Source organism: Heloderma suspectum, chromosome 4, assembly GCF_057233095.1.
Source record: "Heloderma suspectum isolate Gila_16-S chromosome 4, 16-S_ref, whole genome shotgun sequence".
NCBI classification, from domain to species: Eukaryota; Metazoa; Chordata; class Lepidosauria; order Squamata; family Helodermatidae; genus Heloderma; species Heloderma suspectum.
Genome location: NC_139461.1, coordinates 170,822,907 through 170,875,884, shown reverse-complemented (window position 1 = coordinate 170,875,884; position 52,978 = coordinate 170,822,907). Strand labels below are relative to the sequence as shown.

General features: G+C 44.7%; 1 protein-coding gene across 4 annotated transcripts; it reads right to left on the bottom strand.

Moving 5' to 3' along the window:
• Positions 1-942: 942 nt before the first annotated feature.
• SOAT1 (sterol O-acyltransferase 1) lies at positions 943-48,258 on the bottom strand. 4 transcript variants are annotated; one of them, XM_084851246.1, is made up of 16 exons: positions 48,180-48,258; positions 43,065-43,202; positions 29,587-29,645; positions 25,724-25,866; positions 25,576-25,635; positions 24,514-24,621; positions 22,320-22,602; positions 21,163-21,241; positions 20,585-20,666; positions 18,234-18,279; positions 15,971-16,100; positions 13,739-13,836; positions 10,569-10,667; positions 10,168-10,303; positions 8,085-8,230; positions 943-5,781 (listed from the first exon to the last, which is right to left on the bottom strand). In XM_084851246.1, the coding sequence occupies exons 2-16, from the start codon at positions 43,183-43,185 to the stop codon at positions 5,725-5,727; spliced, it is 1,647 nt and encodes a 548-aa protein (XP_084707372.1). In that variant the 5' UTR covers positions 43,186-43,202; positions 48,180-48,258; the 3' UTR covers positions 943-5,724. The 4 variants fall into 4 exon arrangements, with proteins under 4 accessions (XP_084707372.1, XP_084707373.1, XP_084707374.1 ...); XM_084851247.1 differs by having other exon boundaries at positions 25,724-25,863; XM_084851248.1 differs by lacking the exons at positions 43,065-43,202; positions 48,180-48,258 and adding an exon at positions 30,814-30,955.
• Between the last annotated feature and the right edge of the window lie 4,720 nt (positions 48,259-52,978).

Sequence of the window (52,978 nt, the reverse complement as noted above, 5' to 3'; positions counted from 1 at the left end):
AACCCAGGGTCTTTTTCAATGGTTTTGGTCACAACTTTTCAGTTTGCAGAGCTGGACTTGTATAGTCTTACCCAATAGTAGAAATGGCCTGTTTTCTGTAGAAGAGACATCAGGAAAGAGGCCAGATACCTTCTGCACACACACAATTTTTGGTATCTACATGTGGGCGTTGTGGCAGCCTAAAGGGAAGGGGAAGCATTGTGACTCATTTAAAATATCTACCAGCATGGTTGTGAAGATGTTTATTAAAAGTAGATTGGTTTCTATACAGCTGAGAATTTGCTATCTTGCTATTCTGACTAATGAATCAATCTAAGCAACTCAAACTTACATACCCCTACACTGGAGGGATCTGGTCTAGTAAAAGAAAAAGCATTGTGAAAGGTAGGGGAAATCTGCTTATGTGCTATAGAAGAATTTCCAAGAGATAGACCTGTCAGGAACTACTTCTAGAGAAACAGAGCAGGTTAAAATCAGAAGCTCCCCAACACTAGAAACGAGACATTTCCCACAGCCTTTCAACCCTTCTGTGCACAAGATTATATATTATATATCCAAAGCTTTGCAGAAGTACAAAAGAAAGCATTAGGGGGTGAAACCTAAGGTGGGACACCCCAAAGCCCACTGCCCGATGAGGACTGAGCATGTTCAGTGGGCACAGCATGCTGACTGTTGGAAGGGAAAGCACAGAAAACCGAGAGGGAGTGGAATGGAATATCCTGGAAGAAAGCATGGCTGGCTGACTGGGAGGCACACTGAACAGGAGCAACTCACTCTGCAACATTTAGTTGCAAGTCCCACTGGTGAGCACATAAACAAATGCAATACACATACCAAAACCGGCACAGACTCTACCCTGGGCAGCAGAGTGATGTAGAACATAGCGCTTCTAGCCAATTTGCAAACATGAAATGCAGGAATGAAGACAGGCCCACACGTTTTCATAGATAGCAAAATATATTTCAATTTCTGTAGTACAGTATAGATCATATAAACCTTTGCACGTGACAGAACAAGTCACAACATACAGTTCAATACATTTTGGAATCAGTTAACAGAATTACATTTCCCACAATCATCAACCTTCCATAATCTTCTCCATCTTGTAGTATATTACAGAAACTGCAAGACACCCAAAAGTTGGTGATCCCCTTCTGATGTCAAGTGCAGCTTAATTTCCTCTTCTCATCTGTGCAAATCTTTCTGTCACTCACTCGGAGCAATAGGGAAGCTGGTTTGCAGAACGAATCCAGCAGCCTTATTAACCGCTACTCAAGCTAACAGGATGCCTTGCAGCTGATGGAGCTATACAGATCTCTGGTACAAAAGGTGTATTTTTATTCAGGTATTACACTGATGTAATTATCCCTTGATAGCTTACATTCAGAAATTCAAACCAAAGGCATGATGTTAATTAAAATTAGTATGTTAATGTTCCCTCACTTTTCTCTCCTTAAAACAAAGTACAAGTATTTCCCAAAGAAAACAGGATTTGATAAGTTATTAAATTTTATTCTAAAGACAGAGGTTCACGTGGTTCTCTTTAAACAAGCAGCAGAAAAGAACAGGATGTATGGAAATTCTTTGGATGGACCAGAGACCATCTTATAAAGACAAATACTTTACCTTCATAAACAACTAACTCACACAAGCACAAAGCTGAGTTTTCAGTTCTACAAAGCTGCATATAAGCAGTCTGTAGTGTTCCAGGAAAAGAATCCTATTATTCCCTTCACAATGACTAGGCATTAATAGTTAAGGCTCACACCTCTATATAGAAACTGCAACTATAGGTGACCAGCCTTTAGAATCATGATCATGTTTGTTAAACAATGTTTGTCTTATCAGACTTGTTTGGAGATTACAGAGGGGGTTGGCCAAAGTTCAGATAGTCAAACTTCTCTCCCCATCCTTCTCCAAAGCTGGGCATTGTATCAGTGAATTTTTAAGTTAACAACTGGGTTAGATCTTGCACTTGACTTTGGGGATATTCCAGCCTACTGTTCATGATATTCAACCCAAGTAGTACTTTTTCCATCATCCAGAAAAATTAATCAAGAACATCCACATTAGCCAAATAAACCTGGGAGCTAATGGCTTAGCCAAATGGCTGCAGTTTCAGACTTACCCAGACTGTGCACGTTACTACTTAGTTAATGTGGTTTGCCCACCACTTACATATTGCACAATATTAAAGGAAAAGGTACTAACAGGCAAGTGGATTCATTTCGGCACACACAGTTCAGACACATCAGCTCTTTGAATACCCTGTCTGGTGGACACTCAATGCAGAAATATGCAGTACTTTGGCAAAGAGTTTTATAGCCACATACGCCAGTGCTGTAACAAAGAAAACAAAGCTTCCAAGCAAATGAGCACTACCGTTGAACAGAAAGACACAAACACAAAATACAGCCATAATCTGTGAAGCATCAGCACCACAGATTATGGAACAAGGCCTGGACCTGTCAGTAACTTGGGAGTATTAACAGTCTGTATGACGGGGGGGTGGGGGGAGGTACCATTTACACATTATTCTAGCAGGATGGAAAGTGTTTTTCGATGGGCTCATCCCATGATACTAGTGTAATATTTTTGTTTTTTCAAAAAACCAAGCATTTGGGCAGGCCTGATGATGCAGGCTTTTCCCAGAGCATGGCTGGCATAGTTCTGGGCCTTTACAAATTACAGGAGCTCTATGGGATGAACCCATGGAAAAAGTGCCTCCCACGGTGCTCCTGAAACACTTCAAGGGCAGATTTCATGTGGCAAATGTCACACTGCACTCTGTTTCAGGCCTGAATGTGCAATTATTTAGTAATACAGAAGAGACATAGACTCGCTGAAAGAAATGGCCAACTTCAACAGTGCAAGAATACTCAAAGCCCCAATCAGTATGTATTTTGATGGGAGAGCCTCTTTCAGGGGATTAAAGATGGAAGGCCCATGTTCCCCATCCTCCATTCTGCAAAGTGGACTGTCAGCAACCTCTGTCATAGCTACCACTCTGCACTCCCTCAGCCCATCTCTCTTGCTTTGGTATACCTCGGGGGCATGGGGGGCGGAAATCTGGCCCTGGGGTCTCCAGTTGCTGATCCCTAGCATAACATTTTCTTCTTGTGCAACTGGAGTTTGACTAATCCTACTTGGAAGCAGAAAAATTAGAACCGTGTTCTTTAGAGAGACACAAACTAATTATTTTAGAACAACTTCAATTTGTTTGTTGTTAGCTATTTATTGCCTTGTCCATAACAATATTACAAAACATCAAAATAGGTGTAACATTCTTTTTGTCAGTATTTTTTAAATATATGGTTAATCTTTTGGAAAAGTTGGTTTCACTTTGAAAACTCTTCTCATTAAAATGGGCTAGGAAGAACAAACAATATTTTATGGCCCAATTTGTAACAATCTTAAATTTTGAATAGAAAGGTTAGACTTGATTTCAGATTGGCATCTTCTAACAATTACAAAAGTGTTCAGCGTAGTTTGAAATTCTGTGGGGGGGGCGGCTTTAAAATAACTGAGTTATTTTGGTACCCTTTCATTGTCCTTAAGCTGCTTCTTTCCCAAACTACCAGCTTGCTGCTCTTCTAGTAAGTGATTAAAATGAGCACACAACATTTATTTCCTGCAGTAAAAGTCTGAAATAAATTAGAGTTCAGTTTGCTGCAGTTAGGCAATACAGGAGGAAAGTTGTCAGCACCTACAATTAACTAGAACACCATGTCAAGGACAAAGCAAAGGACAATAGTTCAAGTATAGAGAGAGCATCCATACCTCCCACATGCTCTCCCTACTTTCACCCTTGTTTTTGCTCCGAAACAGGCCCTAGAAGAGCTTTGGGATGGCTAGATGGAAAGCTCCAGATCCACCTTCCCCAACCTGGTGCCCTCCAGATGTTGGGACGTTGACTCCTATCAGCCCCAGCTAGCATGACCAATGTTCAGGAATGTTGTGAGTTGTAATCCAAAAGATCTAGAGGGCACCAGGTTGGGGAAGGCTGTTCTGGACTAAAGGCTGCAGGCTGGCTACACAGCCAGGCTTCATTGAGCCTGGATGGCGAGGGAGCAGCCATGAGCAGGCTGAATCCACTCTACAAGCCACCAGCTGCCAACCAAGAATACAGTGATACTGTTCGTCACAATGGCATAGTCCCTTCCAATGGACTTCAGTACAAATCACATTCACCACTCCAAATCACTGCAGCAACCGTGAACGATGAATGCCCAAACCTAATAGTGGACATGCAACACAGGACAGCACTCACTCGCTGTTTATAAAAATGTAATACTGAAGTATACTAGTAGAATAGAGTGGGGATGACCAAATAGCAGTGCATGGGCTGGATCAGGCCCACAAAGAAGTTACATCCTGTAGCTGACAGCCCTCCTGAGTCATTGTCAAGGTAGAACAAACCACGTTGCCTACAGCTGGCACTAATGGGAGCTACACCCCTTGATGCATCTAGTGAACTGGCACAGAGAATAAAAGGTACTCAGAGTGCAGCAGACATGACATTTAACTGACAGCTTAATTTTAGTACTTAATATAATGCTGCCTTTTACTGGATCAGATGCCAAAAGACAAGTGAACATGGTATAGAAAGGCCAGTCCTCACTACCTATATTATTAAGAGCCTAAATGTCCGAAGTGAAGTCCTCAAAGGTAACGCCATTGAAGTTAAGATTGTTTCAATTCCGCCATTGAAGTTAGGATTGTTTTTATTCAAAAGCAGAAAGACTAAAGCTTGAAAACATCAGAGCATAAGATCAGGCATACCTTTCACAATTCACTATTCATAAAGGCAGTAACATTATCCTTCAAAGCAGAATTCAGTGTTAGAAGTTGACTGATTCGATTTCACCTAGGCCAAGTTAAAATTTCTACAAATACTTGCTGTGGCCCAAAACCAGTTATGGATGGATCAATCAAAATCGTATGCATATGTTTCGGCTACTTCCTTGGGAAGGGACGTAAAACCTGTAGCTGCTGCTGCTCCATCCAGGCATCCACAAATTCAAACCGCAAGTGACCATGGCCGTCTAGAGAGAAGGGCGCCTAGGAACACAGATCTCCTCAGCCAAGCCCTCACTTGCGCTGTAGTTTAGGAAATATAAAAAACTGCAAACCTATCTCCCACTGTCCCTTACAGTTTCCACAGCCCAGCTCAAATAAGAGACAGCCTCAGCCTACTCCTCACGTCCTCTGCATGTGCTTGAGGGAAGGTCAGGCAGCTGGACTCCTGGCTCCATCGTACATCATGTGGAAGCAACAAGCAAAAGAATGCATACAAATACTGTGCAGATGTCCCATTTCAAAGGATGATTCTGAAGTAATGTTCTACTCAGACAGGCAGGACTAACCCGCATCACATAATACTGCCCTTTCAAGAGAATACGAGAGAAAAGTAGTAATACACACAGACCGCTGTTTGCAATAGGCAAAATCCTCACCGGAAATCCCTACACCAACCTTTCAGCAGGTTTCATGACCAGCATGGAAATGGCTCAGGTTGGAGCTGCTTACGGAATGAGAACCACCAGCTGAGCCTGCAGCAGTCTGAGCTGCCTTGAGTGACAAAATGCCATCGTTTGCCAGAACTACAGATAGTTTTCTTTTAAAAAGGCGCAAGTCATTCATATCACTGGTTCAAGTTTTTTTTTCTTTTTTGTTTTAAAGGAGGCCTTCCAGCCTTGACCCTAGGGCAAATCCTGGAGGACTTCAAATCTTGACATGGCAAGCCCAGGAGCGTGGCTTCACATAGTCCAGGAAAGTGGGCTGCAAGACACAAGAGGAACAGCAGTGTTAGGCAAGAAACACAGGATGCTTTGACGTGTCTAGTATGATCCACTAAACCACACTGGCTCACACAATTGTACAAATAATATTCTTCTCATCTGGTAGTCACATGAATAAGCACCAATGGTAAAAGCCAAAGTGTTTATAGAAGAGCCTAGGACTGATCTCTCAAGCCTGCGGGGATCCCCCTAGTAGCAGCCCACACAGGGAGCTAGAAGTACAGGAAGAGACTTGCCTCTCCCAGGAAGAGATCAAAACTGCCCTCTAACCCAGGAGTGGGCAGCATGTGGCCCGTGTGCTGCATGCAGCCTCCACTGCCCCTGAACTCTGTAAATAAACAAACAAAACAGTGCCTGGAGCAGCCATTTTGACCCCCCCCCCTTTAAGAAAGCTTAAAAAAAAAACCCGAAGCTAATTTTGACCCTTTTGCCACTCTGTATGCCTCCCGGGGTTGTCCATCCCTGCTCTAACCCTTAGCTTCTTGGCTCTTCCATGCCAAGCAGAACTGCTGCTAACTTGTATGCAGGCAAGGCAGTAACTCTACTGGGGTCCAGCTGCTCTAAGGCTTCAACAGGCCTCTACAGGGAACCAGCCCTGAGGGATTATGGAGTTGTAGCTTCTTTCATGCACAAGCATGTGCAAGGGCTGCTTTGGCACAATCTATCAAAAGGTAGGTTGTGGTGAACTCTTTCCTCAGCCCAGGGGACCTGAAGCTGGGGAAGGGGTTTTGGAACACAGAAAATAATGTGAGGAAACTATTATACTCCTTTGAAGCTTTTCACTCCCACCCCCGCATCCTGCAAGGACCTACAACTTTTATCTATCTTGGAGGGGAGGTACCAACTCAGACTTTTATAGTATTCATGTATGAGGACATGCCCTCATCCCTGCAGATGTGTGCGCATGCACACACAGGAGAAAGTATGCATCCTCCTCTGAGTCAGAATATGGAATACGACTTCTACAAGTTTGAGCGTGGGGCTGTAGAGGTTTGGGGCCTATAGAGGCAAAGAGAAAAATGGTCAGGCTTAGAGGCCTGGAGTTTTTTGTTGGAAGGGGGTACCCCTGAGAGGAGTAGTTTCATTTCCCTGATTAAGTTTCAGTTTCATTTCCTCAGTTAAGTTTCATTTCTTCAGGTTTGAAGTAGTACTTTCAGTTTTGAGGGAGGAGGGTAGATAAATAGAGCGAGAGAGCCAATAAGAGCACAGTCAGAGAGTCCAGAGCCTGAAGAGAGAGCAAGAAGAAGTAGCCTGGAGAAGTCTAAGTGCAGCTAGAGGTACTTGCATTTTTGCAAATTTTATTTTCTCTTAATGCATTTTGTATCACTCAGCTCTATTGTGTAAATACTTTTAGTTGTGATTTGCTTGCTTTAATTTACGAGTAAACTGTTGTGGTTAAACCCTGTGTCTAGCGTGTCAATCACCCCATGCCTACAGCCTAAATCCCATGTTACTGGAAAGGGGAAGGTAAAGAAGGAAAATGGGGCTCTCAAGGAGGCAAGAGATCCTTAAGGAGTTGCTCAGGGGGTCCAGGTCGTAAGGGGAACCCAGACAGGGGAAAAAGGCTTGAGTACACGGATGTAAATTCTATATGTAAATTATTACAGGTGCCAGAATTTTGCTTCTTTGCTACTTTTTCTCCTAGAATAGTCAGGCCACCAGCACAAACACAAAAAATGCCAAAGGCCTGGTGGTAGGGCATATGAACACATGCGCAAAACACAGAGAAGTGCACTTCCCAGTGAGCCTGAACTACCAGTTTCTTGAATGTTTATTCTCTGTTCCTTCCAGTTCTCCTGATCTTGTTATGTTTTTGCTGACCTACTGATCATTATTCTTCTCAGAAGGAAAATTCACCTGTGGCAGTTCTGTACTAGCAACTCAAAGAGAAAATGAAATGTTGGTTAAATTCAAAATTATACATTCTCCACATTCAAAAACTGCCAAATTTGAAATGTCTGAATAACTGAATTGGTTTAGGAAAGGTACTATTTTGCGCTGAAACTCAAGTTTCTCCAAGTTTTATTTTGCCACTGACATTTCAAGTACCGTCATATACATGCTCTTCCATCAAAACAACAAATCCAGTAATAAAATGTTTGCTCAAAACTTTGTATTCTAAGCAAAAATTTCAGAATTCCAAATACCAACACCAGAATGCAAAATTTTAAAATCTAAGGTTTTTCAAATCATATATTCAGTTTTTAGGCTTCACATTCGTGGTCCTGAATAGAGCAGCTCAGCCCTGTTCTCCTTATTTATAATTGCAGGCATCTTACTCACATTTTTCAAAGGGCAATTCTGATGGGCATACCACTCCTGGCTATAAAGACAGAGAATGACACCCTGGCCGAGAAAGAGAGAAGTCCACATGATCACATTCCAAATGGGGCCTTTCCGACGATCATGGAGAATAAAGTTGAAAACCACTGAAGAAAGGAAATACAATGTAATGAAGATGCGTCGGTTTAAGACACCATCAGCACTCTTTGTTCCCCAGTTAGCTACGTATGACAGGTTGCACCTTCTCCCACAGAAGTGAATGGCTTTCAGCAGAGTAGAGGCCAGGCTTTTCGTCTAGCTCAGTGGATCACAGATGGCAGCACTTTTACATTCTCTCAGAGAATTCAGTGGAAGCCACTTGTTCCTATGGAAGAAAGTAAACTGGCCACAATTGGAGGCATGGGAGGGGAAGAAATGTTTGCCCGTGTTCAGATGCTGGTGAAGCCTGGAGAAAAAGTGCCCTATTGGGCTGTCACCTAAAAATAAGGAACACACTTTGTGACTGTAAGAAAATGACACATTGTGTATCTGACACGCTGTGTGTGTCGGAGCATTTGGCGTACCTTATTAGACTATACCACCCTTGTGGTGTATTAAATTAGCACATTGATCTGAAAAGGAACATGGGCCTGGGCTAGTGTTATGGGTTGTCCAAAATTTTTTCCAGTGCAAATTAGGTTAATTTGCCTAGGGTCATTTGCATAGGAAACATTTTCACTTAGTGAAACTTGTGACCCTTCAGACATTTTGGCCTATCATCATACTTCATTATTGGCTAAGCTGGCTAGATCTGTTGGAAACCATAGGCCAAAACCTCTAGAGGGCCACAAGTTGCCCACTCCAGCCCTAGAGAAATCTAATTTAGCATACCTTTTACTTGCAAATAGTAAACAAAACTTTCAAAGTAACCCATGTTAAAAAAAAATCCCAATACACCACAAGTATTCAATCTAAAATATTTGAGGGGGGAAATTAAAGCACACTTAATGTGATTTAAATGTTGTATCATGCAAAAAAAAATTATTGGAATACTGTAAAAATGAAAAGGCAACAGCATGTTCTTCCTTTACACTGTTTAAATTTAAGAAAGAAAAAAAGGTACTGAAAACTGTTGACACACTAGCAGCCCAAAGAACTGGGCACGACATGCTGGCAACCACCCATCTATTTCAGCAGAGTGCACCTCTCTTCCACTAAGGCTGCTGCAGCACCTTCAGTTTTGCTGTCACTACTTCTTAGTTCCATTTCACACTGAGACACTTATGTCTTCCAGTGACACACACGTATTCTCTCACATACTTGCTAGGGATAATCAGCTGAAAAAACATTAATTACAACTCTGAAACAGCCAGGCTTGCCTGATATTGTATATGCAATTGGCCCACATTCATTTTTACTAACGAATTTATGAATCGGGAAATTTTCCGTGGAAAAATAAAGCACTGGAAAACTTTCCACCCCACATCACCGGCCATGACGCAAGCTGGTTTTTATATTATATTGGGGGGAATTGTCCATGAATTGCCAGAGGTAGGGCAGCAGAATGTTATGGGAAGAGGGAGACAACCTGTTCACTCCTCTCTCTGCACTGCCATCTCCTTCTCACCCTCTCACAATGCCCTCGAGTAAAGCTGGAGGAGATGCTCTATCTCATCTTGGTAATGGTGCTCCAGAGCAGCCTTCCCCAACCTGGAGCCTTCCAGATGTTTTGGACTTCAACTCCCATCAGCCCCCACCAACATGGCCAATAGTCAGGAATGCTGGAAATTGTAGTCTGAAACGTCCGGAGGGCATCAGGTTTGGTAAGACTGAATTAAATGAACAGCCATCTTCTTCAGAACCAAGCAAGGTCCCACCGAGGCAATGCCTCTACCAACCTAAGAACTGGCTTTGAGAAAGGGAGGATCATCTTGGATTTGGGGTGGGTGGCCTTCTAGGACAGAGGGTGTGACTGCTAGGCAGGCTTGAACCCATGCACCTCACATTTTAGAAATTAAAAGCATTGATAGCAGCTATCTAAATGGGAGGGTTATTCTCAACATTTTGCTGAGAGCTACTGCTGGAAAGTATATTTATTACTTACTTCCAAAACACATGAAGAGGCAGAACAGGACTGGATAGAAGTAACCAAAGCAGACGGCCAGGACATATTCGTGAACAGCAGCAGAAACAGTGAAGACGGACAGCATGGCAGCTGCTTTGAATTTTTTCCCAAAGAACTGGTGGTGATAGACAGACAAGAGGTAGGGAGTGAATCTATCAAAGGGTGTCCAATAAAAACACTGTGTGTACAAATTGTGATAAATGCCATTAATGGCCTGTTTATATGACTATACTGGCATGTGTGTAAATACAGGCGTCTCTCTTTGTATCTTCCTCACTTGAAGAGAGGCTACTGTGAGATTTCTTCCCATCCCTCCAGAGAAAGATTTCCAATTAAATTGGAAAGTAATTAAAAGAGGGCTTTCACAGACAGTTGCTTACCCAGAGGAAGTCTCTGTATGCATAGTAATACAACCAGTCATGCACCACCACATTCCAGGTTCGGTAATAATTTGCAAAAGAGGTAGAATTCCACCAGTCCTGCAAGGGGAGAAGGGTGTCAAGGGGCACAGACACAAGAGTCAATATACATAGTGCTAAGTATGCTCCTGCTACTCCAGTATTTCTGCAGCAACTGGCAATGCAATATTCAGATCTATAGTCATGTGAAAAAGGAAGTACACCCTCTTTGAGCTCTATGGTTTTACATATCAGGACATAATAAAAATCATCTGGTCCTTAGCAGGTCTTAAAATTAGGTAAATACAACCTCAGATGAACAACAACACATGACATATTACACCGTGTCATTATTTATTTTACAGAAATAAAGCCAAAATGGAGAAGCCATGTATGAAAAACTAAGTGCACCCTTACTGCTTCCATAGGTAAGAACAGGCTAAGTAGCAGCCAGGGGCTGCTAATCAAATGCCCTTGATTAATCGATCATCAGCAAGTGTGACCATCTCTATAAAAGCCGAAGTCTCAGGAGTTTGCTGGTCTCGAGCATTCAGGTGTGTGTTAACACAATGCCAAACAGTAAAGACATCAGCAATGATCTTAGAGAAGCAACTGTTGCTGCCCATCAATCTGGGAAGGGTTATAAGGCCATTTCCAAACAATAAAGTTCATCATTCTACAGTGAGGAAGATTATTCACAAGTGGAAAACATTCAAGACAGTTGCCAATCTTCCCAGGAGTGGACGTCTCAGCAAATTCACCTCAAGGGCAGACCGTGCAATGCTCAGAGAAACTGCAAAACATCCAAGAGTTACATCTCAGACTCTACAGGCCTCAGTTCGCATGTTAAATGTTAAAGTTCATGACAGTACAATTAGAAAAAGACTGAACAAGTATGGCTTGTTTGGAAGGGTTGCCAGGAGAAAGCCTCTTCTCTCTAAAAAGAACATGGCAGCATGACTTAGGTTTGCAAAGTTGCATCTGAACAAATCACAAGACTTCTGGAACAATGTCCTTTGGACGGACGAGGCCAAAGTGGAGATGTTTGGCCTAAATGCACAGCGCCACGTTTGGCGAAAACCAAACACAGCATATCAGCACAAACATCTCATACCAACTGTCAAGCACGGTGATGGAGGGGTTATGGATTTGGACTTGTTTTGCAGCCACAGGACCTGGGCACCTTGCAGTCATTGAGTCGACCGTGACCTCCTCTGTATACCAATGTATTCTAGAGTCAAATGTGAGGCCATCTGTCTGACAGCTAAAGCTTGGCTGAAATTGGGTCATGCAACAGGACAATGATCCCAAGCACACCAGCAAATCTACAACAGAATGACTGAAAAAGAAAAGAATCAAGGTGTTGCAATGGCCCAAAGTCCGGACCTCAACCCGACTGAAATGCTGTGGTGGGACCTTAAGAGAGCTGTGCATAAACAAATGCCTGCAAACCTCGATGAACTGAAGCAATGTTGTAAAGAAGAGTGGGCCAAAATTCCTCCAACATGATGTGAGAGACTGATAAAGTCATATAGAAAACGATTACTTCAAGTTATTGCTGCTAAAGGTGGTTTTACAAGCTATCGAATCATAAGGTGTACTTAGTTTTTCACACATGGCTTCTCCATTTTGACTTTATTTCTGTAAAATAAATGACACGGTGTAATATGTCATGTGTTGTTGTTCATCTGAGGTTGTATTTACCTAATTTTAAGACCTGCTAAGGATTTTTATTATGTCCTGATACGTAAAACCATAGAGCTCAAAGAGGGTGTACTTTCTTTTTCACATGACTGTACATCTGTTCATGTCAAGAGCACACTATTCATTTACAATATCTATATACCGTTCAATATCTAGAACAGATTTCGGAGCAGTGAACACAAACAATAAAATAGTAAAATAACAAAAAGATTAAAACACCACATTAAAATTATACTTGTTTAAAAACACAATGCCAATAAAAACTGCATCTGGTCAACTGGTCAAGCAAGGAATGCCTCCGGGAACAGTGCTGTTTTCAGGAGGTGCTGGGAACAACACAGTGTTGGTGCCTGCCTGACCTCCAGAGAAAGGGGGCCACCACGCTGAAGGCTCTTCTGCTGGTGGACTCCAATCGCGCCATAGGTCCACACGGAACCACCAGGAGCAAGCCCTCCGATTACCTCAGTGATGGGCCGGTTGGTAACACACTACAACGTATATTCCTAACCTACTCTAATCCACATCTAGAGGCAAACTTGCAAGCAACACCTGCTCAGATCACTTTCCCCAACAACCCCCCACCCCATCTCTTGTGCGCTAACATTTGTACCCCAGTCTCCAAGGCTTAAATCCAACACCGTTTGAGACAATTCTAATGCAACACTTTTCCTTGCATCAGGGGTGGGCAACACGTGGCCCTGTTAGACTGCAATTCCCAGCAGCCCTAGCCACGATAGCCAGTGGTATAGGACGATGGAAATTGCAATCCAATGACATCTGGAGGGCCACAAGTTGCCAGCCTTCCTGTAAGGACACTGAGATCTTTGTCTGTGAACCACCCCTGCAAAACAGACTCATAAAACTAAAATATAGAAGGCCGCTGAAGTTCAGAAGCCAGTTCCATCCTTGTCCTCTAGGCTGCACAAGCCGATCATTAATGGCCTAGAGCGGAAGCAGCCGGTTCAGAAGCAGCCTCTGTAGGATCACCTGGAATGCAGACAGTCAAAGGCTCCAGGACTTGTCAGCCCTAACCAAGTGCTGCAAAGCCTTTCTCCCACTTTATAAAACGGGCACTCTTCCATGAAACCATGCCCCAAAGCAGGTTACGTTTTTGTTTTAAGTCACAGAAACAGCTAGCCTAAAATACTAAAAAGCAACTTAGCAACCAGATGCAAGCGACCAACAAACTCAGCAGTAACATACATAGCCACAGGTCCCCCTTCACCCAAGATCTGATGGTAAAGGGAGGACTGCACAGATGCCTCAAAGTATGCAGGACTGGTGTTGCTCTGGGGAGCAGACTTCAAATATGGCAAACTGACATATATTCACTTAACATTTCCATCAAAGGGGCACTGCATGGCATCCCCCTCCACTCTTTTGCTATAAAACTGCAAATGAATATTCCCCAAAAGAACGTCAGATGATGGGCCTTGCACATCGATTACCTTATAGAACATTCTGTCAGCAAAGCGCAGCATCTCAGCAAAAGCATTAAGCCAGCAGTGAAGGAATGCAAAAAAGACCAGCAATAGAATCAAAACACCTGGGAAACAGTAAAGAAAAAATATATAAGCCCAATTTAATTCATTACAACCATTTGTTGCACTGACAGGAAGGTGAAAATCTGTACTTGTATCCCCAGGTCAAGACAAATAACAGTGATGGATGAAGCAGAACTGGGCCTTCTTTGGTTTGAAAATATCCTGAGAACAGCCATGAGGATACTGTAAAATATTGACCAATATTATTAAGGAGCATGCTACAAAGACCCAGTTTGCACATACAGACAACCCACGGCTTACTTATTTATTAAATTTCTTAATCGCCCATCTGGCTGGTCCCGGCCACTCTGGGTGATGTACAATAATACAATCAGTTTAAAAACAATAAAATTACACATTAAAACATCATTTTCTAAAATTTCCCTAGCCCACCCCAAATGCCTGCCTGAACAACCAAGTTTTCAATGTGTGGCGGAAGCTCATTAAAGAGGCGGGCATGGCAGAGTTCCCTAGGGGGCCACCACAGAGAAGGCCCTCTCCCACGTCCTCACCAGCCTAGCTGCCCTAGCTGATGGGACAGAGAGAAGGCCATCCGAGGCTGATTTTGTTCAGTGGCCTGTCTGGTGTTGCTGGAGGCGCTCCTTAAGATAGGCTGGGCTGGAACCATATAGGGTTTTAAAGGTCAAAACCAACACCTTGAATTTGGCCCGGAAAACAACTGGTAACCAGTGCAACTCCTTCAGCACTGGAGTGATGTGATCACACCGCCGGCGGCCTTTAATCAGGACAGCCACTGCGTTCTGTACCAGCTGCAGCTTCTGAACCGTCTTCAAGGGTAACCCCACGTAGAGCACATTACAGTAGTCTAGACAAGAGGAGACCAGGGCATGTACTACCGATGGGAGCAGATGGTCGGGAAGGTAGGGGCACAGCCGCCGTATCAGATGAAGCTGGTACAGCGCTGTCTGGCTCACAGCTGACACCTGAGCCTCCATGGACAGCTGGGAGTCTAAAATGACCCCCAGGCTGCAGACCTGGTCTTTCAAAGGTAGCCGTACCCCATTCAACACCAGGTCAACATCTCCCAACCCCATCTTGTCTCCCACCAAAAGTACCTCGGTCTTGTCAGGGTTCAGCTTCAGCTTATTCCTCCCCATCCAGCCACTCACCATCTCCAGACATTTAGACAGGGATTCTACAGCCAACCCTGGTGAAGATTTGAACGAGACGTAGAACTGCGTGTCGTTTGCATATTGATGACACCGCACCCCAAACCTCCTGATGGTAGCCCCCAGCGGCTTCACATAGATCTTAATAGCATCGGGGAGAGGACGGAACCCTGTGGCACCCCACAAGTGAGCAGCCATGGGTCCGAAACCTCGCCTCCCAGCACTACCCTCTGGTACCTACCAGAGAGGAAGGTCTGGAACCACCGTAATATGGTGTCTCCAATGCCCAACCCCTCCAGGCGGTCCAATACGTAATACGGTGTCTCCAATGATCAACCCCTCCAGGCTTGTTTAAACCATGGGTTGTTGTGCTGTATGTGAGTGAGCCTCCTGGCCGGAAGTGGTGAGCAGGCAGGAGGCTCACTCCTATGCAGCCCTGACAACCCATGGGTTAAACAACAGGATGTTCCTGGGTTGTTCAACGTGATGTGCAAACCCATAACTCTAGGTTGTTGAGGGGGAAACAACCCAGAATTTTAACCCAACAGCAAACCATGGGTTAAAACTCTGGGTTGTTTCCCGCTCAACAACCCAGAGTTTCAGATCCAGCATGTCATGCCGAGCAACCCAGGAACAGGGCGTTCCTGGGTTACTTTCTAAATCAGATGCAAAGCGGAAGCCGCACACTTGCTCCCACATGGCCCCGACTAACCATGGGTTAGTTAGTTAGTTAATTAATAAATCAATCAACCCACGGTTGGTCATTACATGCAAACTGCGTCAATGTGTGTTCTTGGGGAACAGCTTAAAAAATACCTATTATTCTCCTAGGAATGGGTATAAAATCTGGTGGATTGCAGAGCTTGGCTCTGAACCAAGTTTGTAGTGCAACACTTATCTACCAGACCATGCTCTGTCAATTGTTATCGCTATGACAACTGTGACTGCATTGTTTTCAAAAGATCCAGATTAAAGCAGGCACAGGTTGCTACACAGAAGTACTCGCCTGGAAGAATGGAGTTGAAGATGCAAAGGACCAGACCCCGTAGGTTGAAGTGCTCCCGACTATAGTTCCGGTACGTAGGAATACAGAGTCTCACAAAGATGTAGTAAGCATAGAAGAGTGAACCTAGTATCTGAACCAGAGGGAAGATAATAATCAGCTGATTATAAAAAGCTGCACTGAAAAGGAAGTAATGTGAGAGAAAAATGACAGTGTCATCCCAGCTGCTAACATCTACAGATCTAGACTACAGTCAGAAAACAGTGTCAGTACTTCTACAACAGCCATCACCTCATTCAGAGCCTAAAGCTGCACTGAAAAGGAAGTAACATGAGAGAAAAATGACAGTGTCATCCCAGCTGCTAACATCTACAGATCTAGACTACAGTCGGAAAACAGTGTCAGTACTTCTACAACAGCCATCACCTCATTCAGAGCCTAAAGCTGCACTGAAAAGGAAGTAACATGAGAGAAAAATGACAGTGTCATCCCAGCTGCTAACATCTACAGATCTAGACTACAGTCGGAAAACAGTGTCAGTACTTCTACAACAGCCATCACCTCATTCAGAGCCTACCTACAGTTACAGTCATCATGTTAATAGCAGCCTGGTGTAACCCAAACTCCGCCTGTTGAAAATTCCAACACTCCCTGGGAGATAAGCAGAGGCAGCTGGAAGGAGTCAAGGGGCAAACACACAAGGAAGCAGAGACAGCTGTCCCGCTTTTCCCATCAGCTGCTTCTCTGCTCATTGTATTGTTCCTTTAAGCAGCTAATTAACCCTAAGGGTTGAGAGGAGAAGAGACAATTTGCCACTAAAGGTGAGAAAAGCCCAGCAGCAAATTCCTTCTCTGCGTTGGCCTACAATCTCCTAGGACCAACTCTGAGGAAGCTTCAGAATGTGCAATGGTCAGAGCCAAAATAGAAGCCAGGGTGGCCACAGGTTAAGTGCTGGTCTGCACAAGCATTCCATGTGGGCTCCACCATGTATAAATACAATTGCTAAGCGTGCTGTATAGAGTTAGCATGCCAGTAAATGGTGGCCCGGGCAGGTGCATTGTTGGCATGCTAACTCTACACACGAATGGGTCAGCTCACATATTAAGTGTGTTTATATGTGATGGAGTCCAGGGCTGCTGTCCCAGCAGTAGCCTCATTTTCAGACTAAAAACAGAAGGAAACTATGGGAAGGATGGCTTAACAGACTATCTACCAATATTATTTTTAAACCAGAGCTGGGCAACTTGTGGCCCTCCAGGTGTTTTGGCCTACATCTCCCATCAGCCCGAGCCAGCATAGTCAATGGTGAGATGATGCGGAGTTGTAGGCCAAAACATCTGGAGGGCCACAAGCTGCCCACCCCTGCTTTAAACCTCATGTGCTGAAGATCAACTTCACTACAGAGCTAGAACCAGCCTTGGGGAAGACTCCGTTTCTTAGGAATATCACAATGCTTGAAATTGGCTTGACTGTGCAAATTACTGAATGTACAATGTTGCATTGCTTGTAACAGTTGCCACTAAAGTTAGGAAAATGTTTGTGGAATCTGAACTGAAAGATTGCTATGCAGATGTTGCGTAAAAGTTGGATTAAGAAGGGTGGTCATTCACTACAATTGCTTCCTATCTCCAGAAAAGCTGGCCAGTTTTGTTCATTATATTATGCACATATGCATTTTGTCAAGACTTTGGAGCTAGTGACAATCAATATCTATTCATTCAGTGACCAAAAACTGACAGGATGCTTTGAGCACAAGGGTAAATTCAAGGATTATCAGGCACTGTGTATTTTTTCCATTGCAGAGAACATTTGACACTGAATGCTTGAAGAGCCAAGAAACAGATTCAGGGTGAATTCCTGTGTGTGTTTAGGCAGAAAGAAATCCTCCAACTCCCAGCATGCCCCACGTAGCCATGCTGGCCAAGGAATGCTGGGAATTGTAGGAGTTTTTCTGTCTAAATATGCATAGGACTGTGCTCTCAAATGAATGAATCATTTTGTTACCAACATCTTCCATCAGGTTTGTAACAGCCACTCACCTGGAGAGAGTAAGCAAGGTGACCAGATATAGAAGCTTTACAAGTATTGGTTCTAGCTTAGACTACGCTAATTTAAACTGATATAGATATGAGGAGGGTGTGTGTGCTAGTGAATGTTGTTATGGGCTAGTAGCATTTCTAGATTTGCAAGGCTCTTCTATATTCCACATTGGAAAACGTAGGACTTATCTGGAGAAACACAGGATTTCCAGGAAAAAATCACTAACCTGTGCAAACTTGGTAGCTACATAGCTCCATCTCGTTGTGGGAGTCCTGCAGAGAAGACGAGACCACAGTTTTACACCAGAAGCAGCAGCCTCCTTGGTGTCAGCTGAAACCTATTTTGAGAGTTTTACTAAGGTACTCCTAGACAGAGCAGCCAGTCTGCAGCAAACACAGTCTGACAAGACACTACCCAAATATTTGATGTAGGCAAGTCTGTTTGGTTTGTATGACATTGCTCAAGTTGCATGCTTTATTTTGGACTGGATTGTTTCATCATCATCATTATTAGGATTTTTTTTTTAATGGGAAGGAAGGAAATTATTAAGTGAGGGCAGCAGGGATATATAGACTGGGGATGTGGAAGAAGTCCTGAAACAGATAGGGAACTCTATAACATAGAACTTGCACATTTTAAAAAAAATGACCACCACAAATGTAAGGATTAAAACATCCCTGAGGCCAAAATGGTCAGACACAGCACGTGTTATGCTCCCTATTATAAAATTTGGGCATGCAGTCAAACCAGCTGCTCTAAGGATTGGCAAGTCTCATGGCTATAAGCAAAATGATGGTACCACCCTGTCTCAGGCACAAAGGAAATTATTATATCAACTAGGGATGTACGGACTCTGTAAAATCCACTCTGTCTGTGTTTCACAGATTATCAGGTGCTTTTTGTTCCATCATCCGCCCACAGGTGGATGTGAATTTTTTTCGGCATGCAGAAAAATACAGAAATACTTACATAAATATTTACGTAACTATTTACTTAAGTATTTACATAATTTACCTCAGTACGTAACATTTAGTGTATCATCCCCATTCCATTCAACATTTTCTCAGCAGAAAGTTACATTTTTTTCTAGGAATTTATATACATAAATTCTGGGAAAGTAAAAAAAGATCATCTGAAAGTCCATGGACTCCGCACAGCCTGAGGGGGTTGCTCCACAGAGGATTCTGCACGTTGGCGTCTTAGAAATCCGAGCTCATTTTAATCCATCTAGAATTTTTCCAGCATCCCTAATATCAACTCGACACTGGAACAACTACAAGTTGTGCTACACTTTACCACTCTCATCCATTATGAAAAAGCGCCTAGTCCTCGGTATCCATCGTTCTACCAAACTTATAGCCAATTCAAATATTAGGAAAGCCATGTGGTACAGCCCTTGTGGAACTAAACAACTTCAGAAAAGAAGAGGGTGGAACTTTGCATTTGAAGGTGACCTTCTGTCAAAAAGCCCCTGCATGTGGAAATCTACCACATCAGAGGAACATCAAGCATTCTTCTTGATGTTCAGCGCTTTACACATGAGGGGGTATTCAAACACAGGATTCCCCTTTTGACATAGGGGAGATTTTCAAAAATATATTTCCCCCTCCCTTGCATTCTGAAAGGGTACAGTCTTCTGTCAGTACTGTCCCTCATACTTCTTCAAAGTTGGTTCAGGAAAGACATCTGAAACAGGCTTCCACAAAAACACTGATCCTGAGTGTATGGTCTATTTGAAGTTGGACTACTGTGGGAGCGACTCACACACGCAATCATTGGCTCCCTTTTGTGAACTGAAATTGCAAATTGTAATTTTTCCAGTGGATGAAGGGAGCAGGAAATTTCGCGTCACTTTGCTGCTCTCATGAACAGACTGCTCACAGCTGCAGCGGCACAAGGCTGCCAATATCTTTATCAGAATTGGCTTGAAGGCTGCTACCCTATGCCTATTCATCTGGGAGTAAACCCCATCAAACAGAGTTGGACTTACTTCTGAGTAAATATGCATTGGGTTACAATGCAATTGTTTGAATTTCCTTAACACATCTACTTCACAAAGCAGGAAGAGCTGCAAACTGAAATACAGTTAATCAACGAGTCAGATTTGTAGCCTGGCTACACATTGCATTCACCAAGGGAGAGCAACCTCTGCCAGGTGAGAGCTGAGCCTGTTGACCTTTTCCCTGCTCCTACCCCTCCCATCTCCTAGGGAAAATTAGCTGCCAAGAGGAGAGATAAAGGGGAAGATGACAAATAGACTAGGAAAGCAAGCTAGCGGGCTCCTCCTCTGCTGGGTGCAATTTTTGTCCCCTCCAGCTCTCTCTTCCTGCTGGTGGCGGGAGGCTTCAGAGCTCCATGCTCTGAATGCTTCACCATGCTCTCCCATGGTGAGTGTAATGTGTAGCCAGGCCCTCAGAGGGTTAGATATCCATTGTGTAGGTGAAGAGGAATTCCTAGCTGTACCCTTGTTGAAACATTGCCATCAATATAAAGAAATGCACCAGTAAAACAAAATATTTAACTCTGCTGAAGAGGGAATTAAACTGCTACATGGACGGTTATTCATATTGACATTACCTGGGATAGTCATCTCTGTAAATAAGGGTGGGAGCAAAGAGGAAATACAAGTACTGGGAAATTTTAGGAAGTTGAAGAGAGTCTGAAAAAGCAGAGGTAAGAGAATCATTTAGTACTAGAGCATACCACACACTAGAAAGTCAACCTATAATTTTTGTTCCATTTCCTATGACTATCTGGTTATTTTTAATGGTTTCAGTTTAGAAATAGATATTCCCACAACTTTTTGGTTCACTGTTCTTATCCTTACAATAAGATCATCCTACAATTTTTTTTAAGCAACCAAGACCATCTGAAATGTCTATGACAACTCTGTCCTCTAGATCTTCCCATATTAAAAATCAAACAACCTACAGTCAGAGCAAAAACAAGCAAACCCACACTCCCTTACTGCATTAATAAATCAGCTGAGACTTGTGTGGAATCTAAATTTAGGATTCTTTTCTATCCAATGCAAGTAGTGCACTCTTACTCCAATCAGTGTTCCCCGAAAATCTTGTGGGACAAGGAGAACAGCAAAAAGGCAGGAAGTCTTCATCCCCACAGCTACAGAATTCCAGCAGGACAAGGCTACTCACTTGACTTGTGCACAGTAAAGGAGACTATTCGAGGAACATTCTCCCTGATGAAAGAGTGGGCTTTCATCACCAGACGCACCTGCAGGAAGGAGTTGGAAAGACAGGTGAGGTCTATTTGGCATCTTCCAGAGAATGGCTTTAGAAACAGCTCAAGCAAACAAAGTAAGGTGCAACTTCTCTCTCATGGATTTCTTTGGCAATTCCTTAAACTAAACGTTTTCCAGTTACTCTCTTTGCATCTGGTGGTTTGCCATTGCCTTCCCCAGTCGACCTGAGCCGGCTACCTGGGACCCAGCTTCCGCTGGGATCGAACTCAAGTCGTGGGGAGAGTTTCGGTTGCAATACTGCCGCCTACCACTCTGTGCCACATGAGGCTCTAATAATCTCAGACAGTAAGCTATTTGATTGACATCTTCCAACTGATGTTAACAGAAAGTGAATAGTTTGTGCAACTGCTTCACCTGTGTAGATATACGGTGAAGGAAGAAAAGATAAACTGTTTTAAGAGATAGTTTGGGAACTAAGAGAGCATCTACAAGCAACCAGCTTTTGCTTCTTGCTGGGTGGTGAAGCGCACACTGGGAAGTACAGAAAGTATACCTGGGCAAGGCTATGGCAGGAAACCAGCTGAGCAGACTGCACTGTCTTAACAGCTCTATGGGTACCATCATCTACCCCAGTGCCTCAAAAGGAGAAATAAACAGCCCTGGCCAAAATCCCTGGGGAGTGGCTGACAAGGATTCAGTAATTTCTGATCTGCTAGGCCTTAATAATTATGGTGCTTTCTTACTGCATCGGCCCATTCCAAAGATCCTCACACTTTTAGCCTCATAAAAATAAAGCAAAACCTGGTTATTCCCCACAACAAACAGATGTAAAAGCCCAGCATACATACTGAATGACAGATTAGCTAAAGTCATAAACCCAGGAATTAAGAAGCGGCATTTTGCTAATTAAAGCTTTCTAAAATGGTTGAGAAAAGGTAGACAACGTTATCTGTCTATGTACGCAAGGAACTGGCTCTCACAATCAAAGAGTTACTTGTTTTTACTGTAATTATTACATACATCTCTGAAAATATTGGCTTATATCATAATGTGAAAAAAGCCCTCATCTCCCACCTCCTGAGATGCTTCCTTTTGGGTACTAAAACCCACCTGCTCAAGTATAATGATGAAACGAGAGGCTGGTGCTACATCATAGGCCAATGCAATGTAGGTTGGCCCAAATCCAAGCCAAACGGTCTGGAAGATCATGAAGACAGCCCCAAAGAAGAAGGAGTGGATGGTCTTGTGGGAGGAACCATGGTAGCCCTTGGCCCACTGGACAAAGAGGCCATAGGGCACAACCAGCGTGGACAGGAACATGCAAAGCCAAGTAGGAGCAACGATGGAAAATTTGCCAAAAGAGTAGACCAGGAGATCAAACTCTAACACTAGCCTTAAAAGAGATGCAAACAAAACACAGAAGTTAAAGGAGCCTTGTTCACTTGGATAAAATAAGTTTTGCCAGGTGAAATCAGTAACAGCTATTGAATCCTGTGCCAAAAGTGTCATTTCACACACTGTTTTTTTAAAAGTATATATACTCTAAGACAGACAGACATTTAAATGTTTTTGTAATAAAGCAGCCTTCCCCAACCTGGTGACCTCCAGATGTGATGGACTACAACTCCCATAATTCCCAGCCAGCAGGAGTTATGGGAGTTGTAACTCAACACACCTGGAAGGCACCAGGTTGAGGAAAGCTGATGTAAAATGTGGAAACAACAAATGCATGAATTCTCCCAGTACACCTGCCAGAGATCTAGGATAGGCTGCAACTCCCTAGCAAACACACACTTGCGGCAATCGTGGGTTTTTGTGTGGCATACATATGTGAAGCAGCCCATAGTTACTGGGTGCTCTGGAGCCTTCAGGTTAGTACTGGAAGGGTTGTGCCTGAGATTCTGCATACAGAGCCTGGATTCTCACTGACCAAATCAAACACCCATCTGAATGTCTGCTGGTTATTTTAAACAAACACTGAGAGGCCAATCTGAAGCAAACTTACTTAGAAGTAATTCCCAATGGGTTCAAAATGAACTGACTCCCAGTTAAGTGGGAGCCATGGCAAATAGCCATGGCAGAAAAATTGACGTACCAGCTGAAACTAGCCAAAGTCACAGTCAAACATCTGACTTTTATAAAATATTGCAGGAGTTTATTTTATATACTAAGCAGGGACATACACAGCAACATTTGTCAAAGCCTTTCCTCAGACTATGGAAAAAAGACTAAGGGCGCAATCCTATGCATGTTTAGACAGAAAGAAGTCCTAGAACTCCCAGCATTCTCCAGTTAGCCATGCTGGCTGGGGAATGCTGGGAGTTGTAGGACTTTCTTCTGTCTAAACATGCACAGGATTGTGCCCTAAATATGACGTGTTATGGTGAAGAATTCCACACACAAAAAAACACACTTCCAACATTTTCATCTTTAGTTGATATAATAAGAGGTAACCCCTCACTTGGTATGTGTGTGTTTTTATTCTGGGAGACCAATGCAGTTGTTTTGATACAATCCTTGCTGGGGATATTCTAGTTCAGCCAAAACAAACAATGCATTTTTTATTAGCGCCGCCCATGTGCCAGAAAGGGGTATTTGGCAGTGCCTCCTCTTGAGGCAAAGTTGCCAGAAAGGTACACGAAGTGCTATTTTTCTGTAAACATTCATTGGGTACAAGCAAACAATATGGCAGTTGGCAGCCTTTTGGCATCTTTTTTGGAGAGCACCGAGGACATGCAAGGAGACATTTCTTCTGTGCGCACAGTGGTTACTCACTCGCAGCGCACAATCTATACAACGTAGTCTCCTGTGCAGGGAAATCTCTGCAGTCAAACAACATTTAAGCTCTAATACTACACACACTTACCTAAGAGTAAGACCCACTGAACCCAATGGGACTTACTTCCTAGTAGACATGCACAGGATTGCACTGTTATGAGTTGTAGGGCGTAAGTAATTCGCTGTTAGCACAGCTAGAGCAAACACTGGGTGATGATATGTGGAAGTTGTGCTGGTGCCTGCAACCTCTGTTGTAACAAGCAATAAGCCCCCATGGGCCTCTTATCAGCTGCTTCACCAGCCCCGCTTCTGCTCATCCCTTTGGAGGCCATGTACAACTTGCCAGGAAGTGCAGTCATTTGGAACAGCACATTGCCAGGAAGTGGGATGGTGACATCATTTTCCTGCCTCCAACTTCTTCCTCTGCTCAGGCTTTTAAATTTTAATTAGAAGGGATGAGGCATCATTGATTCAGGTGGGACAACGTCCAAGTCCAGCACTAAAAAAACTCCCAGCTAATCCTTACCTTCCTTCATCAATGAAGTCTACCACAAGTGTGCTGAGGATAAACAAGATGAGGAGAGCAATGAACATGTGATAGATGGTCCGGATATGATCCACTTCAAATAGCTCACTGAGAGAGAGAGAGAGAGAGAGAGAGAGAGAGAATAACTATACATTAGGACATTTCGAGTGCGGAGAGGACACACACGCACAACATTCCCATCACTGTAATCTTACGAGAACTGCTGCAAGTAGCACAAGCTTCACTTAAAGTGTTATGTTGTTTTTACTGAAATACTAGAGCAGGGATGTGCGATGTGGGTCATTCCCCCACCAATATTTTGGCCTACAACTCCCATCACCCCTCAGCACTGGCTATGCTAGCTGGGGTTTGTGGGAGTTGTAGGCCAAAACATTTGGGTTTGTAACATTTAGGTGTCTTTTTATCTTTTATTATCAAAACCTAAATTAAAAATGCACCTCTTTAAAAAGGAAAGAGAAAGCCCAGATGAAAGGCAAAAGAGAAAGAAAAAACCCAGAGAAAGAGAAAGCCCAAAAAGAGAAAGAGAAATCCAGGTGAAAGGCAAAGAAAGTACAAACCAACCACAAGTATTGGAAGTTTTAGTGCTGGACAGCACCAAGCCAATAAAAGATGCTAGCCAGCATCCTATAGAATAATCCTTCCCTCCCAGCATATCTGTAATAATAATATGACAGGACCTTCAACTGAACCAAGCAGGATAATAACCAATAACACTGTTATCTAGCAGAGTGAGAAGAAGGCACATCTTTATGTTTTTCGAGACCCTGAGTGTGGCTGCTGCAGGGACATGTCCCTGAAACATTGTATATCTTAAAACCAGGAAGAAAACTCTGCTACCAATGCAAGGACAACATTGCAACATTTTTCAACTAAAATTCAAGCAGGAGTGGCATGCTGTATCTGGAGAGTCAAACATCAGGTGTGCTTTAGCGGCACCCACAGGAACTGGTGTGCTTTAGCGGCACCCGCTCAGTGGACCAGGCCAACACTAACTTTAGCAAGGGCACCAATGGAAGCTACAAGCTCATTAAACATACTCACTCCAAGAGAGACTTCCTAGCAACAAAAACTTTCCCGTGTTCTGGAGGTGCTCTTGATCCTCTGTGAAAAGAAAGGATATTCCGCATTTTAAAAAATTAAGGTAACAAGAAATCAACTCTGCTGTAGGTTCAGCCAGGAACCAACCTACTTGGTCTTGGAGCCGTCTTTCTCTGAACGAGCGGTTGGGAAGGTGGGTGGCGAGGGCTCCAGCAGCGTAGACTTTGCGATCAAGCCATTCACAAATTCCGTAAAGTGACTGTCGACCCCCTTCATGAAAGCTGGCTTCAACTGCTGGCAAAATGTGGGGAAGGGAGGGAAGAGAGGAAACACATAAGCCTGGTCTCACCTGGAATTTGCCTGCTAAAGTCACACTATACTCTTTGCCTTAAAATGCCAGGCTGGCTTCCCGACATGGTGCCAAGAACAAATGCCAAATCTGAAAGAAGATCACAAGGCCACCTCATATGCTGCCAGCTGGCCGCCTATTATTTGACCACAGTCAAAAAGAGGACTCACAGGGGCAGAGCAAATGCTTCATACGTCAGCACGAGCCCTAGCATCTCCAGTCAACGGACATTACATGTGAGAAGTTGAACTATGGTAGAGATACAGTAAGCCAACCTTCCCCAACCAGGCACTCTCGAGATATGCTGGACTACAGCTCCCATAATTCCCAGCCAGCATGCTGTCTGGGGATTAAGGGAGCTGTAGTCCAACACATCTGGAGAGCGCCAGGTTGGGTTCTGAGCTATATGGATCACTGGTCTCATTCAGACAAGGCAGCTCCATATATTCAAACATACAAGAGCCTTTGAAATTTTGATCATAATGACAGGAGTGAGGTCTCTCTGCCTCCAGCTTTGCAAAACTCAGCATCACACACCGCTCACTGAGGAAGCAAAGCCCCCAGCCTGCAACTCCCTCTCTCCCCTCCCAATTAGTGATGTTCCATAATTAACCAATTCAGAATAAAGAATTTGTCCAGCTCACAATGTTCAGCTGTATTACGAATCAAACACACACACACCACACACCACCCCGAGCACTTCTCTGGTTCAGCAAGACCTACTTCAGATAAAAAGGTCTTCCAGAATTTCCAAAAGTTAGCATATCTCCGATGGAAAAAAGAACACTGAAAGAAATTCAGTTCAAAAAAAATTCACATAGGAGTATGGCACTAACACGGCTTTGATGTGGCGGGGGGGGGCGATGACAACAGAATGGAGTCATCTTGCACTTCCATTGCTATTCAAAAACAGAAGCTGTGATGGTTAATGTTTAACTTTTTGCTTGCAACCCCACCAAGAACAGGAACTTCAAGTTTCCTGGCTGACCTGTTCCACTCACTATGTTCACAAAAGGCAGGTTTTTTTTCAAGACTACAGAGCTGTTCGATCTGCCACTGTGGCTTGACGCAGTCAACAAATGCAGAATCATGCCAAAAGAGCAAAAATAAGAAAACCCAAAACAAGGGCAGGCAGGGCAGGCAGCAGAGTTTCTGCTGTGCAGGGGAACACAGGGGTGCCTCCTGAACAACGGAATCCAGCTCCCCACAGTAAGCGGCAACCCTTTCACTCCTTTCGCATTTGCCTGGGGTAGGGAGGCCACTGTTGGTACTTCCCCATGTGGCAGACATAGCCCTACAAAGAGACTTTGTAGCTCACTTCATAGCTCATTTTTTCTCCCTGCGGCAGAGTACCAGTACAAACAACAACATTGCCTCACAGATTTAGAAGAAGTTACTGCCCCCAGGGAACCCTTCGTACACTGGTATCTGATGTGGAACTCCTGTGCATTGTCCAAGATTCTAGGGCATGTTTTGGGGTGCACAGGCAGTTGACGTGTTGGTCAGACACATTGGGCTTCATTGTCACCTTGCATGAACTGGGATGGTACCCTAGAATACTCTTCCCCAACCTGGTGCCCTCCGGATAAGTTGAACAACAACTCCCATAATTCTCAGCCAGCATGGGAATTATGGCAGCTGTAGTCCAACAAATCTGGAGAGTACCAGGTTGGGCAGGTTGCCCTAGAACAAGCTTAACATTCTCCTGCATCTGCCCACTACAGGGGGAAAACAATAGCGTGTACAGTTATTCTAGCTGTATCCCATTTTCTCTTTGGAATACTGGGAGAGGCTTATGTGAGGCTTCCTTCCCAGGAGGCTTCCCACACAGACACTGATCAGGGCCACACCCATTTAGCTTTAACAGTGTTACAACATCTGGTGCGCCCACGCTACCTCATGGGATACACACGGCTATTAGCCAATAAGAAAAGATACATTATTAAGGGTGTCGGAACATTCTTATGGTCTACGTCCAGGGGTGGGGAATGCATGGCCCACCAGATGTTGTTGGACTCCAACTCCCATCAGCACCAACTAGCATGGCCAATGATGAGAGACAATGGGAGTTGCAGTCCAGCAACATCTAGAGGGCCACAGGTTTCCTGTCCCTGGTGTGGGGTCCTCAAATTGCCAATCTGCATCCATGGGGTTCCGCCTCATGAAAGGATATACACAGAGACCTCAGATGGCACAGCTGAACTTGATCAGGTTAGTCAGAAGACTTCGTCTTGAAGAAAGAAGATCAGGAATCCACAATTCCACTTGCCATGCTGGCCATGGTGAGCATCCCATCCTTTCTAGAGCAAGCATTACTAGCCATAATTCTTAACTGATTTGCTTTTATGTTTTGGTTATAATTTCGCATGTTATTTTGTATTTTATTATTGCTAGCCCCCTTGTGCACCATTTGTATGGGAAAGGTGGGATATATATTGGACAAACAACCTAAATAAATGTTTGGTGCTGGGGAGGAGGTGGAGTATCATTCCCCACAGTTGTGCTGTGCTTCTGAGACACTCCAAGCACCCGAGAAGAACAAATGCAACCAATATAGGTCCTAGCCCTTCTCTTGAGCTTGGAGCTGAGGAGAGAGGCAGGGCGCCATCCCAGCACTTGCACTGGGCTTTGCGGGCCTTCCATCCGAGCCCCTGCAAATCACAACACAACTGCTGGGGCGATCTCCACAATCAAAAAAGAAACAGCGGCACCAACTGAATTCCCAAGGCGTTTCAACACAGGTCTTTATCAAGGGAACATTCATATTAATAATTTTGGGGGAAACGTGTAAAATATTTTTTTAATGCTTTGCTGTACATTATATATCATTTATCGTATATTTTATATTCTTCAGTTTCCTTGATAAAGACCTGTGTGAAAATGGGTTGTGAATTCAACTGGTGCAGCTGTTCCTTTTTTGATTCTGGTTTCCATCCTTACAGCTGTTTTTTCTGATCCCTATTGGTACTGTTACTTGTTTTGCGATCTCTTCCACCCCTCTCCTCAGCTCCAAGCTCAAGAGATGGGCAGAGGCTCGTGCCTGCCGTGTTGCATTCCTCGGTGCTTGGAGCACCTCAAAAGTGCGATGCTAATGCAGGAATGATTCCCAAACCCACATCCAGGCTAGGGAGGGAAACAGGTAATGGCCCCTAACCTCAAGTTGAGTTTTGCAGGTGTATCACAAGGTCAGAGATGAGATTTTACTCTTGGAGGCGGGGGAGGGTCCTGGTGATCACAAATTTTTGGCTGGCCTTGGTGACCGCCAAGGCCAGCCAAATTTTGTGGACCTCCAAGGAAAGAGGAGGTAAAAAACAAACAGCAACATAAAAACGCTGACAGACTTCTGTATCCAAGTCAACTCTGCAATGTAACATTTTGCTTAATGGGCAATAAAAATGTGTAGCAACCCCGTTCATCATCTGAGACAACCTTGCTGTCATCCCAGGGACTCCAAATTTCTAGAGTCTGGATTCCTATCAAGGGCACCAACCTGAAAGTCAGTGACAAGTTTTGTCAATCTAAAGTCATGTCAGCAACAGGCCAATTTTATGAGAAAGTAACAGGCTGATATTAAGCACAGGCCCATATACAGTAGAGAAGGGCTTCGTGTTGCCTAGGGATTCTTCCTTGCCAATTCATATTAACTAGCATTCAAATATGTTTACCTCAGCTTCCACTATGAGCTGCGTCTTCCTCATTATCCCATGATCAGCATCAACTCGACCTAAGAGAAAAAGAAATCATTACTGTATTTTCTTCAATGGAGTCAACTTATACAAGCCTTCCCCAATCTGGGGAAAGCTGGCTTATGCCCAGTATTAAGTATGAAAACAGAACAAGAAAAAAAAGATAGACATTTATTTTAAAATCAGCACTGCAAGTAAGTCCACAAAAGTTACAAGCCCACAAAAACACTGACTCACCCACCTGTCCAGACGTACCTGTGTCAGTCATCTGCTCCCTATTTATAATGGTCTAAGAAGAACAAAAAATCCAGCTCTCTTCCAATTCACAACTGCTTCCCTGCCTGGAGTGGATTCTTACTCACCCCAGACAAGTGGCTATTTACAAGCAAGCTTTAAAACTGTAGATACTTTTAAAGGCCTAGTGCTCCCTGAGGTGGTAAACCTATGTCTGGACAAATGAAATTCCCTCCATATGGGAGACTATATGTCAAGGGAAAATGTTCTAGCTTAGTCTTCTCCCTGACATCCTAGTTTTCTGTGTGGAAGAATTTAAGTGTTTCTATATGGAGGAACATTCAACCATGTGAACACCCCTCTTGCAATCTCAAGTGGTGTCTGGGCTTTGTGAGAACAAGACCTAAGATGGGGTGCATTAGAAATTCAATAATGTGAGAAAACTAAGCTGTAAAAGGCACAGAGAGTTGATTTTTAAAAACAGAAACACATTTGTTACAGTTGCCCATTAAAAACATGGAGTAGAAAGGTCTTTTTTTTCTCACCAGAAGTCAGCCAGGCCTCAGAATATATAATCATTCACAAATACATAGCAATGTTGTTAGAGTGCATTAATATAGTATTACAAGGTTTGTATTTTCCCTAAAGAACAGAATTGCAAATCGATTGATCTTCCTGAAGGCCCACTCACTAAGATGCATTTCATCAAGCTATTCCCAATCTTTCCCCCAGTCCCTGTTATAGAATTCCCCACGCCTCCCTACAAAAGGACTGGTGAGGGAAAGTATATCATTCCAACCCCCCCCCCCCCACACACACACACAAAGTTTACATCCTGAACAAGGGAGGTGAGCTATATAAACCTCTATGAGGTTATGCTCACTTTAGAGTAATGTGCGCTAATTGCAGAATTAACTGGATTAAAATTGACATTTTTTCCCCATGCAGAGAAAGAATTCTGTGTCATGCAACCTGCTGCAATCCTCTCAAGGCACCGCTGTCTCAGCCTCTCTTACACAGCTAACATACAAACAGTTCTAGCCACTTGCTCCAGTAGTTGTGTTCCCTGTTTGGAAGAGTAGCAAGGTCTATTTAGCATCCCATGGCAAAGACCACCTTCAAATTGCTCTTGGGATTTATTAATAGGACCTTGGATGCTAGGACAGGAACAAGTGATAACAGATATCAGCTCTTGGAAATGTTTGCAGCATTAGCAACTCCTTCAGGCTGTCCAAGGTCTCCATGTTTGGCTAAACGTGAAGGGGGTGCAGAAGGCTGCCCACATCTCTTCTAGCCTTCTCTGCTGCTATCATCACTTATTCATGCCAGTGCTATTCTAGCTCCCTCAATTTATTTATATATATACAGTATTTATATACCGCTCCATGTCAAAGATTTCGGAGTGGTGAACAGCAAGATAAAAATACTGTTCCTTTGTTTACATGCACTTAGCAAGAGATTCTCAACTAACAGGTTTAGGGGTGCCTAAGCAATATTTATTCTAACTGACAATTGCCCTTTCCCTCACACCTACATCATATAAAGAGTCAACCTGGTGCCCTCCAAATGTGCTGGCCTACAACTCCCATAATTCCCAACTCAGGCTGGGGATGGCTAACATAGATGATCGGGATGGAACATTCCAGTCTTTAGGGGTTTCCAAAGAGCAACATAAAAGCAGATGTAACAGAGGAGACCTCTTAAGAGTTGGAAGTGCAGACATAGAATTACAGGCTACCTCCCACAACCCCACTCTGGTGCAATTTTGTCCCTTCCTCTTTCCCCACGATTAGGTGTAGAATTGTCCATATGCTACAATTCCATGAATGGGCAAAGAACAGACCAGCCTTCCCCAACCTGGTGCCCCCCAGGTGTGTTGGACTGAAACTCCCAGCATCCCCCAGCCCACATGCAGCAGCCACCATCATCCCCAACTAGCACGGCCATTTGCTATGCTGGCTAAGGGTGGTAGGAGTTGCAGTCCAACACATCCGGAGGATGCCAGGTTGGGTAAGGCTGGAACAGATTGGAATATAGGACATCGGATTCAGCTTCCTAAGCATCACAACTCTATTTGTGTTTTGTCTTTTAAGAGAGTAAGCCCTTGTGGCTAGCACTCGTGAGGCCAGTGACATCCGACAACTCAATTTCATTTTATTCTCTGTACTGTTAAACCACCCAGTAACCTAAGTTCTCTGGGCAGTGTACAATGTGTTAAAGACATAAAATACAAACATTAAAAAAAAAAAAAAAAACAGCGCAGAATAAGATTTCCATGTTGTGAGCAGAGCTTCAGTGCCCTGTATCAATCACTGCCCACCTTCAAGACTAGCAAAGCAAGAATAAGTTACGCAAAATATGAACCAATGCAGAATTATACAGAATAAAAGGAATCATACAAACTTGCTACATTTATGTATTGTGCAAAGACGGGCATGATAAAGGACAAAGAAGGCAGGGACCTAACAGAAGCAGATGAGATTAAGAAGAGGTGGCAAGAATACACAGAAGAACTATACAGGAAAGATCTGAATGTCCCTCATAGCCATGATAGTGCAGTCACTGAACTTGAGCCGGACATCCCAGAGAGTGAAGTCAAGTGGGCCTTAGGAAGCATTAGTAACAACAAAGCTAGCGGAGATGACAGTATTCCAGCTGAGCTATTTAAAATCCTAAAAGATGATGCTGTTAAAGTGCTGCACTCAACATGCCAACAAACCTGGAACACTCAACAGTGGCCACAAGACTGGAAAAGGTCAGTTTACATTCCAATTCCAAAGAAGGGCAACGCCAAAGAGTGTTCAAACTACCGCACAATTGCGCTCATTTCACATGCCAGCAAGGTGATGCTCAAAATCCTACAAGCTAGGCTTCAGCAGTATGTGAACCGAGAACTACCGGAAGTACAAGCTGGGTTTAGAAGAGGCAGAGGCAGATCAAATCGCCAACATTCGCTGCATCATGGAGAAAGCAAGAGAATTCCAGAAAAATGTCTATTTCTGCTTCATTGACTACGCTAAAGCCTTTGATTGTGTGGATCACAACAAACTGTGGCAAATTCTGAAAGTGATGGGAGTACCAGACCACCTTACCTGTCTCCTGAGAAACCTGTACGAGGGTCAAGAAGCAACAGTCAGAACCAGACATGGAACAACCAACTGGTTCAAAATTGGGAAAGGAGTACGACAAGGCTGCATATTGTCACCCTGCTTATTTAACTTATATGCAGAGTACATCATGAGAAATGCCGGGTTGGATGAATCAGAGGTCGGAATTAAGATTGCTGGGAGAATTATCAACAACCTCCGATATGCAGGCGATACCACCCTAATGGCAGAAAGCAAAGAGGATCTCAAGAGCCTCTTGTTGAGGGTGAATGAGGAGAGTGCAAAAGCTGCTTTGAAACTCAACATTAAAAAAACGAAGATCATGGCATCTGGCCCTATCACTTCCTGGCATATAGAAGGGGAAGAAATGGAAGCAGTGATAGATTTTACTTTCTTGGGCTCCAAGATCACCGCAGACGGTGACTGTAGCCATGAAATTAAAAGACGCTTGCTCCTTGGGAGGAAAGCTATGGCCAACCTAGACAGCATAGTAAGAAGCAGAGACATCACCTTGCCGACAAAGGTCCGTCTAATCAAAGCTATGGTTTTCCCAGTAGTAATGTATGGCTGTGAGAGCTGGACTATAAGGAAGGCTGAGCGCCGAAGAATTGATGCTTTCGAACTGTGGTGCTGGAGAAGACTCTTACGAGTCCCCTGGACTGCAAGGAGGTCAAATCAGTCCATCCTAAAGGAAATCAACCCTGAGTGCTCATTGGAAGGACAGATAATGAAGCTGAAGCTCCAATATTTTGGCCACCTAATGCGAAGAGAAAACTCCCTGGAAAAGACCCTGATGCTGGGAAAGACTGAAGGCAAAAGGAGAAGGGGACGGCAGAGGATGAGATGGCTAGATAGCATCACGGTTGCAATGAATATGAACTTGAGCACGCTCCGGGAGAGAGCGCAGGACAGGAAGGCCTGGCGTGCTATGGTCCATGGGGTCACGAAGAGTCGGACACGACTGAACGACTGAACAACAACACAATTAAGATTTTTCTTGGCAAAGAACTCAGATAGCTTAGGTGAAGAATTTTAACTATTTAGTGCAGAGCTAGTGTCAGAGTCCACACAACAGAGACATTTACCATAGCTAAGGCTAAGCAGGCTTCCCACTTAACTAGGATTGCAAACCTGTTTCAAACCCTGGTTTCTAATTCTGGTTAAATAGAAAGCTTAGCCATATCTTTCATTTTATTTTTTAGCATTTTTTAAGATGGGGTTTTATTTTGAAATAAAAATTTAAAATACAGGCAATATCAAGGCAGAACGCACAGAGAACTATACAGCAAAATCACAGAGAAGATAAAGAAACCCACCTAATTTCTTAATGTATAATGGAAATTCTTGTAGGACAACTACAACATCCTAAGGAGAAGTTCACTAACTGTTGAGAGACTGAATATAAATGTTATATAGCCAAAACATACTCAGAAAAAAGAGGAGTCATTTTGTTTAAGAATTTTTAGATGGACTATAAAATTACTCCAGAAACCTGACTGGCTACTGGGAGCAGTTATGTGCAGAGAGTCAGGCTTCTCCATTACATCTACACCAGCAGCTCAGAGAATACACATTAGAAATGGAAGGAGAAAAGAATCCTGTGCCAAAACAGCCAATACTGTCAATGCTGATTTATGCAGCACATATATAATACGAACACCGAAGGGAAATACTGCGTGACGCAAGACTGCACAGTTAGTTAACATATTGCCTAATGGAGAAAAGAAAAAGCAAGCACCAACAGACAGAAACTTGGGCTGACTAATATTGCACAAGGTTCATCAGTAATAAATCACTAAACCAGAATGAGGAATCTTAGAACACACTGTCTATTTTATTATGCAAGTCATCACTTACAAGAAACATATGACCTTCCTGATCTCATGATGAATGAAGACCAGACTGAGTTGCAGCAATGAACTCTGATAGCACAACCCTTATTTGATTTTTTTTTTTAAACCAACCACCTGAATCATGCCTGCACGGTGCAACTTTCTTGATGAAAAGTTTATGACATCACAAGCCTCAGCCCTGGCAAAATGCTGCTGTTCTGGAATGGAGAGAGACTGGGATTTGGACTGCATTCAACAGCAACCCAGCTGTTTGTAGGCTGTTTGTAGGCCCCTGCCTCCTCTTACGTCTTTCTTTGTTCCTTTCCAGCTCAGTTTTCGAAGCCCTGCTGCATTTTCAGCACAGCTTGGCTTACTAGGATCTCAAGCTGAGGGAGAGGTGGACTGGCAGCCAAGGTGTGGCTGCCATAACCTCCTCTTTTCATCGTCTCCTAGCCCAGCTAGACCCCATCAACAATGGCTAATAGAGTGACGACAGTCAGAGCTTTCCACAGCACAGCTCCAGAACCTCTAGGAATGGAAGGGCTCACCTATGAAATATATATAGGGTACAATCCTACTCCTACAAATCTGAGACCCATGAGGACTACCAGGAAGGGTAGCATCCTTTCTCCCCGAAACAAACACTGGGGAGATAGACGTGGTTGTGGGAGGACAGTGGTGCAACCGCCAACCTGAGTCAGAATGTTATCCTCCTTCCTCCCTGCAGTGTCTGGAAAAGGGAAGAATGGGGAAAAATCCCCCTTCCTCCTTTGCTGGGTTTGTGAATAGCAGGGCAATTGTCCTCTCTCAGGCCAAGTACCCAGGGCTTTTAATGGTTTCTAGTACTTCATTTCTATGGGTCAATTTTGTGCATTCACATCACAATCCTTATTGTAAGGGGGTTTCTCTCTCTCTCTCTCGCTCTCTCTCTCTCTCTCTCTCACACACACACACACACACACACACACACACTTTTGACAGAATCATATTTTTCTGCATTTCTGAGGAATCCTGCAAGTATACAGAAACACCTACCCTGTCTGTGGGTTGCATTTCCCTGCTGAAAGGCATAAGGCTATCAATGATGAACTCAAATTAAAGGAGGGAAATCCCACTGAATTTAATGGAGCAGGACTGAACCTATGTTTTGTTGTTGTTTTACTACTACTACTACAAGAGTGGCTGTGAGCATATAGAGTGATTCTCCTTCTCAACTCAATAATCACAACTCACTAGAAAAAAAGGCTCCCAAATCAAAGGCCATCAATTTGAGCCAGGTCTGAGCCTTCGGGCACCTCTCAATGAAGCATGAAAGGAAGGTGGCAGTGCAGGGCAGGGAGGAGAAATGAGGAAAAGCCAACAGGCCAGGATATACCTGTAAGAACAGGACGTCCCTTCTCATGGTCATCCTTAAGTCTCCATCTCCACCTCTCCTCCTAGAATATCTTGCTGGTTCCCAACTTTTGCTAACAACAACAGCACACCCCTTGCTAAAAGAGTAAAAAAATTATTATATAAAAAAGAACAAGAAAGGATAGCAAGGCTGAGAATCAAACAAATATTGCATCTGTGCACAGCTGTGAAGTTTAAGGTCAGCTCCTTTCATAGTTCATCGGAAGAACTGGTTAATTTAGTAAAGTTAAATGTCTTGCTTCTGGAGAGAGGCGACATTTTGAATTCTCTCCCTCATACTGTAGAACCCAGAGCCCCAAATAGCTGCTTCCCAAGAGACCACAGGGACTACTTCCCAGCATTCAATGGCAACAGGAAAAACAGTAGGTTCCAGGGGGTGAGGGGGGCCCCTGGAATTGAAGCCAATTGTAGCGCATGGACATAACCCCTTTTTTCAACAGGTTTCTATCAGGTTAAGTTCAGAGCTATGCAGGTCTGCATTAAAAGCAGAGCCCCATACATTTTTGGCTGGCTTCACTAGCTGGGCAAAAGGTCGATTGCCAATCCCTCCCTCAACAACAGAGGCGTGAGGTTTCATGGTTTCTTTGTGGTCCAACATCAGAGAGACCAGGGAGAGTCCCTGATCTTGTTCCTCATAGCAAAAAGTGACAGTTCCTGGCCCAGCCCTTGGTATGTCTTAACAGGCATTTTAGAGGTCAGCAGAAACTAGGCCATCTTGCACCACATGCTCGATCGCAGTTCAAGCAGCCAACTCAACATTTCGATTCAGGTCATATATGAACCAGTCTTCTATCCACAGCCTCCTCTCACTGAATCCCATGGACGTAAGAGCGAGCAAGCAGCCTATTGTCTTTATAATACAGAAAATGGGCAAGTCAATGTCTTTAGCGAGAACGGAAACAAGGACCACATGGCGCAGATCAAGTAGGCCGCATTCAGAAACACACGGACACCTGAGCAACATACACTTAACACTGAGGTCTCCCACATGATGCCTGCAGGCTCTGTTTGTGGAGCCTGCCAGACTCCCTGCCCCTCCTGACTTATTTTATTAAGATTTTTTTTAATTTTGTAAAAATCGGAAGGCTGGCATGCTGCAAAGCGAAGTGTCAGTCTCTGGGGCCACCTTTAACAGACCCTTCTTTCGAGGCTGCCATCTTCAGAGGCACGTTTGGTGGCAACGTGAAACAGGGCCCTCTTGGTGGCCGCTCCCTGGCTGTAAAACTCCTTACTGAGTGAGGGTAGGTTCACTCCCTTTCTGTTGTCCTTTTGCCAGCAGGCAAAGACCACTTTATTCAAGTGGGTCTTTGGTGTGTAAGCAGGTCTGTTGAGTTGGATGCTGTTTTTACTCTGTTGTTCTTGTGTTTTTAATTGTTTTGGTGTGTTTTAACAGATTTGCTTATTGTTGTTTTTATCAGTGATTGTAAGCCACCTTGAGTGCCATTTTTGGTAGGAAGGCAGGGAACAAATCAAATAAATAAATAATAAATAAATATTTCCAAGAATGCCTGTGGGTCTCACATCTCTCAGTCTCAAGAGTTTGTCTTGTGTGAAATGAGAGCTGGGGCAGGAAAATGGGGGTTCAAAAAAGTGGTTTTTTGTTTTGGAGCTCAGACCCCACCTCTGCCATTTTGTGAATGGGCAAGTACCTTCATGGCAGTCATTTTGTGAGAGCACCCACAACATTCTCTCAGCATTCCAAATGTGCCCACCACTCCAATGAGGTTGGGCACTGCTAATACATGTGAGGGGGGAGGGGGACACTGACAGGCATACACACTGGTGGTGCCTCCCTCTTCAGTGGGGCATGGATCCAAGCCTTGGAGGACAAAGTAGCTCCTTTACGTCTCTCTCTGCTTCCAAGGCACTCCAAGCACCTCCAAGTCACCTTGCCACTGTGATTTGCCAATGAGGATTATCTCCACATACACCCTCCCTAGCTCCAAGGTCAGGATGACTCGGAAGGGGATGCTCAACCTTGATGAGCAATGCCTGATAAAATTTGGTGGCAATGCCTCATTAAATTATGTGTTTCTTTCTGCTGCAGGTGTGAGAGGCATGAATGCAACTTAAATCAATCATCTACTTTTGAGGCACATCCAGAGGTGATGTCATTTTCCTTTCTCCCAAATCTGGGCCATGCCTCCTCTTGTTCTACATAGGATCTTCACGTACTACCTGTTTTCTCCATAAAGAAGTCATGGCCAGCTGGCAAGAATTCCTGGCAAACCCAGTTAGAGTTTGCCTTGCAGACACACACCATCTCCTGGTAGTTAAGACTGGAGCTGGGCATTTTTATTCTAGCACTTCCCCTGCTCTGCTTTGGGCAGTAACTTCCATTAACAGTAAGATCAACAGAGCACTCACACTATTTTATTTTATTTTTATTAGTGCATTTATATCCCGCCTTTTTTCCTCTTGCAAGGAACCCAAGGCGGCTTACATTATCCTCCTCCTCTCCATTTTATCCTCACAACAACAACCCTGTGAGGCAGGTTGGGCTGAGAGCGTGTGACTGGCCCAAAGTCACCCAGTGAGCTTCCATGGCTGAGTGGGGACTAGAACCCGGATCTCCCAGCTCCCAGTCCAACACTCTTGCCACTACACCACACTGGTAACACTAATGGTTACCAAACCTATTCCTATACCAAACAGCTTGCTTCTTGCTGGTAGAAGCGATTAGCCCTCTTATTTTTTCTCCCTTATCCAACCATCAACCAAATTCCAGTGGTGTTGAGGAGGTATCTCCAAATTCACACATGACATGAACTTCTGGGGAGACACAATTCATCTCCAATGCAGACTAGAGAATCTGCGAGGTTACCAACACGTTTCTCACTCAAAATGGGAGGGACTACACACCATCAGCAAACATGATGTGAATGGAGAGCTTTACAAATTTGCTTATTGTGGCAAATCCCACCCTCTCTTCTGGCAGGCACCTCTGGGAAGAGCAAATAAAGTTGAGTCACCCCATGATTAGAGCTCAAGAGGAGGGCACAGTACAGCAGCACTGGGCACCTCCCAAAATTCAGCATAGCACGAGGGACAGCCAATTGGCCCCTGAGCCTAAAAGCCAGGAGCAGGAAGGCAATGCCCCTGGCATCATACCGAACTTCAGAGGCACTCAGCCCAGTTCTCATGACACACTGGGCTCACTGTGGGTTGTTTAACTCTTGATGAGCCACGGTGTGTGCTGGGTGCCATTTTGAATATGCAGTCCCCAATCAGGGAAATCAGGGTGTTGCCATGTCACCCAAATCTGGCCACCGTGAGTTAGATGAAGGTTAAACAACCCTTGCACAACCCTACTACAAAGCACAGGTTATGCAAGGGTTTTGGACCCTCAAAAAACCCGTGGTGGCTGGGTTTGGACAACACAGCAACCCCCCAATGGGGCTGCATATTCAAAAGGGCGCCCGGCACCTATCACAGCTCATCTGGGGCTAAACAACCCACAGTGAGCCCATCATGTTGTTCGAAGCAGGTCACTGCCTCTGAAGCTTGGCAACACCTGTGGACACCTAGGCTAAGAACCCCAATTGTTGTTTCTCTATTGCAAAGCAGAAAGGGGCTGATCTGCAGCAAGGAAGTGGGAAGGGTTGTCTTAACTTTCTACCCCTGCTGCCTTTCCCCCTGGAAGAGATCCCAGACATGTGCTTGCTGTATCAAATGGAGAAAGTGGAATAATAGAGGGAGTTTACGGGGGAGATGTGGCCGAAGGGTTAAGGACCCTTTCCCGCTGCAAGGAGTTGTTGTTGCAGAGAAGGAGCAGCTGGAGTTGTCAGCCTTGTGCTTTGCTGGTGGGTTGCAGTTCCATTCTAGGACTTTAAACCCAACCACACTTTAACCATGAGACTTGGGAAAGGGCCACAGCTCAGTGGCAAAGCACTCCAGTTCGAAGGATCTCAGGCAGGTGGCCTGGGAAAGACTTCTGCCCACGTCCTTGGACAACCACTTATTTATTTATTTATTTATTGCATTTATACCCCGCCTTTTTTCCTCTTGCAAGGAACCCAAGGCGGCTTACATTATCCTCCTCCTCTCCATTTCATCCTCACAACAACAACCCTGTGAGGCGGGTTGGGCTGAGAGTCTGTGACTGGCCTAAAGTCACCCAGTGAGCTTCCATGGCCGAGTGGGGACTAGAACCCGGATCTCCTAGCTCCTAGTCCAACACTCTTGCCACTACACCACACTGGCTCTCTAACACTGGCCTGTCAGAGTAGACGGCACTGGGCCCAGGGCCTGGACTCAGTACGAGGTAGCTCCATGCATTCGCACGAAGCTTGCATCTGAATAAATAAGCTTCGCATTGCATGCCAGATTCCACCCTGGGGCTCAGCTCTGGCAGCTGCCACGAAAGCAATAGGTCACAGTGGACCTATGACTGGGCTGTGAATTTGTAACCTGGCAAGTGAGACTAGGTCACTTGACAGCAGAGCCATTTACAACGGCTTTGTTCAGCTGAAGCACAGGAAAAAGACGAGCTGGTCAGCATGCGTTTGGAAGAGAACGGGACCGTCTGCAGCTCTGAATGGCAAATCACTTGCGCGAGGCAGCCTCGCCAAACATAGCGCCCTCTAGTTGTGTTCGATTGCAACTCCCAGCATTCCCAGTCAGCATGGGAGGGAGGGATTGCGGCTCAATGGCAGAGGCCATGGTTTGAATGGAGAGGGTCCCTGGTTCAATCCCTGGCATCTCCAGGTAGGCCTGGAAAAACTCCTGCCTGAAACCCCGGAGAGCCGCTGCTGCCAGCCAGTGTCGACAATACTGGGCTAGATGGACCAACAGTCTGACTCAGTATAAGGCTGCGTCCTATGTTCCATGGCCAATGGCCATGCCAGCTGGAAAAGATGGGATGTGCAGTCCAACAAATCTGGAGGGCACCAGGGTGGGGAAGGCTGCACCAAGCACCTCTTACTTCAGTCTTCCCCAGCCTGGTGCTCTCCAGATGTTTTGGACTTCGACTCCCATCAGCTCTAGCCAGCATGGCCAATGGTCACGAATGCTGGGAGTTGTGGTCCAAAACGTCTGGAAGGCATCAGGTTGGAGAAGGCTGGTTTACGTCCTGAGCTGAAAGTGCTTCCAACACATCCCATTAATACTGGAAGGGACACCTCCTCCCGGCTATGTCTTGCTGAGCCTCAAGGACATCGGCAGAGAGCCTGTTCAAGTATCAGAACTAATACAGCGGATGGCCGCTGCGCCCAGGGCTAGCTGACACCATCCCTCTGAGGCTCCCTCCAAAGGGAGCCACAACCTGCCCAACTCTTGACAGGCTTTCAGAAAGGGGATGGAGACCTCTCCCTTCACCAGAGCTTTCACGATCTAGACCAGGTACTTACTGTACTCTGGTTTCAGTGAGTTTAGCCAGAAAGGTTTGCCTGTGCTTGTCTGTTGCTGTTGGATTCGCCGGCTGTGGTAATTGTAATGGCATTTTAGTTACAGTTGTTTTTAACTGGATTGTCTATGAAAGCTGCCTTGCAAGCCAGGGTAAGAATAGCGTTACATATAAATAAAGTGTATCTGCTGCAATAGTAATGGCAAGTCACTGAATGGATGGGAAAGGGCAAGAGTCCACCAGAGGGAAAGGAGAACAAAAAATCTTTTCAGAAGAAAAACCAAAGTAGCCAGTGTTTCTTATCGAGGAACAATACCCTCCTCCTTGGCCTCAACTTTTCCCTTACACAGGGAAATAATCAATCATTCATCAGCATGACACCATGTGTTTGCAACACTAACAAATGACCGAGAGTAACCTCCACCTCAGGGAATTACAAGTATCTCACGGGACCAGGACTACAAGACAAAGATCCCACAGGCTCTCTTCAAGGCAGCTGTAGTCACTTGGGTGAAACCCAGGGCTATCCGAGGTGAGGACAAAGGCATTTTCTATGTCCTTCCAGGGTAGAATAACACATACCCCTGCACATCAGTCTTCGCACCACACTGGCCCAGCCCCAATCCAACTCAATGGACAGAGTATCTCCGCCACCCCCCTTGTAATGCACATCGGTTCTTCCCACCCCAAACAAAAAGAAAAATCCAAACCAAGGCAGATGTAGGATGCGATATTTTAGCTCACCCTTCCCCAACCTGAGCTATTTGCTGGGGATAATGGGAGTTGTAGTCCAACACATCTAGAAGGTGCCAGGTTTGAGAAAACTATGCTGGCTGGGGCATGCTGGGAGTTGTATGCCTTTTTTCTGTCTAAACATGCATAGGATTGCACCTTTCATCAATTGGCCCAGTCAACAGATTCAAAAACCCTTATGGATAAATTAAAACAGTGCCTCCCTGTCAATCAAACATCAAATATTATATATCTTAATTCAAACACAAAAAATGCAGGTGGCAGGCACTGTTTTAAAAGAGGCATTCCCTTTCACCCAAACACAAGAGAAAATGCCTCTTGTCAGATGTTGGCCCAGTTCAGACATTCCACCACCAAACCATGGCTAAGAAAGCTTAAAGATGGCTGGGTGCATGCCTCAGCTGACAGACCTCCAGAGACTGCTGCACCCTGGAAATACGAGGGAACTTAGGGAGTCAAATCCTGCAAGGACAAGAAACAAGAAAACCTTTAAAACATAACTTGCCTGTTTTGCTTTTGGAAGGCCAACCCACAAACTGAGTTCTAAGCGATGGTTAGTGTAAATCCCAAACTGAGCCAGTGCCTACTGAGATACAAGCATTTTCTAAAAGCAGAGAAAGAGTGCATTTTTTCCTTCAGGACCTATCCATATGCAGATTTAATCATTAACTGATAACAGTGCATGACCAATCAATTAACATCTCTTTAATCAGATGGGAGCCTTACTTCATGCAGTTACTAATGCAACACCATTAATTAATTAATTAATCTCACCATTGCTGGACTTCAAGAATGACCAGTCTCCTTCAAGCCTCGTTGACAAGTCATCTTTGTCCTCTGCAGAGCCATAAGGAGATCGGCGATTCCTTACAGAGATATTGTCTTCACCCACCATGGTAACTGGCTAAGATGCTATAGGGCAAGGGAAAATTAATTAGTACAAAGTACCTCAGTTTTTTGTGATCATGCAGTTTCTGTCTTCCAGGACAGTGCACCAAGGAATGTTCCAGTAACCTCAGCTTTTTTTTTCTTTTTCAAAAAACAAGTTTGTAGCCCTCATTTTTCATCATTTTTTTTTACTATGACTTTCAACAAAACGAAACAAAAATATAACAAAACCAAAAATTTGAAAATATAACAACATACTCAAGTCTGATATCTCTATGGACCTCCGGTTACGTCTTATTCAGCAAAAAAAAAAATTGTTTGGGGTCTATTGGATGCCACGTCTCTTTAACAAAGGTCTGTCAAACTCGGCTCATTGTTGGAGGTATAATGCAGTCAACGCTTCTTTTATTCATATGTTTTGGAAATGACCAATAGTTGCCTCCTTTTGGGAGGAAGTTATCATATGGATAAACTTTGAATTGGAAAGCTCTTTAATATGTACTGATGTACATGTTCTCTTAAATTATTTACCTGATTTTTGGAATATAACACATGGTCAGCGTAAATGGATCTTTTGCGCCCTCTTGGCTGCTAAAAGACTGATGCTACAATACTGGAAAGATAAAAGTTCAACGCCTATAATACTATGGATTGAAGACCAGTAGCATTTGAAAGAGTGGTATATAGGCATCACTTGTGAATTGACTTATATTTGGCTATCTGGTCTGCTTTTACTGAAGTTTATGTGTAATCTATTCCCCCCCCCCCAGGATGTTGTAATATTTGAAACTGAAAACCAAAGGAAGTCACAGGGCACAGCATCTGTTCAAAACACAGATCAGTCACCCTCTAAACTTCCTCTCTTTTTCAAAATACTTGCTCTAGCTGATTCTGATCAATACACAATAAAAGGTGCACTCATGCAAATGTTTTCTGCCACTATCTTCATTTCTTCAAAGCTGCCAAAGATAATAAAAGATGCAAACATGCTGCAGGAATTGCATGTTCCTCACCCCCTAGCTCCTTCAAATTTGCTTTCCTTGGATGTCATGCAAATGTGACCAGGAAGCCCAAGTTACCGTTTCCTTGCATAGATCACACAGGCGTGCGTAAGAACACAAGACAGAACAATGGCCCATCCCACTTACTACAGTTTTAACAGCCAGCTCTGGGAACTCCCTTCCATGCAAAAGCCAAGGTCAATAACAGTGCATTTCATTTCCTATATCTCACTTTCAGGCCCTCTTCACATTAGTGCTGAAACTGGTTTTGGCATGCCTCACATCTTTAATTCAAATATAAAAAACCAACATTAGTGATTCTTCTGCTTTCTATCCCATATCAGGATTCATAAGCGACTCATTCCAGACTATGAGCCACTCTCAGAGTCAACCCACACATGACAGGTGATATCCAAAGCTGTCATTTGCCATGCGTACCTGGACTTTCTTCACACACTGAGCTAATAGCAGCTGGGGCCCGGTGTGTGTGTGTGTGTGGGGGAATTAGAAAACAGCATGTGGGAAAGCATTAAGCACTCCCTCTCCCAATACTGCTGCTCCTGTGATCGAGAGGGGAACTCACTGTGCCTGTTTAAAAATTACCTTGGGTGCCCTGTGCAGAAAGGCAGGATATAAACTGAAATACTAAATAAAAGTCAGGAGATGGAATCACAGATCTCCTGGTGTCACATGCTTTTTAGTATCACTTCAAGAATGCATTAAGCTGTATGCTGGCTCTGTCAAGGTTGCCTGCCTTGAATCAAGGACAATGTAATTGTAATTTATATTATCCTTACTATAACTATATATTTAGATAATGTTTTAGAGCACACAAGATAATTCTAAAACCTATCAGGTAGATCAGTATTATCATCACTACTGAGGGTGAGAGACACTGGCTTGCCCACAGTCCCAAAGCAAGCTTATGTCATGGCAGGGGGTAAGGTTCATACCAAAGATTTCCTGACACATGTAAGTTCAGCCTCTTGGCCACTAAAGCACTCCAGCTCAGGTATAAATAATCAGTTATTTCAATCAGGGCAGTTTACGAACTATATGCAAGAGGAGAGAATCCAAAGTAAGTTGCAGCTGCACATTATGCTTGTGCAACCCACTGGGCATTACACTTGCACTTGCATTGGACAGGCATAATGCACAACTGCTTGCACATGGAAAGATTTAGTGGAGCTCTGCTAACACCATTTAGAGTTTGCAGGATAACACCAACGGATGCTACTGTCAGTGATTTAAGTCAAGCTTCCCCTTCGTAGTTCAGATGTTTCCTAAACTGCAGAGCAGTGATGGCCAATTTCTGGCCCTCCAGATGCTTTGGCCTACAAATCCCAGCATCCCTCATCATTGGTTATGCTTGCTAGAGCTGATGGGAGTCGTAGGCCAAAACATCTGGAGAGCCACAATTTGGCCACCCGTATTAGAGGGCAAGTTTTTTGCTTAAATGCTCATTTTATTTGAACCAGGTAATTTTTAAACAAGGAAAATTACTGTAATTTTAAGCTATAAAAGTTTGATTTTAAAGTTAAAATGATCCATACTGGACAAAGATTTGTGATGCTCCAATTTGCCTGCAGCCACTTGTCTCCTGTGACCATTTGGCTTAGTTCATAGTCCTCAGTTTGCTCTGAGCTATCTCTACATCCGTGGCAGTAGTCTCACTTCCCCAGCCTGGTGGCCTGACTGGGGATGATGGAAGTTGAGGTCCAACACTGGATTGGGGAAGGCTGCATCAAACATCATTGGATGAAACATCCCTTGGGTTTAATTTTGATCGGAAGAACCCAATGTCTATCAGTGTTAACACCTCATAGTCTTTTAACACTTAAGTGCAAGAAGCTTTTGAATCTGTGGTGTAGTGGCAAGAGTGTTGGACTAGGAGCTGGGAAATCCAGGTTCTAGTCCCCACTCGGCCATGGAAGCTCACTGGGTGACTTTGGGCCAGTCACAGACTCTCAGCCCAACCCACCTCACAGGGTTGTTGTTGGGAGGATAAAATGGAGAGGAGGATAAAATGGAGAGGAGGAGGATAATGTAAGCCGCCTTGGGTTCCTTGCAAGAGGAAAAAAGGCGGGGTATAAATGCAACAACAACAACAACAATAATAGTAATAATGATGAGAGAAGATGAATGCTATGACCACAAGAGAATTTAAAGAAACTGCAGGAAATCTGCACAAAAGAGAAACAAAGGTGGTGAAAGTATAGCAAGATGCACCGGAAATCACAAGGTACCATGTGGTAAAACCACTAAAGCAAGCAAGCATGCTTAATTCAGGAACAAGACTACCAAGAGACAGTACAGCCGTTTTCAAATACTAAATATGCAGGCTTTTAATGCTTTTTTTTTTTTTTAATTAAACAAAACTGTTTATCAGGGCCATCGTCCCAGAAGCAGAGATGGGTGAAAAAGAGGGGATACTGGGTCCCTAATTCCATCACCTTTCACTCTTATGATCTCAGAAAGAGTTCAAACTGTCGGAAAGCAAAACTAGTCTGGATCTCAGGAAAATGGCCTTTAAGAACACAGACTGTTGGACCTGAAAAGTTGCCCTATAAATCATTTTGGGCAGACTTTCATCCAGCTCCCTTTGACGTCTCAGTCTGTGCTCATGAGCTCCCCCAGTTATCTGGTTTACAGAAACCCCCCACTTCAGCCAACATCTACTGTAATCCCCCCCAGACACAGCTTTGTCCCAGGCTTTCCAGCCGACTGACTGTGAATTATATTTTGCGGTGCAACAGTGAAACATCCTATCGCATTTACTCCTGCCTTCCCGCATTCCTCTCCTCTGCTTTCCAGAAGAGCAGTCCTGTTACTCTGCAGTGGAAAAAACGGAGAGTTTTGTGGCATCTTAAAAAGAAACAGATGTATGGCTACACAAGCTTTCTTGGACTAGAGTCCACTTCAGCAGATGAATGAAGTGTTATTTCCCAAGTTTGGCAGGCAGGCAGGCGGAGAGAGAGAGTGAGAGAATGATAAGCAGTGGGGTCAACTGGCAAAAGTTATTGTCTGCAGACTGCAAAAGACTGTACGTTTTGCATTTACTGCCATTTGACCCCATTCCTTATCACCATTTTTCTGTGTCAGCCAAACTGTGTGCCTCTGATGGAGGGCTCCATCCAAGAAAGCTTACGCCGAAACAAATCTCAGTGGTGTATCCAATGGGCTGTGGCCCACGTTAGTCTAACGTTCCCCATCCATTTCAGTGGGCCTACTCTAAGCAGGGCTAACACTGGATACACCCTAAGTCTTTGTCAGGAGTCGAGATGGTTTCTCTCTCTGTGTTAATTGCTCTCTTTGTCTCACCCTTCCCTCTGTCGGATCCCCTGCCCTGCTTAATATTCAAACTATAAACTCTTCGGGGCATAATTCCACCCTTGGGTCGGGGGTGGGGAGGGGGGAGGCATATCTCATTCTGTAAAGTACCATGGGTACCCCATGCATCATCCCAAGCAGCACTCACTGAGCGAAGGGGAGATCCCCAAAATATTCGAAAAAAATGCAGGAAACCGAAAGAGAGGCCCCTTTTTCCTGCCCTCGTTCCTCCGCCCTGCCTCTCTCCGGCCCTCCCTTCTGGCTCCTCGTCGCAGAGGGTCAAGCCGAGCCACATGGCCCATCGGCTTCCCATCGCCCGCGCCGGGAAAAACGGGGAGGGGGGGGCAACAGCCAGCGCAGTTCTGCCAGCCGCGGGGCTCTTGCGTCTGTATCGCTCTCTGCTTGCTGGAGAGTCGATAGGGTGGCGAGGCACGCCCACGGAAAGCGACGGGGCTTACTCGCGAGAAAGCATGCGCAGGGTCGGGCCGTGAGTGGCCGCGATCTTCCCAGGCTTTTCTGGGTTTCAGAGGCGGGTGGGGGCTCAGCCTTTACCACAAGGGGAGCGGGGGGCTCCCTTCGCTCCTTCTCCCCCGGCCTCGCCGCCTCTTAACGGGGAGGGAGAGAGGGTCGGAACCGGTGCTGCCTCGCCGCCTCCTCCCCGGGTCTTTACCTGCAGCCCAGCCGCGCGCCTCGCCTGCCGCTCCCGCTCAGCGTCGCCTCCGGCTCTCGCGGCTTCCACCACGATGGAGACCGGAGTGCGCCGCCGTGCGCTTTTCTTCCCGTCCTCCGCCTTCGTCACCGCGGGGTGGGGAAAGCCGCCCCCGCGCACACAATGGCCCCGGCAAGCGGCGCTGCCCATTGGCTACGGCCTCGCGGAGCGGCCGCGCGGGGGCTGCCGGCGGGCTGCGGGGCGCTGTGGAGCCCCCAAGCTCGCCTGGGCCGCGGGGACGCCGGAGAAGGTCGAGCTTCGGGGCGCGGGGCGCGGGGCGGGCGAAAGGGCAGCAACCCGGCGGCTCTGAACGATGCCGAAGGCATTCAGAAACAAGCAACCTGCGGGGTGGCGCCCTGGAGTGGGAGGGCGGCGAGCTCCGCTCAGTTCTGGTTGTTCAGTTCTGGTCCTCAGTACAAATGCCCGGGCGCAGCATTCATTCAGAGCGCTTGCTTGCGCGCCGGGCTCCGCTTGGCGCCTCCCAGGCTTCCAAGAAGAAGAATAATTCGGCTGGGGAAGGCTGGGAGTTGCAGGACTTTTTTCTGCTTTAACATGACTAGGGTTGTGCCCTAAACAAAATGAAGTCGATCCTGCTAGCCTGACGGCTGCCCACCGCCGCTGTCCTTACTCATGCAGAGGTGGTGTTGCACTGTATGTGAAAAATACATATCTCTGCACAGAAATACAGGAGGATGAGCTTGGACGCCCCATCGAGAGCGGCTGGATCAAAATAAATGGAGCAAAAAATAAAAAGAACCTGGTGGTCCGAGTCTACTACCGGCCACCCAATCAAGGAGAAGATGAGGATGAAACCGTTGAAACGCAAATAGCCAATGTTTCAAGGCAGCATGATGGAGTAGTAATGGGGGACTTCCATTTCCCTGATATTTGTTGGGAGACAAATTCTGCAAAACATGGCCCCTCCAGGAAATTCCTGACTTGTGTGGCAGATAACTTCCTCCTACAGAAAGTAGAGGAAGGAACTAGAGGATCAGCTGTCCTTCACTTGATCCTAACCAACAGAGATGACTCCGCGGATAAAGTAGCAGTTACAGGAACCCTGGGGGAAAGCGACCATGTTATACTTGAGTTCTTGGTTCTAAGGGAAGCAAAAGCCAAGTGTATCCAAACCCATACCCTGGATTTTTGGAAAGCTGATTTTAATAAACTCAGAACAATGATCAGTAAGGTCCCGTGGCAAGCGACGCTAACGAGAAAAGGAGTCCAAGATGGGTGGGAGCTTTTAAAAAAGGAAATTCTCAAGTCAGAATTGCAAACAGTTCCAACAAGAATAAAAGGTAGAAGACAACAGAAGAAGCCAATGTGGCTTCACAAAAAGCATAGAGATGACCCAAAAACAAAAAAGCACACATACAGGAAGTGGAAGGAAGGCCAAGCTACAAATGAAGAGTACAGGCAGGTAGCACAGAATTTCAGGGATGGCGTCAGGAAGGCTAAAGCTGAGAACGAGCTGAGGTTAGCGAGGGATGCTAAAAGCAACAAAAAGGCTTTCTTCAGCTACATGCATAGTAAAAGACAAAAGAAAGAAATGGTGGTTCAGCTATTAGATAAGGATGGCAAAATGATAACAGATGACAAAGAAAAGGCAGGAGTGCTCAACTGCTACTTTGGCTCAGTCTTCTCCCAAAGAGGGTCTATGAGCCCCCTGGCAAAGGTGAAGTACAGGCTGAAGGGGCAGGATTGCAGCTTGAGATCGATAGGCATATGGTCAAGGAACACCTAATTACTTTGAATGAGTTCAGATCTCCAAGGCCAGATGAACTGCATCCAAGCGTCATAAAGGAACTGGCAGAAGAACTCTCAGAACCACTGTCTATTCTCTTTGAGCAATCATGGAGAACAGGTGAAGTGCCAGATGACTGGAGGAGGGCTAATGTTGTTCCTGTCTTCAAAAAGTGTAAAAAGGAGGAACCTGGGAACTACAGACCAGTCAGTCTGACATCAATCCCTGGGAAAATTCTGGAACAGATTATAAAGCAATCCATCTGTAAGCACCTTGAAAACAATGCAGTGATTACTCAAAGCCAACATGGATTTGTCAAGAACAAATCCTGCCAGCCGAATCTGATCTCATTTTTTGATCAAGTAACTCCTTTGTGGACCGTGGGAATGCTGTAGACATCATATACCTCGACTTAAGCAAAGCTTTTGACAAAGTGCCCCATGACATCCTGATGAGCAAACTAGCTCAAAGTGGGCTAAATGAAATAATGATCCGGTGGATCCATAGTTGGAAACAGAATTGGACTCAAAGAGTGCTTATCAGTGGGATTTTGTCAAACTGGGGAGAGGTAATGAGCAGGGTACCGCAGGGCTCAGTCCTGGGCCCAGTGCTCTTCAACATTTGTATTAATGACTTGGAGGAGGAGGTGCAGGGAATGCTGATCAAATTTGCAGATGACACAAAATTGGGTGGGATAGCTAATACCTTGGAAGACAGAAACAAAATTCAAAGGGATCTTGATAGACTGGAGCGCTGGGCAAAAAACAACAGAATGAAATTTCATAGGGATAAGTGCCAAGTTCTGCACCTAAGAAAAAGAAACCAAATGTACAGTTACACGATGGGGGATATGTGGCTCAACCACACTACAAGCAAGAAGGATCTTGGAATTGTGGTAGATCACAAGCTGAATATGAGCCAACAATGTGATGTGGCTGCAAAAAGGCAAATGCTCTTTTGGGCTGCATTAATAGAAGCATAGCTTCCAAATCCCAGGAAGTACTCGTTCCCCTCTACTCAGCACTGATTAGGCCTCATCTGGAGTACTGTGTGCAGTTCTGGGCACCACATTTTAAGAAGGATGCAAACAAACTGGAGAGGGTTCAGAGGAGGGCAACAAAGATGATCAGGGGACTGGAAACAAAGCTCTGTGAGGAGAGACTGAAAGAACTGGGCATGTTTAGCCTTGAGAAGAGAAGACTGAGGGGAGATAGGTTAGCACTGTTCAAGTACTTGAAAGGTTGTCAGAGAGAGGAAGGCCAGGCTCTCTTCTCGATCATCCCAGAGTGCAGGACACGGAATAATGGGCTTAAGTGACAGGAAGCAGATTCTGGTTGAGCACTCAGAAAAACTTCCTGACTGTTAGAGCAATATGACAATGGAACCAATTACCTAGGGAAGTAGTGGGCTCTCCCACACTGGAGGCATTCAAGATGAGACTGGACAGCCACCTGTCAGGGATGCTCTGACTTGGATTCCTGCATTGAGCAAGGGGTTGGACTCGATGGTCTTATCTGTCATCTGCAAATTTGATCAGCATTCCCTGCACCTCCTCATCCAAGTCATTAATACAAATGTTGAAAAGCACTGGGCCCAGGACTGAGCCCTGCTGTACCCTGCTCGTTACCTCTCCCCAGTTTGAGAAGATCCCATTAATAGGCACTCCTTGAGTCTGATTCTGTAGCCAACTGTGGATCCACCGGATCGTTGTTTCATCTAGCCCACTTTGAGCTCATCAGGATATCATGGGGCACTTTGTCGAAAGCTTTGCTGAAGTCGATGTATATGATGTCCACAGCATTCCCACAGTCCACAAGGGAGGTTACCTGATCAAAAAATCAGATCAGATTCATCTGACAGGATTTGTTCTTGACAAATCCATGTTGGCTTTGAGTAATCACTGCATTGTTTTCAAGGTGCTTACAGAAGGATTGCTCCAAGATTTTCCCAGGGATTGATGTCAGAGTGACTGATGTGTAGTTCCCAGGCTCCTCCCTTTTTCCATTTTTTGAAGATAGTGACAACATTAGCCCTCCTCCAGTCATCTGGCATTTCACCTGTCCTCCATGATTGCTCAAAGATAATAGACAGTGGCTCTGAGAGTTCTTCTTCCAGTTCCTTTATTCCTCTAAGGTGCAGTTCATCTGGCCTTGGAGATCTGAACTCATTGGTGTTCCTTGATCATATGCCTATCGATCTCAAGCTGCAATCCTGCCCCTTCAGCCTGTACTTCACCTTTGCCAGTGGGGTCATAGACTCCCTTTTGGGAGAAGACTGAGCCAAAGTAGGAATTGAGCACTTCTGCCTTTTCTTTGTCAACTGTTATCATTTTGCCATTCTTATTTAATAGTTGAACCACCATTTCTTTCCTCTGTCTTTTACTATGCATGTAGCTGAAGACAGCCTTTTTGTTGCTTTTCGCATCCCTCACTAACCTCAGCTTGTTCTCAGCTTTAGCCTTCCTGACGCCATCCCTGCAATTCTGTTCTGCCTGCCTGTACTCTTCCTTTGTTGCTTGTCCTTCCTTCCACTTCCTATGTGTGTCCTTTTTTGTTTTTGGGTCATCTCTATGCTTTTTGTGAAGCCACATTGGCTTCTTCTGTTGTCTTCCACCTTTTCTTCTTGTTGGAATTGTTCGTAATTGTGCCTTGAGAATTTCCTTTTTTAAAAGTTCCCACCCATCTTGGACTCCTTTTCTTGTTAGAGTCGCTTGCCATGGAACCTTACTGATCATTGTTCTGAGTTTATTAAAATTGGCTTTCCTAAAATCCAGGGTACCGGTTTGGTTACACTCGGCTTTTGCTTCCTTTAGAACCAAGAACTCAAGTATAACATGGTCGCTTTCCCCCAGAGTTCCCGTAACTGCTACTTTATCCACTAAGTCATCTCTGTTGGTTAGGATCAAGTCAAGGATAGCTGATCCTCTAGTTCCTTCCTTTACTTTCTGTAGGAGGAAGTTATCTTCCACACAAGTCAGGAATTTCCTGGAGGGGCCATATTTTGCAGAACTTGTCTC

Bases quoted from the DNA above. Each gene is read 5' to 3' on its own strand.
- SOAT1 (XM_084851246.1), bottom strand. From the start codon at position 43,185: ATGGTGGGTGAAGACAATATCTCTGTAAGGAATCGCCGATCTCCTTAT. The intron at 18,280-20,584 runs GTAATGTCAATA...TCTTCTCTGCAG, and splicing joins TACAGAGATGACTATCCCAG to GACTCCCACAACGAGATGGA. The intron at 16,101-18,233 runs GTTAGTGATTTT...CCTCTGGTTCAG, and splicing joins TAGCTACCAAGTTTGCACAG to ATACTAGGTTCACTCTTCTA.